The 70412-nt window shown below is 50.3% G+C and overlaps 2 protein-coding genes across 2 annotated transcripts; one reads left to right on the top strand and one right to left on the bottom strand.

Moving 5' to 3' along the window:
- Window positions 1-33931: 33931 nt before the first annotated feature.
- ZIC4 (Zic family member 4) lies at window positions 33932-39893 on the bottom strand. Its single transcript, XM_067301461.1, has 2 exons — window positions 38696-39893; window positions 33932-34362 (listed from the first exon to the last, which is right to left on the bottom strand). Exons 1-2 carry the CDS (start codon window positions 39891-39893, stop codon window positions 33932-33934), a joined length of 1629 nt encoding a protein of 542 aa, XP_067157562.1.
- An 11568-nt stretch (window positions 39894-51461) lies between these two features.
- Window positions 51462-54513, top strand: LOC106485861 (zinc finger protein ZIC 1). The gene is made up of 3 exons (XM_013944320.2): window positions 51462-52437; window positions 53577-53740; window positions 54316-54513. The coding sequence occupies exons 1-3, from the start codon at window positions 51462-51464 to the stop codon at window positions 54511-54513; spliced, it is 1338 nt and encodes a 445-aa protein (XP_013799774.1).
- The last annotated feature ends 15899 nt before the right edge of the window (window positions 54514-70412 follow it).

Below are 70412 nucleotides of genomic sequence, written 5' to 3'. Positions count from 1 at the left end.
CCACTTCCGAAGATGTTGGGGGGAATCAGCCTGGACCGGAGCCGTCTCCAGGCTGCTCCTTGGCCCCGCTGCCGCGGTGTCGCGCTGGCAGGGCCCGACTTTATGTCGCGATAGACATAATGTCGGGGGTGGAGGTGAGGCGCGCTGGCAAGGTGGCCGGCGGGGCGCCCCGCGCTCCCCTTCCGCGGGCGCGCACGCCGGCCGGGCCGCGCTGGCCCGAGCTGCCGCCTGCGAGCGGGGCGAGCACCGCGGCGCGAAGCGTTTTGCCTAACGCCAGCCCCGGGATGCGCTCAACTTTTCAAAGGCCTCTGATACAGTTTTCTTTTCTTTTTCTTTTATTAATTGAATGAGGGCACGCAGGGAAAAGCATGCAGGGGTAATGGTAATCGTGGGATTAAGCACAGAAATAATAAAAAATAGATTGCTGCGAGTTCATTCCTGCTGCTCAGGCGTTGCTGCACACAGCTACCCAGAAATGCAGTGTCCTATGCAGCAAGTTTCTCCGTCCTCTTCTGGCTGATCTGAAAGCCTGCTGAAAACGCACCCTTCTCTTGCTCACCCCAGCAATCAGCGAAACCTTGCCTCTGCTTCTCGCGTGTAATTTAATCTGCCATTTTCTGCCCTAAAGGGCTCTGCCAAAGTTTGCTGTTTTGTTCTCCCCTCGTAACTGCACTTTGTAAGGCGCAGCTCGTTGTCGAGGAGGAAACCTCGCGGCGAGATCCCCCCCCCGGCAGCTGGGATCGCTATTTCAGGGCGAGCAGGCAGCGGCCGGGACCTGCGGAAGCCCTGCGGAGGCACAACCTTGGCAGCTCCGCGGCAGGCGGCGGAAGAGGGGTCGGGACACAGGGGCCGGTTTTAGACCGGGGTGTATTTTGCCTGGGACCGGGGGGGTGAGTGCACCTCTTTTAGCGGAGAGATCAACATCCCGCTCGGAGACATTCTCCTCCGATATTGGCATATGGTGCAAAGCGCAGGAGCAGGGCTCAGCTGTACTCGCCTTTTCTGCTTAGCGCAAGGCGCTGCTCCGGTGTGGAGAGGTGGGCTCATCAGCTGCTCCCTTCTGAAGCCCTGGGCCCTACCTTGATGCGGTTTTCTCATCCCAGTGCTCCCTGTAAGGCCAAGCAAAATCAAACCCAGTTGTCTTAATCTGATCCAAAAGATGTACCAGACCAACTCCGATCTCAGCAGAAATATCCTTGTTTCAATTTCCTCTTAAGTCTATTGCTTTTTCTTCTCAGACAGGCAGCCGTACAGCCACTGTTTTAATGTGCGGGGTGAATTGCAAGGTCATCAGGGCTTTCCTGTGCTCTAGGAAAATTTTTATTTTTTGTTTGCGAGGAGGTGAGCGAGAGAGGTCCCCAGCCAATCCATCTCCTATTAAAACACTTGTAACTTAGACTTTACCTAGCTGTGTCGGGGCGGCGTTACGGGAAAGTGCCTCCAAAAAAAAAAAAAAAAAAAAAAAAAACACGCCGCTCCCCCAAAACACAAATCCAAATACTCCTTCAAATGGCCAGGTTGGGAGGGCTCGGGTTTGGTCGGCTGGAATTATAGGCTTGTCCGCCCTATTTATACCATACTCTCCAAAGCTTGCAAGATTCATGGATAAGAAACAGAGTCTTCCTGGAATCGGTTCAGAACATGTTCTGATGTACAGACAAACTTCTGGAAAGTATCTCATGACTGTGCCCAAGTGCGCTGACCCACCTCCCATCCATGGGAATAAAGCGATAGCAGTCGACTTAAAGAAAGCCGCAGAACTTAATTAATTCGATGCTTTAAAGGTTATAGAATCGGCAAAACACTAGTATTAATTTAGACACTGGCATCTGGTTTCACGGAAATTAATGTCGAATGCGCAAACTACCCCTGCGCCCTCCTGCTCCTTTCTGGAGCAAAAAGGGGGGAAGCGGAGCGGGAGGGAGCTGGAGTGCAGGGAGCCTCTGGCCACGGTGGGAAGTGCAGGGCGAGTTCAGGGCTGGCTGAGCCCGGGTGGGAGCTGACCCCGGCATGCACACACCCACACCCACACACCCACACACCCACACACCCACGCACGCACCCAGCAGCGGCGGAGCAGCCGAGCCCGCCCGCCTTCCCCGAGCCGGTCGCACCTTGGCAGCTGCGAGGGCTCCGGCCCCGACCCGTGGCCGGGAGCCAGGGGCCGGCGGCGCGGGGGGCCGGCGTTCCTCATCGATAGGTCTCCAAAACAATATCCACCCGCCCTCGGGTTCACTGATACCCGTTTCCGAAATCACGCGGCACTGTGGCTCGACTCGGCTTTTCTCCGATTGTGAAATCCCTGCTTTAAGACAAAGAGTCTCCTTAAATCATGACAATGACAGACTTGGAAAAGAAAATTGATAATGTTAATAAATAGAGTTTACTGGGAAGGTAGCATTTAGAAAAGGGTGAGATGTCCTAAGTTTAATTTTCGCTGGTGAAACAAGACAATTCTAGAAGGCCACATATGAGACGACATTTATTAAACATTTGTACTCTTTTGGAAGCTTGGCCATAACTCATCTGCACTAAAATTTAACGACTTCGATTCATCAGAAAAGTTTGCGCTTGGACTCTGCTTCAAAGACTGAATAACAACTCCAATGACAGGCTATAATGATTTTCCCCCTCTGATTTGCAGTGGGTTGGTGTGTTCTTGTGCCCAGACTGAAGATTCATATTCAAATCCCGAAGTCATAAAATTTGGGCTTTCACATTTGTCTTTTCCAAACCGAAACTTGACAAAACCAGAGTCCAGGATCAAAAGTGCGTAAGAGCTATCAATTTCTGTGGGGACTGCAAAAGCCACTTGCTGCATAGTTACTCTAACAACGTTGCGGACAACTTGGGCAACATTGGGCAACACGTGCTGTCCCTGGGAACCGAGTTGGACTGTTTCTCCCGAGATTTCCCTGTCAGCTCTGGTTTAACAAAAGTTGTGCTCCAAGACAGTTTCTCAGGAAAGGGGAGCACGGCTTAATATTTGACATCCTCTGCATGCCTTCGGGAGGGGTTAGAGGGGTGAGCAGAGCTGGGGAAGGGGTGCGTTTGCTCGCCTTGGGGCTTTGTTGCTGCTCCCGTCTTGACTTTGTTTCCCTCCTTTTTCCCCCCATTTTTTCTTTTTTTCTTTTTTTCTTGAAAGACATTAAAGGAAGAGAGACAAGTGCAGAGCTAAAGGCGAGTTCAAGGTGGCGGTGCGGGGGCACCGGCAAGCGGCTCCCCCGCGGCGCGCGAGCGGGGCCGCGCGGAGCTGCGCGGAGAGGGCGGCGCGGAGCCGCTGCGCGCGTCCCGCCGGGAGGCTGCGCGAGACGCGGGGGCGATGCGCGCCTTTCCGCGCAGCCGCCCCGGCCGGGAGCTGCTGCTTTCCCCTGCCTCGGGCAGGAGCGGGGCCCCGCTCCCAGACGGGCACTTCGGGAAGGGGCGGCAGGGCAGAGCGGGGGGTCACACACCACTGCTGGTGTGTGGGGAAAAAAATGCCTCGGAATGGTCAGCGCGGCTGCCACGGCCGGGGCAGCTCAGCCCTGGGACCTCACCTCACAAAAAGTTTATTTTCTTTTACTTAACTTAGTGTTTCCGGCCTCATTCTGAATCACTTGAATTAAGTGCGTGCGTGTGGAGGGGGGACCGAACCACCAGAAAATTGCCCGGCCTGTGTTTATTCTCGCACTTTAAATTAAAAGAAAACGGCTCGTTACTTCTTGATCTTTCCACTTCGTTTCCTTGGCTTTGGAGGAACCCCTCTGCCCGCCCCGCACGTTTTAAGCCACGTCTGCAGGACTCCGACTAGCCCTAAATCTGTTTTTTAAAACGTATTTAAGCTGCAGAATTTGCTGACACATAAATAAGCCATCAAGGCTCTCGGAAGCTCATGAATCTTTGACTGAAGTATGTGTGGGGACTTACACACTTGTTCCACGTCGTGATACTTTAAAAACTTTCACAAAGACAACTCTGGACAAAAAGCACCTCTGTTTAACAAGATAATTCTTGCTTTCAGTTTTATTTCTATTTTCAACTTCCTATTCTTTTGTCCCGTGACATGGCGCTTTTTTCCCCCTCGGGGACTCCTTTCTCTTCTTTCTCCCCTCCTATTCTGAACTGTTTTACAGCCCTGCTTTGTTACTGTCAGGAAAAAATGTCTGGAGAGCCCTGTCTCCTAAAGAAGGAAGAGAAAAGGGAGGACTGGAGCTGCAATGTTGCCTATGCATGCAGAACATCCCAATCTGTTTTTGTGCACTGGGTTGGGGAGAGGGCAGCAGGGAGCGTGCACCCAGCCTCAGCCCGGACAATGGGAGGCCGGACAGCTGCGCACCCGCGACAAAAGATTCACTCTTCTGTCAACTCTGTTTACTTAGTGTTGTTTCTGACCTCTGTGCTACACTTGTTGCTAATACATATGCTTATCAAACCATTTTAATTGGCTTTCTTCATAACATTAGTCCCAGCACTTTTTTCTACATGTGTTTCCAAACAACTTAATTGACTTCTGTAATATTCATCTTCTTGGGCTCTAAACAACGGGTTTCTTCGCCCCGCGCTTCCCAGCCCCCAGGGCAAAGGCCGAGGGCTCTCTGCACGGAGAGCGCTTCCCCTTTGCGAAGGGGTGGCTTGGCAGGGACATCAGCACGCGGGGCTAACCCCCACGGCCACGGCAGGCGCGGAGGGGACAGTCGTGCCGTGGGGGCCCAGCGCGGCCCTGGCGCGCCCGCGGAGCTGGGAGTGGGCGATGAAGCGGCTGCTTGTAGATAAGCGAGCTGACTGTTCCGGTAATCTTTTAAATGTGTTTTTGCTTTGTTTTATGGACCTCCGTGGCCTGGTGCCAGCCCGAGAAGACCAGGCACCACCCTCGGAGTTTCTAATCGATCAAGAGGAGCGCGGCGCCCCGGCCGAGAGCGGCGGGCGGAGCAGGCGCGCACGGCCCGCGGCCGCCCTCCGCGGCCGCGCAGCGGCGGAGCCCGCCCGCCCGCCGGCAGGTAGAGCCGCGGGGGCTCCGGGCCCGCCTGCCCCCTCCTTCGCCTTCCCAAAACCCAGCTCAGGGTAGCGCGGACCCCCCGAGGCTCCTCGGGGTGCCCGGGGCGATGCCAGGCAGGTCTGCGGGAGGTGGCACCGCGCAGCCTGCCTGCGCCCATCACCGGCCCTCCGCCCCGCCCGCAGCCCTCATCATCGCTACGAATCGCTTCGCTTGAGCTCCCCCCTCCTTTTTTTTTTTTTTTTAACAATTTTGTAATTAATTGTTGCACTCGGGTTTGTAATGGAAACAATCCAGCGGGGCCGGACGGTTGCTGTGATCGCTCTCCGCGGCTCTGCTCCCCCTTCGCGAGCATTGTTCGCGCGGACTGTCTAGCTCAGATATGATGTTGGGACAGCGCCTCCCTTGAAATGGAAACAGAGGCCTGAATAAAGAAGGGTGGAAAAAAAGTACTTTGTAGTCTGCATCGTCCATCTTTAATTCAGAGACGCATCTATACTCCTGGGAGCGCCGCCTTTGATCTCTTTGATTTTTACACCAGATCTGTTATGGACTAAAATTCCTAGGTTTTCCATAGAAACATCTCCATTCCTTCGGGATATTGATGTTTTCTTCTTCCTAGGGGTTATGATATGGTAAATCAGATTCAGAAAAGCATGGACAATGCCAGCATTCATGGGTCGGGGGGTGGGGGTGGGGGGGCGGGAGCCTCTCTCTCTTCTCCCAATGAATCAAAATATTGTTTATTCTGTTGCTCTTTAAGCCCAGTCACTTCAGCTGCCTTTCAGTGCCTTCAACTCTGGAAGAGGGGCAGCAGCAGCAGCAGCAGCAGCAGGTTGCGTTGCCATGGGGACCCTACTGTATGGCAGCAGCGCCAGCCCCAAGGACAATGCCGCGCAAAGGGCCTTGAAAAGTGAGGTTTCTCCCTTTGCCACGCAGCCACTTCCGATGGAGCAAGCATTCTCCTTTCGGGACCCTCATCTTGTCACTAGAACAATGTCTATCTTCGCCTGCCAATTTTTTTTTTTTCCTCTCTATCCCGCCTTTGATCTATAAAAAATCAAAAGAACAAAGTCAGGGGAGAATAGGGGGCTTTTTTTTGTTGTTGTTGCACAGAACAGGCTATTATAATTTGGGTCTACTTTTGTGCCTGAGGTTTGCAGGGGCAGGGAAAGAGGGTAGTTGATTCGTGTGTTGAGCTCTCTCTAGTGCCATCGGCCCCGGGCACGGCGTGTGCCAAAGGTCCCCTCCCTTTCCCCTCCTTCTCTCCAGAGCATAAGGCCCAGTGCTGCCCAGTCTGGTTGTCCCTCCACTCCCTGGCCTTGCCCCTGAGAGCTCTCCTGCAGGCTGGGGCCTTCCCACCTGCCGGGCCGAGACCACCGCTGGGTGGCACTGACCCTGCCCAGGGCCCGAGGGTGAGCCTACTAATTAATTCTGGTATTAATAACAGGGATGGGTGCAAATAATAGCATGCAGGTGTATTTTAATGCATAATGAAAATGATGTTTTTTTTTCCAAGTCATGATTTTGTGTGAAAGATAGAGGAATAAAAATGAAACTAATGTTCTTTTCTCAGAAATCAGGCAAATCTGGACAGTGTGAGTCCATGAGATGCACAACTCTTGGCTTTATCTGCCAGTAAGGCAAAGAAATCAGAGCTTCCACTCACATGTGCAAGTGCTCATCTGACCTCTCTTTTTAAGTGACAATGGACATTGTCAAATATGTGTAGGACAAACTATAAACAACTCTAGGTGGGAAACTGGGTCCAGTCCTGGTTCTCTTCATGAGTACAAGTGGCTGGTTGGGTTCACATGTGGCACTATGCACATAACCCACCTGGAGTTAATCTTAATCACAAAAACTCAGCTCAGTTCCTTGCCTAGCTTGGTATAGTGGGAAGTGTTAATTTCTCCAAAAGGATTGTGTTACAGCTACTTCCTTTTCATTAAAACGCCAGCAAAGGGAAAAACAAAAATGACTAGCCTGCACTGTATCGGTTACACTGGCTTTGGTGCCTTGGCTAAAACGTGCTCCCATACGATTCGCTGATTAACTCCATTGCAGACTGGTTTCCTACTTTGAGGGAGTCAATGTCTGGGCAATACAATACAGTAGGTTGGGGAGAGAGGGGAAATTAGAAGAAGGGTTATTGATGATATTCAGAAACCCTTGGTGAGACCTTGTTCTCTCTCTGGCTACCTTTTGTTAGCTATTTTCTAAAGAAAATCACTAATTTCAAAATGCCCAGTTAAAGTCACTGGACTGAGATGAGGGCATTTGATCCCCTGCCTGGGTTTATGCTGCCTGTTCTGGGCATGTCTGTCCCGGACTGCAAGCGGAGGCAGAGGCACCCCTCGCTGGAGGGGCTGAGGTGGCTGCACAGGGCTCGGGGCCTCAATCTTGCCTTTATGATGGACAGCAACAAAACAGGGGCAATGCGTTGGTGAGACTTAGCCTTTTCCCAGCATAGGAGATGGACAAACTCTGTCCTGGTTGGCATGGGGAGCCCATGTCCCAGCAATACACTGTGGGAGCCCCCGGCCAGGCCTCCAACCTGGGTGCTCTGGGTGCACCATCAAGCACCTGAAGGCAGCCAAGTCTCTGCTGCTGCATTCACTTGACATCATCTCACCCTTACAGGTGTCTCCTGACACTTCCTTGTGATCTGCTTGGTCACTAGGACTCCTGACCCCAGTCCCCAGTCCCAGCCCAGGTAAGTTCTCACCCCGGGGCCCAGGAGCTGACCATTCTCCATCTGAGGGATTCCCATACCCTGGGTCTGTGCCTTGGGACCACAGAGGGGACCCTGCCATAACCATGGATCCCAAGGAAGAAGGTTGCATGGCATCGGGAGGGCCCACATGGCATTGGGAGGGTCCACCCATCGGGGACCACAGCATCTACTTGCAGGCGGTATCAGGGTCCTGGCAAGAAGGGGGAGGGAAGACGACGGGGGTGTATTCACCTGTCTAATAGATAACCAGTAGGAGAAGATGTAGCAAGCCTGGGGCACAAGATCAAGGATGTGTGTCTCTTCTATATTGCCCCTCTCCCCCTTCCTCCTCCTTTTCTTCTTCCTCCTCCTCCTCCCCCAATTCCCCGGAGAAAAGGCTTCCCACCCTATCTGGTCACATTCTGTTCCCAAGATTAATTGTTGGGTCAGGGCAGATTCACCATTGTGTCAGCCTGCAAGTGCCTTTCTCTCCTCTCTCTCTCTCTCCCTCTCTCTCTTTTTTTTTTTTTTTTTTTTTTTTTTGAGAGAGAGAGCGAGAGAGAGAGAGAGAGAGCGCTTTAGTCAAACTTCAGGCCCCCCTCTCTTCCCTCCTCCCCCGATCTTTTAGGGTGGAGGCTGCTACCCCGATCCGACCTTCTGGGCTGAGAGACATCAGCCATGCCTTTTAACTGTACAATTATGCACACTCCCTAAATGTTGTTTTAATAACAGCGTTTGAAAAAAGCCGCAGCGGGTTGGTGTTTAGAAAAGCAGTGAGATGCCTGGAGCAGCTCGCTCGCTCTCCCTTCGCACACACAGCTACACCCCGGGTGGATCTGGGGGAAGAACAGTGAAAAGTCACCTAGCAGTGTGTCCCCTGCTTCAGGTGACCCCCCACCCCCACGCCCGGAGCCCCAAGAGTGGGGCAAGCCCTTGGAAGCGGCGCGGCTGCAAGGACCCGCGAAAGCTCACGTCGAGGAGGCAGCAGCATCGCGGCGGGCCGGGGCCACGGGTGTCGCTGAAAGTGGGGCTGGGGGCCCTGTGCGCACCCGCGCTCGGGGACAGCGCCGCCGCCGCCGGGGCGGCCGCGGGACGGGGAGGATGCGTGGGAAGGGGACGGGACGGAAGGAGCTCCAAGCTGAGCCGAGGGCACGGGGAGGCGATCTCTCCATGCTCCTCTAGCGCAGGGGGACTGCCCACGGAAACCCCCCCTGCCTGTGGGACTGGGGCCGGCCGCAATAGAGACATCTCCCAGCTCGTCCCCCCCCCCCCCCCCAGCAGCAAGAGCCCAGCCCCGCGCAGCCCGGGTGAGGAGTGGGCACAACAGGGAGAGCTCGTGTCCTCCGTTCACCCTCCCGTCACCGGCGCGCAGCGCCGAGCCCGTCCCTCGGCTCTCCGCAGCCGCCCCCACGCGCGGAGCGCCGCGCCGGGCGCAGGGTCCCCGCGGCCCCGCCACCAGCCGGGCACCGGCGGCTCCTCGACGCGGTGCCGAGCCGCGCTGCCCTCCGCTCCCGCGCGAAACGCGCTCCGCTCTCGCTCCCGTAGGAAACCCCAGAGCCGGGTGCTCCCTTCGCTTCCGAAGCTGCCGTGCGAGAGGTGCTGTGAAGGAGAGCCCGACACCTTCATATCTCAGTTTTTCTTCTTTGGGCAGGAAATGTGTGTATGTGTGTGTATTGGGGGGGGGGGGGTGGAGGGACGAGATCGTAAATTTCATGGATTACTTACAGATTGCACAGAGTATATTCAGGCTTTCATGACAGCTTCTGGAGACATAACGACTGGACAATATTGCCCAAACAGTACAAACTCCCTTTAACTACTACAAAGAAATCAGCAGGTAATTATAGGCTCGATTGTATACATAACAGGCATCGGAAATCGGAGAATAACTGTAGGCAGCGATTCTGAAGCAAAAAAGGAACTGTTCTGCTTCAAACTCTCATACAAAAGCTCCTCATTGTGGTGGGTGCCTTATCCTAATTAGAGATACCTGCACAGCATAGCAAATCTAGAAGAGACACACATCCTTGATCTTCCTGCCAGTGAAACTCATCCTTTTAAAATTGAAGATATAAGACAAAGCCATCTGGGCATTCCTGAAACATGCTATGATAGTGAGGTGTGTGTCGTGCCTCTGGAAAGAGTGCTTTACTGGGCAGAACGAGCATGCCTCATTTGGGGGAATTTCTGATAGGACAGAGACTGCTGGCAAAAAAACTTTTCTCAAGGTACCTAGAGAATTACCTTTTATATAGAGAACGCTAATAAATACAAACGAACGTCTGGCCAAAATTACACGAATCTTTTCAGGAACACATCAAGCCCTTATTTCATATTTGGCTTATCATATTTAATTTTTTTTTTTCATGACGTGAGGGGAAAAAAAGACAATATAGTTTTCCTATTCCTAAAGAAAATAAACATTTCTGATATAAAGATGGTTCCTTTTTAACACGTTTTGATTTTGAAACCATTATTGACACTCCGTTTGCAGAATGATCTGTCTTTCCTTTAACCTGTAATTCCTCCTCCCAACAGACCCTAACTCCTAGAAAAAAAACAGAGAAAACACTCTTAATAACTTTCCTGATCTTGATGGCCATTCCACTTGAAGGCGTCCTCAATTTTTTTTTTTTTTCTCTCAGGTGAAGTTTTCCAACAAGTTACTTTGAAGTCATACAGGGGCAGGTGCCTACCATTTATCTGTTCGTGTTTTAAGTCACTCACTGATTCTTCTTGCAGAACTGTTCTATTTTCTCTCTTACTAAAATGCGAGTTTAAGTCGTTTCCATATAACTTCGCTTTGAATATCATCTGGCCTTAAAGTTCACTTCGGTTGTTTTGCCTCTAGGGGTACGTGTTATGTTATTCTAAGTCACCAGTGACCTATAAGCCTAAGTGAACATGTGTCCACATCAAAAACAGCCAGACAGAAGCAAATAATCTAAAGTATCATTTCAGCCTATAGGGAAGATTGCTTCCACAAGGTCAAGTTTGACTGTCAATAAGCAGAGCGGAGTGCAGCTGCGAAGTACTAATTCAGGACTACTAAAGCTCGACAGAAACTTAGTGCAGTGTCAACGGAAAGCCGCTCCTCAGTTCTTTGACCTGTACAATGAAATCAACTTTTGCTTTAAACCAAAGTGACTGCATTCCTGGCTGTAAGTACGCGTGAGGAGAGTAGGATTTTGCAGAACTGGACACACACTTCACGCATATCTGTGTGAAGAGAAATAAACTCTTCAGGGAGCAGTCATGCTCGAAATAAGCTAGATTTGGATTCCTTTCATTTACAAATGTGTATTTGCGGAGTCCAGTTACTATTTTTCTGAACATCGTTTACTACACCGCTATAAACGAGATAATACAGTTGTTGGTTTAAAAAAGTTAAATGATTGATCGAAATAAATTCTCTGTACTACTGGCAACTAGTAACAGCTAAATATTCCAGCCGGTGCTTTGCAGTCCCGCTCTTATAATAAACGTTTCGTCTAATCTACATTGCTGACTTCTGCCTACCTATTTGGTTTTAATGTCATGCTAACGTTAGATCTAAAGCAGGATGTTCACATAAATATGAATCAGCTTTTTCAAAATGCTCCTGACTAAATCGTGCCGTGAAAATAAAACACAGAGGGAGAGAAGGAGGGGGAGCTGTGTTTCTTATTGAAAGACAATAAAAAAAAGTGATCAAAGAATCTCCAGATGAAGACAGTAAAGGTAAATTAAAGCAGAGCAACTGTAGCAATATCACTTGTACTTTTCCTGTTGGGCTGCACAGTATTTTATCGAATGGAAGTACTAGCAAGAGGTGCAGGTATCCGCTTACGTTATAAACTGCTGCAGTTGGTATAAATATTCTGCTCCAGAGAACAGCTTTATCACATGCTTCCAAATAATAAAGTAGCCTTTCAAACAAAAGCCACACATCAGGTGGCTTTTTATTAATGAATGATGCTCTGCCTGATAAATATTAACAGTGGCTCTTTTCTCTCCCCTTCCTTCCGCTGCCTCCCATCCCGCCGAGCCTGCGCCCGCCGAGGAGCCCCGCGCCGCGGCCGCCGCCCTGCCCGTCCGGCCGCGCCGGCGGAGCCCCGCGCCCGCCGCCGCCGCCCCTCGGCCGGGCTCCGCCGGGCACCTGCGGGGATGCCCGGGACTGCGGCGCTCAGATTCACACGCGAAACGCTCCCACCAAATGGCAACTCTTCCTTTTTTTTTTTTCTTTTTCCCCCTGAAGTTTTCCGGTGTTTGCCCGGTCTCGGCAAGAGGGGTTCGTGGGGCGAAGGAAGGGCTAATAGGTCGGGTTTGCCTCAGGGTGATGTGCCTGCCCAGCTCAGCTCGGCTGCGTCACCTCCGAATTTCTCAGGTGCACGCTCGTATCTCCCCCGGCGCATCTATCTCTACCATCAGCAGCCTCCGGAGGGTAGCTGAACTCAGCCTTTTCAATAGCCGGTCCCAAACCTAATCTGCTAGTGCAGCTAGAAAAGCCACGTTTTGAATGGGGCGGAACAAGAATCTGTTGATCTCCTTGACCACAAGTTTGGTTTTCTGACCTTATATCATAGTCCGGCTGATTGCTGTTTTTCGTCAGGTTTTGGCTTTTTTTTTTTTTTTTTTTTTTTTAAGCCGACTGTTATTCTACGTGTTAAATGGTCGGCTCTTTAACCAGCAACTAGCAATCATCAGACATTAATTTATACGGCTTTTACAAATACCTAAGCTATTTAAAATGCTGAACTGGGTTGTGTGTGGCAGGGAACATCTATCTATTGAATAGGCAGTGTCACACGGTAGCATGCTCTCTTGTCAAGGGTGATTGTGTTTTAGGCAAACATTTGAGCAAACATAAAGGCAAAGGTCAAGTACTGTTCAGTTGCAGTGTGTGCTAATTCACCTAGCTAACCAATGGGGCAAAAGTTGCATTTTCTGCTAGCGCCGCAGAGCAAACCTCTGCGAAGGGCAGTGCGAGCTCGCCCGCGCTCGCTCCCAGGCGAGCCGCGGCGGCTCCCGGCCGGGGGCAGCCCCAGCCCCGGGGCGCCCGGGCGGCAGCTCCCCTCCTGCCCCTCACCTCCCCCGACCTTCCCCCAAAACGGTGCCTTTTGTACCTCCCCCGCTTCTTATCCATTTATTTTCTTGCATTCTTCCTTCCTCTCCCTGCCCTAAACGAAGGCAGCCGAGCTGCCCCTCGCTGGCCAGCCCGGTGCGCTCCGGGCTCGGGGCACCGGCGCAGAGGGGGCAGCAGCACCGGCAACTCCGAGAGAAACTGTGCGAGCCGAGACCAGGGGCAGGAAAGTGCAGTTTGACTCTCCACTGAAAGTGCGTTGGGAGGAGGGGGCGAGAGGAGGAAGGGAGTTGCTTTATTACCCTCATTCCTCCCCATGTCGTTGCAACAAACTAAAGCCATGTTTTGAATACGAAAGGCTGGAATTTATCTCTGGGGGTGATCTGCCTGCAGAATTTTCCGAGAAAACGTTATTTCTCATAAGGAAATTCTTCCTGTCATCCAAAAAAATACAGAAGAATCAAAGGGCTGGGTGGTGGTTGTCACACTCATAGCTTAGAAGTGTCTCTCTCTCTCTTTTAAGAGGAAAAAAAAAAAAAAACCAACAGCGACCAATTCCTTCCTTCTCGGTTCAGCCTGGAGGGCTCGCACTTTGAATCAATAGTCATTTTGTTTGAACCAATGGCTGTGCTTCCATCGAGACTATATGTACAGTAGTTTTCATAATAAACCTGGGTTTCACAGTTGTGGTCTTAAAGAACCACAGGTTTGGCGTTTTCACGTGCAGAATAAATAAATAAATAAATAAATAAATGTCAGTGAGACTTAACAAAAAATGAAAAAAACTTCCAACTAGAAATGATTATTTTAAACCCAGCCGAAAGCTGATGAAATTTTTACTTGTTGCCTTGTGCTTTACAGGCAGTCGCCTATCAGTCCTGCACTGTGGGGTCTGACTGCTGCATGGCTCTGGTGCTGAGAGAATCTGTATTTTTTTTTTTTTTGACAAAATTCCAAGAAGAACATCAACAACGTTAGAGACCTGATCCTAAGTACAAAATTGGTTGATGGCTAAAATTACATTAAAATCACGAGGGCACATTTTCTTTGCAGTGCAGACTTTAAACACAAGCATAGACACATGAGAAAACACGTTTTAAAAAATAAACTTACCCCCGCCTGCCAAATCATCACATTTTGTGAGACTCTTCTTTAGTGCTGCAGACAACTTGGTCCTTTCCAAGCCCTGCATTAAACACGGCGGATACAGTAGAACAGCACTAAAACAAAAAAAAAAAATGTATTGTCATATATTTCTAAATACTCTAATCTCCCTCAAATGTCTCGGATTTCTTTACAACCCACTGGCTACGGTCCTATAAACACCACCTGGGCAGTTTCACAAGCTTTAAAGTTTTGTGTGAGTGTGTGTGTGTGTGCGTGTGTGTGTGTGTGTGTGCGTGTGTGTGTGAGTGTGTGCAGTAAGTTGTTTAAAAGGCATCGTTACCATTCAGAGGTATAAAAGTAATGCCCTGGTGTTTGGCGTGATGGGGTTTGTTTTTTGGATTTGTGACTGTTTTCTTTTTTTACATGCACCTTTCATTTTACTTAACTTTTTAAAGATGGGAAAAGCTGGAAGCTTTAGTTTTCGAGAGACTTTTCTCGTTATTCATCTGTTTGGTCGCCTTAGCTGCACAAAAGCGTATCAGCTGCGTTATGAAAAATGGCCTAAGCCCAGAGAATGTCACAGTGGTCGACTTATTATTTTAGCCCTTCTTAAAAAAAAAAAAAAAAAACTCGGGGAAAGTTTGCTTTTGATGAATTCAATAAAAGCGGCACTGCAACGGAAGAGATTTTAAGCTAAAATCATACAGCATGGGGGCAAAAGCTTAAACCAGCCAGATGGCCAAAGGTAGCCAGAGTCTGCCCGCTTCAAATCCAGCCCCTGAAGTTACAGTCCTCAAGGCTTGTAGCTTTTTTTCCTCTTTATCATGCTTTGTTTCCTGTATTAAAAAATCTCAACAAACAAATAAACAAAAGTAAACTTTTACAGTTCATATGTCGCGAATCGTTCTTCTTTCCCCCCAAAACAGGGACAAGGCAGGATTTTGTTGGTTTGCGTTTTAAGAAGACCCAGCAACTCAAAGCCCCAGAGCAAGGTGTTATTTTTTAATTTACCAGCACCTCATCTCTCGCCCCAGGGAGGGCTTCCCGGCCATAACCAGAGAGGGCAAGTCGAAAGGACTGCAGGGACTGCAACCGCAGGCTGTGCTGTGAATCAGCTCCTGTCCTTCTCCTGAGTAATAAATAGATCTAAATAATATCAGGGATGAATAATAATAATAAATACACAGACTAGGGAGTCTGTGAGGCAGGGCGTTGAGTTCCGTGTGGGTTTTGTTTGTTGTTAGGAAACATCCATAAATAGTCCTAAAGCCCCGAGCAAACTCTCTTCTCTCCTGGCTTAAAAACCGCTGCAATTCTTTTGATTTCAGTGGCACTGAGAGGCTGTCCTTGGCTTCCACAAAGTTGTCCTGGCTGCAAGCGAGGGCAGTGATTCTGTCCCTCAGCGTTTATCTGAGCCTGGGTCACCTGCTTTGATAAAAGGACGAAGCTTTTGATGCCCCTGGTCCGGGGGAAATGTCAGTGTTGGCGTGTGCAGAAGGGAGACTAATTTGCTAGAGAAGTAAGTGCTAAAGAGCGTGCCTGCCCTTCCGCCCCTGGGCTTCCCTCTCCTCTCCCCTTATTTTAGCTATTCCCATTCTTCAAAACAAGTGTCCGTGGCGCCCCAGACGCGGGGGATTAAAGCCAGCCTGCAAGTGCGTAACGCGGAAGATAAATCCCATGCCCTTCACCTCTGCCCTCCGCGTCGCGGGACCCGAGACCGAGCGGGCTGCACGGAGCCCCGCCTGCCCCGGGGCCGGGCCGGGCCGAGCCGGGCCGGGCAGCTGCGCTCCGCTCCGCTCCGCGGCGGGCGCGCACGGCGGCGCGGCTGTCCCGGGGCCGCGGCGGCGCTGGGGCGGGCGCCCCGCGCTGCGCGCCCCGCCGCGGCCGAGCCGCCCCGCGCTGCGCGCCCCGCGCCTGAGCCGGGCGTCCCGCAAGGCGGGCGGCAGGCAAGGGGCCATGCCCGGAGCCACCTGTGCCCGGCAGCCCCGCGGCGCGGGGGGAGCGCAGCCCCCGCGGGCGCAGCGCAGGTAGCGGGGCGGTCGCTCCGCGGGTTCCGCAGGGGCGGCCCCGCCGGGGCGGCGCGTCCCTCCGCGGGGTGGGAGCCGCCGCACCCACGCGGGGGGCGCAGGTGGAGGGAAGGGGCTGCGCGTCCTGCCCGCGGTCCCGGCGGTGGGCGCCGAGCAGCCCTCTCGGAACCGGGGACGAGAAGGGGTCCGCATGAGCTGGCAGCCTCCCGGGGCGGGGGTTATTTTAAATCTAATATCGGGCTTAACTTGTAAACGATTAAACGAAATGCGAAGGGAATATCGCGCAACGCTGCCGAAAGCCGCTGTACGGCAGAGGAAGGAATGTGTGCTTGTGGGTCTACCGGGGTGTGCAAGTCGCACACTGGGCACAGGCACCTTTCAAATAACAAACTTGTTCTAGAGTTTCCTAACGCTTAATCATCTCAGTGTTTGGGACTTGTTCCCCGACAGTCGCTGTCGCGATGACCATGGCGAAAGCAATGCCAGTGATCAGGAGGAGAAACCAGTTTGCCCTCGTTTCCCTCGCTGGTGCAGCTGTTTGCGAGGAGCGCTTAGCTGGGGAAGAGTAAAAGGAGATGGCGAGAAAAACTACGAAAAAAGGAGAGCTCCAGAGCAGCCCCGACCCGTGTGTGTGCGGGGCTGAGCAGCGGCGGCCCCCGGGACGGCAGCAGACCCGGGTGCCCCCCGGGCACCCCCTGCCCTGCCGCAGCTCCCTCTTCAGCCCGGCGCTCAGCTCTGACCCGTGTCCTGCCTGGAGCCGGGGCTGCCCTCAGCGAGTCACCTAGGCGTGGGTCGAGGAGAAGTCCAGTGAGATCCTGGTTACCTTCTGGACGTCTTTATCCCCAAATGCCCTGGAAATCCGTTAAATAAAGACCTTGCGAGGCTGGAAATTGCCCTTTGCGTCCCCAAAGAGCTCAGACTAGGTAAACTTGACGAGAATTCACCCTGATGTGAATGACAGAGCAGAATCGAGGGGCGTTCAGAAATTTTGGAAAAGGCAGTTATACCAGTCAAACAAATAGTTTTTGGTTTGGGGGTGTTTTGTTCCTTGGAAGATAATATCGATTCTGTGTGGCTCTGTTTCTACTGGTGTAGTTCCCCAGCTTAATGAGTGCGTCTCACCCAGCACGTTCCCGAAAGTGTACCTGCAATCTGCTCCCGCAAATGATCCAAACATCAGCTTAGCAGGGGAAGAGCAGCCCCGCGCACGGGATCTGTCCCGCCGCGCTAGAAACCGCCCTGGTCAAGTCACATAGCCTCCCTGGACGCCGGTTCACCCCTGGGGACGGCGGCCAGCGCAGAGCGCCTGGAGACCCCCAGGGAAAGGGAGGTGAACAGCGAGGTGCTATGTCCACTTTGGGCGTGAGCTTCGCCCTCGGTCCTCCCTGGTGAGGACGGTCCAGGGGCGCCGGGGTGTTTGGCAGGGCAGAGGGGCAGGCTGGCGCCCGGTGCCGGCCAGCCGGGCCAGGGGGCTGAGGGCCGGCCGCCAGGCAGGGCTTGCCCACCCTCGCCAACTGCTCGGCGCTGGCCGCGCTTCATTCGTTGCGCCCCTTGCTCCGCACCGCGTCCCCAGCCGCCGGCACCGAGCACGTCCGCGGCTCCCGCCCGGGAGAGCCGCTGCCCGCCCGCGCCCTGGGCGCGCTGCCCCGGCCCGGCCCGGCGGGCCAGGAGCCCCCGAGGGAGCGCCCCGGCTCGGAGCCTGGCAAACCCCGGCATGCGCTCAGATTCACGGGGGTGCAAACTACTAGAAGGGCTGGTGCGTCTTCTCAGCTCCACGACGCTTGTGAAACGCTGATGCTCATTTTTCTCCTCGTCAGGTCACCCTTCCTAAACCCCGCTCTGGCTTCGATGTCCCTTGATCTAGACTTATCACCCTCTGGGGACCGATCCCGGAGTTCCCATCCAGCACAAACTTCCCTGGAGTCAAGAGGAGTGAGAGGGTTTGGCTTTGAGGGTGGTTTCGAAAGTCTGGACACAGCGTGGAAACGGAGTATTGTGAAAATCTTTCCCTCGAGCTCGCCAAAGCGCCTGCTGAAGACGGGTTTGGGGGCAGGCGTCATCCTCGCAAGTCCTTGCAGTTCTCGGAAGGTTCTGCCTTGTTTCAATGTTTACTCCCCGTACTGCAAATGTCACTAGAACGCAACTTTAGTGCTTTGCGGTTAATATTTTTTGCCCGAGGTCTATCACTAGCATTAATTGTCCCAATAAATTGAGATATAGTGTGCATAATGCAATGTAACAATATGGTTATATTCCACGTGTATGACTTAATTAAGCTATTTGCAGCCTGATGCTGCAAGTCAACGGGTGTGCAAGTGGATTAACAATGTACTGTTCTCGTATCCTCAGGATGGTGCATAATTACTTTACTGGCGGTACATATCAATTTTTGATGATTGCAGAACACATGCTCACTTTACCAACAAGCGCTTTAATAACTCTCCATTGTGTTTTTAAAAAGCGTTGTTTGGAAATATTTGGAAGCCTCTGAAAACAATATTCGAGGGTCTGAGTGCGAGGTTTAGATCTGATCCATATTTTATGAAGTGCAAAGGCTACGAGGCAGCGTCCGTCCCAGCCCGCCTGCCCGGGCCCGCCGCGCCAGCGGTGCCGGCCCGCAGGGCAGCCCGGGCCGGCGGAGGGGAGCGGCGCCGGGCGCGGCCCCGCGGGTGCGGGCCGTCGAGGCACGGGGACGAGCGCGGGGTTGCGCGGAGGCAGCACGGAGCCCCACACACGGGCCGAGCGTCTGCTAGCGGCGCACAGCGAGGAAACCCGACAGCGGGGAGCCGGCGTGGCCCTGCGCCCGGGCCTCGGTGCGGGGCAGATGGCGCCAGGTCTGCGGCGCCGCCGCGCCGAGGTGCGACCCGCTGTGCGCGTCCCGGCACGGGCAGGGGCGGCCGGAGCCGACCCGCCTGGGGGCAACTGCATTTCCTGTCGGGGAGGCAGGTCCCACCCGTCGGAGCGCGTCCCCCGCGCCGGGGCAGCTTGTCGGCCCGCGCGCCCCCGCGCAACACGGCGCCCGACGGCGCTTTCGAGAATCAACCCCTCTGGGATGAAGTGCTCGGCGCTGCCGTCCTGGGCGCGCTCGGGAGCCGGAGCGGGAGGGCCCCGGAGAGCCCGGGCCGCCGGGGCGGGCGGGCAGCGCGGCTGGCAGCGGCCACCGCTTGGGAGCAGATCGGGCACAGGGAAGCGCCTGGGACTTCCTTGGCTTGCGAGGGCATTTAACAGCTCGCGGTTGCCCGAGCAGCCCGGGCGGCGCGTTGGCAGCCCTCGCCAGGGCGAGGCGAGCTCTGCGCGGCCTGCGCAGCCCTGCGCGCCCGACCCCGCTCCGCGCCGCTCCGCGCCCCTCGCTCGTAGCGCCCAGAATCGGTGGCGCTCCTCTCTCGGAGCCTTCCTGGAAGAACTCGATTTGTTCTTGTACCTGAAGCAGGTGATGTTTATGCAGAGACATCTGAATGACAGCAGGAGTGAAGGACAAATCTAATAAAGCCTAATAAACCGTGAGAGTCTAAATGTCATTAAACTTACAAAGATGAGACTTCAAATCACCAAAAAGGTAAATGTCTTCATTAGTCTGATCTCTGAAGACTGTCGAACATTTCATTAATTTATAATTTATGATTGTTTGACAAATATTGAAAAGTATGTAAATATGAGGGGGATAATGTCTTTTCTGCGGGAGATAAGGAAATGACCCAAACTGTACGTGCCTGCTAGATTACACACGAGGTTCCATCTATCTGTTATCAAACTGTGCTTTCCCTTTATACAACATATTGTGCAACTGACAAGTGAAATAGTGCAGATAAACCAATGGTTTAAAACGTAATAAAGACAACAGCCATTTGCATTTTTTACATTTTATTACAAAGGTAATTTACTATGACACATTTCTGAATGTAATTTATGAAAACATTTTAAAGCAATTATATAATGTATACAGCACTTGGAGACACAAAAAGTCAGATAAATAATAATCTTATGGATCTTCAGAGACTTTCTATAACGTCGAAAATATAGACTTTTGCGGGAAAAAGCAACAGCAGTAAAACATAAAATCATAGAAATAAAATGCAGAATGATGTAATAAAGAGGAAATGGGTATACTTCGAGCTGGAATTGCAACATTAGATATTCAAGGAGACAATCTCATCTATTCCAGAGAACTAGATCATCTAATAATTTTTTTTTCCTTCCTGAGCATTGTGAATAGGCTTCTTAAAAGAGGAGCGCATTTTTGAGGAAAACATCTTGCAGCCGAGTCCCCTCTGGTGGACCAAGAAGTGGACCTTCCAGTGGGGATCCTGGGGAAGAAAGGAGCAGAGTCAGCCACCGTTCACCCTGCAGTGACAAAGGGAAATTGCTAGTTTGTTGTCACGGAGGTAACGGGCAGAGAGAGCAGGAGGCGATGCCTCGGCGCCTTTGCACTCGGAAGTCTGGCCGTGCGGCCAGGGCCTGCGCTGCGGCCGGTGACCCCGCGGCGCCGCCGGGCCGGGCCGCCCCGCCAGGGCATCGCCCTCGCCCTCTCTCCCTCCCTCTCCTCGCATCCGGGCGGGACCTGCTGGAGATTTCCGTGGTCTCCCCTCTTCTCAGCAAGCCAAAACTTGCTCCTGCCCCACCGAAGTTCAGGGCGATGTTGCCCCTAATTTCGCGGGTGAGCTGCGCGGGGCCGCTGCCCCTCCGCGGGACGCGCGCACGCCCCGGCCGCTCCGCGGCTTTGCGCGCCTGGCGCAAGAGCGCTTCGCTGCTTACCGTGGAGAGCACGGAGACGGCCAGAAACCGAGAGGGGACAGCATCGCCTGACAATTGCCTCCAGGTGCCTTGAGCAAGGTATTTGCACCCAAGGGAAAGGGTCAGGAAACCCATCGCGTGCAACTGCCTGGCTTTTTTTTTCAAAGCCACCTGGTAGACAATTGCCCACGGAGCAGAATTTTGTAAAAGCCCCGCATTCCCCAGAACGGGCTCTGTGTCTTTGTCTTTACGTAAAAAAGTGCCCTTTGGCCAAATGTGCCTGTAACGAGCTTGTAAAACAAACCAGAAATCTCAGCTCTTCCTCAAGTCTACAAGTAAGTGGCTTTATTCCCAAATCTCGCAAATGTGTTAGGAGTGTTAGAAGTCGGACTAAAAAGCCCCGTAGCAGAGCTGGTTACCTGCTGTGAGCCTCGCTGCCACAGACCCTTTCACCAGACATATTAAATCTCTTACCCTAAGAAAACAGGCACTTGTCACAATTGAAACCCGACGTAGTGGGGCAGCGGGATGTAACAATTTAGGGAACTTTATATTTTCCCCGGAGACCCTTCCGAGTGGAGGTCCCCGAGAGGACTTAAGAGACTGCCCTGATTTGGCCATTTCCAAGGGCTTCATCCAGAAAGGTCCAGCTCTATGCCCAGCGCCTGCCACCCTCGCGGCCGCCTTTGGTCTGTCGCTCAGTTATTTATGGGGCAATGGAGGTTTCAACGAGGTGGCAGGCGATTTCTCCCCTCCCCATTTTTGTCCCCCCACCCCCCTTCGGTTCCTCGCTCCTGCGCACTTTCCGCGGCGCGCTGTCCCCGACGGCAGGGCCCGGGCCCGGCGCGCTGCCCGGCGGTGGCAGCCGCGGCCCGGGGCCTCCGCCAGACACAGGCCAGTGCCTCCAGCTCCCCCCTGCCCGCCCTTGGACAAGGCGCTGTCATTCTTTCCCAGCTCCGAAGTATGTGTTTTATTATAGATTATTTCATTTGATGAGCAACATTCCCACCGCCCTGAGCACAGTCTAAGTGGAAAAAGGTTTACTTGGCATTGCGAACCCATTTCAATTAGGAAAAAAAAAAAAAAAAAAAAAGGCCAGCGACGAACACACAAACAAAAAAGCTCTCCAAATATCGCCAGAGGGCTGAGCCGGCTTCCACCGACCTGAGTTACAGGGTTTTCCACCCAAACGAGCCCAAACGAGCCCTTGTCGCTTTTCTGTAATGGAGTCTGGAAACGAGCGGTGCCCTGTCCTGTCACCCTCCATCTGCCACCGGGGCAGGACCTCCCCGTCCAGTCCTCACACGGGGTGTTTGTGAGCGTCTTGACTAACTGGCGATCGGTGAAAACTGGCAAAATGTAGTTCAACTTCCATATAAGTAAGGCGACGGAAAGACACGGGCACCTCATTGCTAGGGCTTGAATGATTTCTCATAACAGTGGCCGGTTTGTAACTTATAACGAAGGGGAGGGAAAAGGCAGAAGCGGTTGAAGGCTCAGCTCTGAGGAGCCCACCAATCGCTTAGTCATGAAAGTGTACAATGGAAGGGCTTTATTGTCTCTCGTTAAGCAGTTCATAAGTGACCCCGTTTATTTCTGAATAGCCATGTTTTGATGACTTATAGTATATGCAAAAACAAACTTTCCCGCGGTGTTTTTTTTCTCCGTCATGCTTTTCTTTTCAAACAGCCAGATGATTTTAAAAAGAAAAACACCCAGAAATGATAAATCGCGTCGCATAGCTAATGGCTGGAGGGCGCGTTTACCAATTCATAATCATTTATTCTTGGTGATGTATGACCCTTACTCTTAAATCTCAAAAGCTTCTATTTGAAGGTGTAAATAGCTTTTTTCCCCCTTGCAGTAAACCTTACTGCATTAGCAGTGATTGATCTCCTGTACAATTCGTCCCAGAGTGCTATTTTAGAGGGGGAACACTGGCTTTTGGAGATTAACTGGGGAGTCTGTTACATATTAATGAACCTGGGAGATATACTAACGTTTTGGTAATTTAGTTATTTGTGTCTATAGCTTTCGCCGTTATTTTCTCTTAGACCCCCGCGGTTGTTATACATCGAATTAAAAAGTGGTCCTTCAGCATCATTTTTTCAGTGGCAACTAAACGCCATTTAATGTGAAAAACAAATGTTGACTTGTCTCTTGAAGGAAGTGTGTTTCTTGGCAAGACATCAAAGTGTTTTAAACTGTATTAGAAGGGTTTGTTAGTTTTCTTACCCAGAGCCTACCGTAATGTAAGAAAATAGCCTCTCGGTAGAGGAAGCCCGTCGGAGGGGGAGGCGGGCGCTGCGCAGCGTTGTACAGAGGTGCACGCTCGAGAGGAGATTTTAGCTGCAGCAGAAATGCACGGGCACCTCTTCTTCGGGATTACAGCCTTGATTAACGTGCTAATGAATAGGGATGTTAAAGAGTCGTCCGGAAACCCGTCTGTGAGAAGGAGGAGTGAGGAACTCCTAGGCTGGGCTTAGCCTGCGGAGAGACCAACTAAACTAAAATGCCGTTAACCTACTGCTCCTTAGCAGACACTGGTTCAAAGCGCCTCGGAAACGCCTGAGAGGGGCCGCGGCGGAGGCAGGAGGCTGCAGCCCCGCCCGGGCTCCGGCCCGAAGCTGCGGCGAGGCTCCGGGGAGGCAACGCAGCCGCGGCCAGGCGGGCTGGCGCTGCGCGCTCCGCGGAGGGGCAGCCGGGCCGCCTCCTCGGTGCAAGAGGGGATTCGGTGGGTGCTGGTGGGGGGCATCCTGGCGGCTTTGCAGGAACGATGAGGTTCTGCTCCCTATTAACTTTGACGACTTGCGTGGATTTATAAATTGGAGTTCATTATCCTTGAAGGTCGTTAAAGTAGGCAGCTCGGGTAAGAATTAATGTGTGCAAAACCCCTCGCTACAGCTGGCTTCGCCCTGATCTGGCTGGTGGGCTCAGAAACCAGGCGGCGGTTGCTGCTATTGCAGCGGGCAGGGAGAGGTACCAGCCCCTCCTGCCCTCCTCTACCCGATTTATCGCTGATGCCTAAAACGCAGCTGACCACCAGCCTAGAGAGAGCAGAGATGCCCAGGTCAGGATCCCCAAGCGGATCTGCCCTTATTTTTAAAGGGAACAAGCATGTTTCTCCCCCCGCGTCCCGTCCCAAAGTTAAACGTTTGTTTAGAACAAACTCGAGAAGCAACAGTCTGCGAGAACCTTGTTTTCCCCTTCTTCTCCTTGTGAATAACAAAGTGATCATAGGCTACTCGGCCAGTTGGCGAGGAGAGAACTTTTGTTTTCTGGGGCGATTTATGTTCTTTATAAATATGTGGTTTGGAAAATAAAAAGAGACTTGAAAACGTTGTTACAATGAAAAAGGACAAATTAGAAGACATTTTCTGTGATCAAAGGAGGAAGAGAAAGCGAGTAGGGGTATTCAAAAAGCTTGACTTATTCACACAACTCCTTTGGAACCCAGGGGCAACAAGCGTGTCTTACATTGAAAAGGCGGCTCTATTCAGAGTGCAGGTGCGAAGTGGTGTGGCACATTCTGCCACATTATGTAAAGGTTGTTGGAGATTAGTGTTCAGACTTAATAACTAAAGCGCTTGATTTACATTGGAAAAAAGCCCCCTCATCCGTGAAAGCAAAATAATTTAACGCGTGATCATTTCGAGTGCTGCTGATATCCTAATACTTGCATTGTTCTCGGCCAAGTACTAGAGGAGCGCGGATTGATGCTTTTGGGAACCTATCATTTACAGCCACTGAACTCTGCTCAGAACTGGAGGTCTGGAGGGGAGATAAAAGAGGGGCACAAGATAAAAGTTTCACATCTGAATAAAGAAAACAATATAAATGTGACAGTCCCCCTCCTCCCCGCACACATCTCTGCGTCTCCTTCCTGGTGCCTGGGCGAAACAGCACCCAGGTCTTCAGAGCCGAAAATTGGGCTCAGGTCTCAGGCACTTTTCTACTCCGCCTTCCCCTGTCGGAGCAGAATTACTTACCTTACTAATTATTCATATTTATGTAAATGTCATTAGTTAATGTAACTTTCTATAAAAAGATAATCAGGCGAGAACGGAGCATAGGTATTACCTTAAGTGCATTGGCTCTGGTTGTTTCATTCATATGTTAATACACGTGATGCAGTAGTGCCAGGCTGGGGGGGGGGGGGAAGAGAGAGAGGAGGAGGGGAGAGGAGAAGGCAAGGAAAAGAAATTAAATAATAACAACAAAGCCCACAAAGGCTTTAAGTTTGCATTGCGGGATCAGGGAGCAGGGTGCGTTCTGCTGCGCTGAACAAAGGGGCAACTCGGCGCAGTCCCGGCACTCCGGCTGCCGGGGCATCCCAGCAACTTTGGGTGGCTATTTTTTGTTTGTTTGTTTGCTTGCTTCCTTTCCTCTCCTGGAGGAGAATTTTATTCTTCAAGCCATCTCGATCCACCCAAATTTTGGAGCCGGACTGTGTCCCTCCATCCGCGACAACCCTAAAGAAATTATCTTTGTATGGGACGCGCACCAATTAAAATTGCAATACCTTTTTGCATCCCTCTTTAGTGTAAGCATTTTAGGGCCATTTCCATAAATTCTCTGCTAGAATAAAGGCTATAATGGGAACAAGGTGAGAAAGCTGTTAACCATTGTTTCAGCAAGAAAAGGTCGTAAGTCAGGCAATTGGTGTCTGACCTGTCAGGATAAGGTATAAAGGCTTTATTCATGCAGTCGCTCACGATTTTCTCAGCTCTCACAAAAGTGTTTTTATGATTCTGTTTTCTTACCTCGTTCCTTAATTAAAAAGCTGAATGATTAGAATAGCACCTGCATAATGTCTGGACGACGCCTGCATACTAATTCGCGAGTCTTTACATCTAGTAATTATAACATAAAATCAGAGATTGAATAAAACAGAAGGATTTTGCCCCTAAAGCCCCGCTAATCCCCTTTTAAAAGAGTCTGCTGAAATAATTCAGAACAGTTTCCGGAAGTTGGATTACCGACTCTTTTTTGACTATTTACAATGAAATGATATTTCACACTTAAAGGAGTCTCTGTATTTCTACAACAGGTTTTTAAAGGTGGCCTGTTTCCCGGACAATAACAATCCAGTGACTCCTTCATTCTTCTCCTAGCGATTTTTTTTTCCTTCCTCCTAGCAAGGTCTTCATCTTTATCAAATATATGCGAGGATTAATCTGTCCTCAGGTAGGGAGAACAAAACCTCCCCCTTGAAACCTCCCTTTGAATCCCCACTCCAGGACTCCCAGCCTCGCCTCCCCCGGCCCCTGGAGGGTGAGGGAACAGGGCTGCATGAGGGCAGCCCAGTTCTGCCCAAGCGCAGAGCCCTGTTTGCCAGCCGCTCGCAGGAGCAGGCGGCGTGGAGCAAGGAGCTCCCATCGCTTCACTGTTGCCCCCCCAGGGCGGCGGATAATTTAAGGCAGCAGTGACTAGTCAAAAGTTGGAGGATATTTTTTTGTCTTTCCGAAACAGCTGGGGGGTGGGGGAGAGCTCTGGGCTTTTGTCTGGCTCTCAGGGCGGGCTCGAGCAGGTATCCTCCTGGGCAGAAGCGAGAGGCCGGGGCGCGGGCAGGGGGCGCCGGCTCCGGCGGCGGCGGGGCTCCGCGGGCGGGCGCGGGAGCCGCCGCCGCCGCTCAGCCCGCACGGCTCGCCGCGGGATGCGCCGGCCCCGGGCGGCCCCGGGAGGGCTTCCGACTCCGCGCACCGTGGCCCGGGTTTTGCAGCAGTGACGATCCGGTCCTCTGGGTAACATTCACTTGGGAAAAAAAATAATAATACAAATCACCCGAATTTGCTAGGGCGTCTCGTTTGCTTTGGGAAAAGGTTTCATCGTAGCCAAACGTGCTCCAGCCCGGCCAGGGGGATCGCGGCGATCAGAAGAAAGCAAGCCTGATGCGCTATTTCCAGTCCGGGAGCTGGTGCCCGAAGTCGCGGGATCTCGTCGCCTAATACAGGCGGGAGAGCGCGGTCCTCGCCTCGTACCAGGTTAGCTCCAAGTGGCAAAGGAGTTGAGAACAAATTCAGTCTCCCACGGAAACTGCAGAGGTTTCTCTAAGCTGTTGGCATCATTAGGAACACCTTAATGTGCTTTTTTTTTTTAACTGTTAAAGCGTTATTTTTGGTGACTTTTGTTGCCCCCCCCTTCCCTAGTGTAATCCTGCAAAAACTCTAAATCATCTACGAGAAAATAGAGTCAATATATCATTCAGCATTAAAAATCTGTGTGTGTGGGGGGGGGGGGGGTTAACTAGAAGCTTTAATTGCTATTCTGGCCCCATTATAACCATGGGAACGACGTGCTCTGTTGGGATCTTAGAAATGTTACATATCCCTAAAGCAGGCGCTCCCCTTGTTTGTTTACTCTAGCTTACTTTCATTTATATCCCAGGAATATTCTTCACCAGGCGAAACACGAAAAGACAAAGGGTGTAAATAAACTAACATATGGCCCAGAGGTTTTAGAGAAGCTGGAGCCGCTTAACAAGTCATGTGGGTAATACTGGGAATCCAACTTCTCTCCCTCCCCCGCCCCCACCCGCCTAACCTCCGCGGCTCAGCGCTTCCCTTCCACCTTCTCACGATGTCACAGTCGTGTCGCGATCGACTTTGTGGGATCAGCATGATTTTGCTTCGGATTGGAAAAAAATAGACACCGAAAACACGGGTGGGGGGCAACGTGTGCACGTCCGTGTGCCTGTGCACACGGACAGCTGGAGAAATCCCGTTGGAATAACAAACGTGTGTGGGGGCGGGGGGGTCTGCACACGCACACGCAGCCTGGACGCGTTTCGGGCGTGTTTCTGGCTAAGGGGGGTTCAGCGCTGCGAGAGCTGAACGGCTGCGCGGAGCCCGGGGGGGCCGTCGCCGGGGGGTGCCGGGGGGCGACCCAGAGAGGCCCCGCCGCGCCGCGCCGCGCCGTGCCGGGCTCGGCCGAGCTGGGCCGGACCGGGCCGGACCGGGCGCCTCAGCCCCGCCGAGCGGGCAGGCTGCCGGCAGCGCGGAGGAGGGCTGAGCGATCCGGCGCGCACAGAGACACTTGAAAACAATCTTTTCCAGTTGTAACCCATTGCAGGGGCTCTGTCCCAAAGGGCCTAGATGGCGGCGCAGCCCCCGTTCGCGGCTTGCGAGGTGAAGCGTGTTTAACCGCACGCTGCACCTACTTCCCCTCTGCTTCTCTCGATAACGCGGCGGAAATGGGTCTTGGTTTTACTGATTCATATTTCTAATCTTCCTTTCCTGAACATACAATGTTCTTTTGTTAAATGAATGGTCTTTAATTAATGCACTTGCACAATGCAGGGGCTTGCATGGGGATCGATGATAGGAAGCAACAGGGGATGGTTCCCTCCAAAATGGTTTGTCAGCATTGAGAAAGAAAAGGCAATGTCTATAAAAGGACCACTAATAATGCCCACACGTCTCTCACCATGTTGTCTGAGGGGACATTCCTTCCCTTGTTGACAGTCAAGTGTAATAAGTACATGTCTTCGCTCAATCATTACAGACCATAGAATTGTATTCTTTAATTAGCATGTACTGTTAGTCCTCCTCTCCTTTATGTGCCATTTTTGTCTTTTACCGATCAGCAAAAATGTTTTCCTTCCATTCTTTCTTTAATTCTTTTCTTTCTTTCTTTCTTTCTTTCTTTCTTTCTTTCTTTCTTTCTTTCTTTCTTTCTCTCCCTCTCTCTCTTTCTGTAGTCAAATGTATTCTTTATTGACAATATTCCTGCCAGCCAAAGCCAACTTTTTGTCATCTCTGTGTTAGGCAACTTCTTTCAAGTTTTCCTTTTAAAAAAAGGAGTAATGGCATTGCGCATGCGCACGACGCCAGCCGTGCCATAAGGACTGCTGTGCGCCAAGGACTGCTGCATCCGTCAAAATTGGAAAGCTGAGGCTTAAAAAGTCAAGCGAAGAAAAGCTGCAAAACCCTGCAACGTATTAAAATTAGTTAGTGGAATATACAAGGCAAAAAGGGTTACCTTTAGATTACTTTAGCTGGCGAACTAGTCTCCTCTCTGTTAAAAATGCTCTAGATCCTCCTAGACACCTAATAAAAACTGCCAATGTAACAGGGACTCGTTTTGAGGGGAAATCTCTTTAAACAAGCGATTTAATCCCTCACCTGCCCTGCCAAAGCAATAACTCCCTCCGGGGCTGTGGGGAGCAGCAGCGTTTCTGGAGAGGCTCTGGCTGGAAACTCTCCCCAATTTCCAGAGTATTATTGACCTCGAAAGAGCAGACTGTATGTGAAGGAGTCAATATGCAAGTGCAGAGATAGCCAGCAGCGAGAAAACAAAGGGACAGGGCTCGAGTAAGGAGGAACTCCAGTGACACTGGTCTCCGCTCTCGCACTCCGCACTTCTCTCAATATTCAAAGAACAATTCATTACTGCTAAACTTGAAGTCTCTGATCTGAAAAATACTGTCTCAGAAATGAAGCCAAGGAGTTGTGCTTTGTTCTTTTAATGAAAATGGCAACCTAAAACGAACAACATTAGAGGAGGTTAAAGACCAACAAAAAACACGCATTAGCAGTTGATTGTACACCACATTAACCGTACACTGATTGTGGGGGATATTTTTCAACTCATAGTAAAACCAATAGAAATACAACGTCGACTATACTGTTTTAGAAATGGCTCGGTACAATCACATATATTTAAAAGTGCACACGTTGTAAAAATAGCCATAGAATTGATACGCTTATAAATATTTATTGTAAAAAATCCCAAATATTAAAAATAAATAGTATGTTCAAACACATAACAGAACATTCCTTCATTACCAAACATGTGATGAAGGAAAAAGTGGAATATAAGAAGTCTGGAAAGAAACACAGTATTTCAACATTGCAAATGTTTCAGAGGCATTTCTTCTCTGTACAGTTCACAAGGAATGTGGTAGATTCTCCCATAAATATGACAAGCTCCAGGTTTAATAATAATAATAATAATAATAATACCCACTCCACTGCAGTTTGACTCAGTCTTTACTCAGGAAAAGTCCCATTACATTAATGGGGTTGCTTAGAATGGCAGGATTGGGCTCAGATCATTCTGTAGCAACTAAAATAGAAGTACACTGATGAGTTACAACTTCAAGGAGTTTGTTTTACAAACAGAGCATTTAATGATCTCTAATGAGAAACTCCTAAATGAACTTTTATTAGGGAAGCGTTTCAGTATACACTCTAATGTTTATAAAATGAAGATACAAAAGAGATGTAGTTGGACTATCTTTACACTCACGGACTATAAAACATGGGAGCATATGGAAGCCATCGGTTTGAATGCGTTAACAACGTCGATACATTGCAGTATATACATGCTTAATAGGTATTCGGAAGGTTAAAATGATCAAAGCCTTTACTCTTAAGTGTATGCTGTTGCATTCATTATACTGGAAAGAAAACGCTTGTTGGTCACATACTAGTGTTAATGAAACCCAACAATTCTGCCTTTTCCCAAGAATTGCATTCTGTGCAGCATATGTGTGGGAATAATTTATTAGACAGAAAAGTTCAGAGGATAAAATGCAAAAATGGACATCACTTCAACTTTCGAACAGTAAGGTCATACAGACATCTATGGAGATCTATACACAGATAGAGTTTCACATAGACACAGCCACATATATCCAGATGTATGTCTATACACAGGGTTCGATAGTTTGGTATTTTCTGTACCCTCTGGGCCCCTAAAGTTATCTTTAAAAGTTTGATTTTATCTCTTTAGAAACGGTTTAAAGCTAACGGGCAGGGTGAGTTTGACAGAGAGGAGAACAAATCGCTGACAAAGAACCTTTTACGTTTCACCAGCGTTGTTAGGACGACAAGCAGGAATTTCTCAGATAATAACTCCCACTTCAAAGATTTCTCAGCTCAATAGAAATTGGACCATCCTTTTTATTCAACCACAAGGGCTGGCACTAAAGACGACTCAACTGTTTGAATTTTTTTTCACCGTGTTTATTTTTCCCCTATTCACTAGGGTACTTGGATAAAATAAACAACAAGACAATTACTGGAACATGGACTTCTAACTTTCCCGAGCCCGCGGCCCGTCGCCCGTGGCCGCGGCCGCGCGGGTGTCAAGGCCCCGCCGCGCCGCGCCGCGCTCGCCGCCCGCAGCGGGCAGAGCGGGGCTGGCCGCCAGCGACCCCCCCGGCCTGGCCCCGCTCCCCTCGGGGCGCACCGCGGCGCCGGCTCGCGGCTCCTCGGGGGCTTCCTGCAGCACAGCCGCTCCGAGGGACTAAGGCCGCCCGAGGGTCTTTTTCATTTCCCGGGGAGGGCGGGAGGGGGGAGAGAAAACCCACTTCTGCTGGGGCTTTGTGATCGGGTTTTACTGCGATAAGCTGATCGGAAATGCTCGTGAGAGGGGAAGGGAACTCGCCCTAAGCCTCATTAGCAGCCCTTTCTTTGGGGAGAAGAACAGCGAGGCTAAAATGTCAGAGCCAAGCCCACCTTAGGGTGAATGCGGAGCCAGACAAACCCCAGCTCCGCAGAAGTGCATTAGGTGGAGGAAGTGTATCTATAGCGAGGAGCAGATTGACTGTATTAAGCTAGCATGAAACCAAAGGTCAGTGCAAATGTATCTTAATAGACTGTCTCAAATGGAGTGTGCCTCCTTTGAAGGCCGCTTGCTATTGCTCTCCTCATTACCATAGCGATCCTAACGTGGCATGCTGATGCACCATAAAACTCACACTTTCAACCCCAAAATCAGGCCCTTTGAACAACCCGAGCTTGATTAGACCTTTCTCCTTTTCTTTTCCCCCTTAAAAACCATTTCCTTGCCTTTAGAAACTCGCCCTCAAATCCCAAACGCATTCTCTGATCCCGGCAGAAAGCAGAAACAAAAGTGGGCTGAGGCGACGGTTCAAGCGGGCCTTTTCTTCCTGACATTCTTATCCATTTTTATTATGATCTGGAACAAGTGCCCTATTCGCGTGGGTTTTGTTTACCGGAAATTAAATGAAAATGATTTAGTTCGCGTCAAACAAAAATATATACTTGTATACACAAGAAAAAGGGCCTGTTAGACGTAAATATTATGTCCTTAATGAAAAGACTGGACGGGCTCCAGACTTCGCCTTTCACTATTTAAGTATGACTTGCCCTATTGCCATAGAAATCCTAACTTACCATGAAGATTCACCGTTGTGAAGAAATACTTCTTTGTGCGAGCTTTCTTTGATGTCTAAGGCATAAGAGTCAGGCTTTCAGCTGCGTCTGTCTAGATTACCTTGAGAGCAACGGGGTAGACATCTGTAACAAGCAAATGAAAAATTAAAGGTGATTAGCCTGCACATCCAAACACTTCTGTAAATAGAGAAATAAAGAAATAAACAGATCTCAGGACAAGATGGGAACATCCTCTCTCCCCGCAGATGGCTTCCGTACCTTTCAATTTCCACGGCATAAGTTTCAGGGGCTGTATAGTCAGAGGGGAACAATTGTCCTATAGTTTAGGCTCCTTACACATTTTTCTCTGACTAGGTAATTCATTAAGTGTATCTCCCCGTATTGACATGCTGTTGTTACAATGCGAAATGAATGAGACGTTCAAAAGCAAAAAGTTGCTGAGTTGCGCGTGTGAAAAAGGGAATCCCCCATTTGGTGCCTTGGGAAGAAAATGAAGTTGCAGCAGTAAGGGAGGCGCTCGGCGTGGACATGTTTTTCGCCACTGACCAGCTATTTTTTTTTCCCTGTAGCTTTTGTGTATACGTGTGTGTGTGTGTGTGTGTGCGTGTGTGTCTGTGTAAACGTACACGCACGCACACATTAACCCTAGTTACCTGGGTGGCGAGGCCTGATATAAGGCTTGGAGAGACCCTGTTTCAGCAGGCCTTCTGTCTGCGTTTAGCGAGCCATAGAAACCTCTCTCAGCAACCCAGGCTATTTATTTGCCTATACTATCTGGTATTCTTAAACATCATTAAAGTAATTAAAACGGTGCCATTCGGCAGTTTCAAGTTACCCCAAGGTGGGATGTTTGGGTTTTTTGCTTTCTGTTTTTTTTTCCCCCCTCTTCTTTCTTTCTTTAACTCAAAGGACTGAATCATGTAGGTTTGTGCAGGTTTAATTTTAAGTCCTCGGATAGGAGGAACGTGCTAAAATCGTGTTGTTTCGCTGTTACGGAAATTTATTCTCACGATAGCTTTTTACGCGGCAAATGCCGCGCGTTTTGGGGCAGGCCCGCGCGGAGGTCGCGCGCGTCGCAGGTCCCGTCGGGGGTCCCGGCCCCGCGGCTCCGCGCGTGACGTCACAGCCAGCCCCCCCGGCCGCCCCCCGGACACGCAAGCGCCCGCAGCCCGACAGCGGTGACACTCGGGTGGGGACGGATGTGTTTAGGTATTAAAAGTCATTACTAGTGTAAACTAAAATGGACAATCAATCATTAAGCCACCCCTGGGCCTTTCTTTATTAGCGACAACTGGGGAGAGGGGGAAATAAATAAATATATATATATATGTATATATACATATTTATATACTGCACGAGGGAAAAGTAATGAGATTTTTTTTACAGAAACGTCCACCGAACGGGTTAATTAATCAAAGAATTTAATGGATCCATTTTGTACAATTCGGTAACAAATAATAGTTTATATATATATATATTTCTTTAAAAAAAAAAACACTCTCACAGAAAATAGTGGGCGAACAGAAGCACTTTACCACAAGAGACTGTTGACAAGAAAAAAATCTGTACAGCTAGAAATCTGTATTAAAACACTTTGGTTCCTCGGGGGAGGGGAGGGGAAGGGAAAGGAAAGAGGAAGGAAAGAGGAAGGGAAGGGAAGGGAAGGGAAGGGAAGGGAAGGGAAGGGAAGGGAAGGGATGGGAAGGGAAGGGAAGGGAAGGGAAGGGAAGGGAAGGGAAGGGAAGGGAAGGGAAAAGAAAGGAAAGGAAAGGAAAGGAAAGGAAAGGAAAGGAAAGGAAAGGAAAGGAAAGGAAAGGAAAGGAAAGGAAAGGGGAAAGGAAGTGAATCAGTGAGCTTGTAAACAGATTGGAAGAGGACGAGCGGGGTGTGTGGCACGGAGAAAGGATGCGAAAGCAACCGGGGCAGGCGGACGCTGCCTGCACGTGTGTCTGGTGTCAGGGACACGATCTGCAACGTGGGGCTGGTGTCGCGCATGTTACCGCGTGTCTTCTCTCCGGGGGCCGCGGGGCCGCGCGGAGCCTCCCCCTGCTCTGCCCGCCCGCGCGGCGCGGAGCTCCCGTCCCCGGGGCGCGGCAAGGGGCCTCCCGCGGCCGCTGCTCGGCGGGCCTGAGGGGGCAGCCCGCGCCGCGCTCCGCTCCGCGGCGCCTCGCCCTAGCAGCGGGGCCGCGGCTGCCCGTCGGGGCGAGGCGGGCGAGGCGGCGGCGGGGCGGCGGGGGCAGAGGGGGGGCCGCGGGCCCCCGCGCCCTGGCACACGTACCATTCGCTCAGGTTGGCGGCGGGCTGCGCGGGCGCGGAGGGCTCGGCGTGGGAACACGAGGCGGGGGGTTCCCGGCCGGAGTCCGAGGAGGGGGACACCAGGGAGGGCGTGGAGGACTCGTAGCCGGAGCTGGGAGGAGGGGATTTGCAGTGCACTTTCATGTGTTTTCTCAGGGAGCTGGGGTGGGTGTAGGACTTGTCACAGCCTCTCACTTTGCAGTTGTACGGCTTGTCGCTGGTGTGGACGTGCGAGTGCTTCTTCCTGTCGCTGCTGTTGGCGAAGCGTCTGTCACAGCCCTCGAATTCACATTTGAACGGCTTCTCCCCTGAAGGAGGCAACGGGCGAGCACAGGCATTAGTAAGGGGGGGCGGCGTGGGGACAGGGGGCGCCGCGCCCCGGCACCCGCAGCCCGCCGCCTCCCGCGCCCCCGGGCGCGGCTCTCCCGGGGCAGCTTCCCGGGCTCAGCTTTCCCTCGGCCTCGCCCGCCCCGTCCTTCGCCGCCCGCACACGCCGCCGCCGCCCCGCCGCGCTCCCCCCGCCGCCCTGCGCCCACCCGGCTGCGCCGCCAGCCCCGCACCGAGAGCGCCCTGCCCGGCCAGCCTCAAGCCACTCCTTCCCCCTTCCCCTGCCCTGCGTGTCAGCGTGGGGTTTTGTGCAAAAGACAAAGCCCTTAGATAAGGAGAACTTAGAGGCCAAGTGCTCGCTCCGGATAAACAAAGCGTGTTGTCTCTGCAGACTGCGATGTCCTGCAGAAAGAGTGGTCAGCGATTTATCCCTGGGAATGTTTTTACGTTAAATACATCTCTCACACTCCCCGAGGTGCACGTGGAAATATTATTCATAACCTTGGTAAATCACATCTCATCCACTCTATTCTTGCGTTGATTACAATCCCGTGGAAGATCTGCACCACCCTCCCTCCCCTGACTCGCTCACCGGCTTGCTGATACTGCGTGTTAAAGCACAAAATCTTTAAAAAAGGCATTGATTGTGGGGTGCAAAATCACAGACATTCAGCAGGAAAGAGACTAGGCCAGTGCCCAGTTCTGTCGGGAGGGTAAGAGTTTTTTATCATTTGAACCTACTCAGTCAGGAAGGAATTGCAATCGGGATTAATTTGTCTGGTAATATGATAAGTGACGTTAAGCATAATAGAAATATAATCGTGTTGTTGGAGTCCTGTGAAAGTTTAACCTCGGATTCTGTGCACTGGGCAAGGCACACGATATACAGGACGTGTTTTCCAGGAAACATGCCTCAGACATTTCAGGATGAAATGCTGACTACTTTATTGTCACTGGTAATAGCAAACTGCAAAAACCTCCTTCCGAAGGAGCACCCAGGTCCTACAGCAACCAAGTGTGAAAATAGCCTTTTCCCCCGTCAAAAGCAAAAAAAATAAAAAATAAATAAAAAAAATAAAAAAATCAGGGCGCAGGAAACACCACGAAAATATACAACTGAACGTTAAAAATGAAGTGCAAACAAAGCCACTGTGTTCACCATCATGGCGTATATGGTCGCAAGGACTTCGAATATTTGTAAAAGCTTCGGGGTTTTGTTTTTGATTTTGTTGGGGAGGGGGGTTCCCCCTCAGTTCGTCACGATTAAATTTCTGAGGGAACCAGCCCACCTCGTGCTTGGTTGTGAGCACAGGGAAATAAAGGAAAGCATCCCAAATATTTCACATGAATGCACTTTATGCAAGGTGGGTGGGAAAAAGCTCATGGCTCCGCGTTTAAAGTATGTCCTTTCTACTGTAATAATCAATGACGCTGCCTCACATCTTTTACCGCTAACATTTGCACAGAGGTTTGGTAAATACCTGGCGTTAGAGGGAGACGGGGAGAGGTTAAAAATAAGGTCTCTCAGAAAATGATGCGGGTCCTGTAACCAAATATTCTTGATACATAGTAGTGCATATGCATAGACACACGCACGCATATAATCTAATTACAGTTTCACGTAAGGAAACAATTTGACCTTCAGCATCTAAGTTGAGACAACAAATCAAGGATATTAGTGTAGTACAAGCAAGCAGTAAGTTAGGAGACCCCAGGGAAAGCCATCCTCATAAGCACTCTGGTTGTGCAAAGTGAGTTACATTCAGGTAAAACGGGGCTGCAGCGCCTTCTGATTTCTCAAGAGTTGAAAAATGTTTAACTTCGCTTAACCCCGTGAAAGAGTCACGGAGAAGCCCCTCCGTCCTGTCAGATATCAACTGGAAAGAGGGCAGCATTTTCCCAGCTGCCTGGTTTGCATTCTCTGGACGCCTCGATAAAGAGGAGCCATCCGCACCGCTTGCAAGAATCCCTTTCGCGAGAGCAGGTTTTCTTACGTGGAAATCTCTATCCGCGAGGGAGAGGACATTTTACAGGTCCTTCCTGCTGCAGCCTGAGCACAGAGGTGCCGAGCTCTAGACCCGCAGAAAGTTCAACCAGGCGATGGAGAAGCGCAGGAGCTCAACCGCCATTTTAAAACCACACTTGTAGCTGTGCAAAAAAAAACTGTTCAGGGAAATTCAGCTTGGAAAATGCGGCCTACCCCCCCATCACCGGGCGTGCATTAAGGTATTTACAAGCTTCTCTCGGGGGGGCGGGGGCCCCGGGCGCGGGGCCGGGAGGGCGCGCGGCCCCGCGCCGCCGCTATTGTTCGCGGCCCGCGGCGGCGGCCGGGGAGCGGCTGCGCCCGGCGCCGCCGCCGCGCTGCCGGCCGCGGCTGCACCGCGTCGCGGAAAGGCCCCTCGCCGCAGATCCCCTGCCCCGCTCCCCCAGCCTCGCAGAAGCCGCCGTCATTAATATTGGAGGAGGCAAGGATTTTCCTGCTGAATCGAGAGCCTGGCCTCATGAATAGTTCGTCGCGAGTTCTACTAGGATTTCAGAAACATTTCGTTTTTGACAACTTCGGGGCGTTTAATAGAAGCGGTGGAACCATAAAGGCCCCGCAGGAGTTTTCGCAATCCAGCAATTAATCACCGCGAAAGTTAAAGTGAAAAGTACGGACGTACGGAATTCTGTTTAATAAACGCCAAGCTCCGATAGCAGTTTTGCCCTGAACCTGCCTCTCTGATGTAGGTCAGTTACACTAAGAATTTAACCATTTTCTGCTTCAGAGACTTCAAACAGTGAGGCCGTTAAAGAGCAGTAAAAGTTTGTTTACTTAAGAAAAACACTGTCATTAAGGGATGAGCTCTCCTGGTTAATGGCTGTACCTGTTCCGAACCGACAAGAAGCTGGCTCAGATACAAGTTGTGTGACCCGGGGATACTCCTTTCTTCTCTAAAAGGGGGCCGAGAACATAGCAGAGAAACACAACTTTGATATTGCATCCCCCCACGCACAGACGAACTACTCATAGAGCAATGGAAAAATAATTAGGTGACGAGTGATGGTTACTGTAAAATCTCTGTGCTATGTTTAGACGATACCGGTACGAATTTAGTATATATGTCATGCATATTATATCACGTCGAGTTATATCATAAAAATGCAACTCCTCTAAGGTCAGGCCATATATCGAGCATGGGGGAAGGGAAGTTTTATGAACCGAAGGGCGAAAAAAATCGTTTGGCTGTAAGCAGATCTTACAATAGGATTATGTAGTTTCCCTAGCAGTGCATAAGGCTGTACAGGAGGGGGTGGGAGGTGGAAAAACCCTACACTGGAACAGATTAAATTTTCCAAAAAGGGCTTATTTCTTATCTTCTTCTTCAGAAAAAAAGCCAGCGCTACAGACTACAAACACCGGCTGCTAAACTAATTAATACAACTTCACAAGCTGCTCCGGGAAGTGTGAAAACTTTCTACGTGCAATTTCATTAATTATAAATGCTTTCCTGGCCGGAAGAATTCAAACATAGTTTTGGAAGATCGTCCATCGAGTTACTTTCCTTTCTGTTAACTAGAACTAACAGATGTTTCTGACACATGTCCCAATTTCGCTTAAGAGTTCTGCAAATGACATTTCAAAATATACAGGCCGAAACAATACCGGGTTTTCTTTTCCTTTTTTTTTCCTCCCGAGAATCAAAACTTTCAACTACCCATATTTGCGAATGCACAGAGTCGTTGGATGGCAATGCTCATTAAAAAATGTCACTGTTATTCAGATCAAACATTTGAAACTCCCTCTGACCAAAACAAAACTGTTGAACGAAAAGGTCGCAGCTGTGTTATTCTCACAATGTTAGAACAGCAGCATCTCAGCGACATCAGTCAAAACTGACTAGACAAGTTGTAACTTCTATTGTTCACTTTTAATTTGTGAGCTTGCACAATGATTTCATTTTTTTCCAACTACTTTAAACTGCCAAAAAAAAATTCCTTGCCTGTGTGAATAAGCAGAAATAGTAGCTATATCTCTCAATATTGACACAGATCTACCCGAATAAACATTACAACAGTCTCTCCGCACAATCAGAAAAAATATGGACGTGAATTCTGAGATTTGTTCTCGCTCTCCCTTTTTTCTCTTTTCCTTTTCTTATCTCCCCCCCCTCCCCGCAAATGGCAAAGAAGCAAACAAATCTGAGAATTTATTTTCCAGAAGTACTTGGCGTGCATTCAATAACAACGCAAAGGATACATTAAAAACAAAACAAAGCAAAACAGTATGCTGAATAACACAGAGAGAGAGTAAAGAGAGCTTTACATACTGACCTGTATGAGTTCTTTTGTGTATTTTGAGATTCTCTGATCTGGCAAACACTTTGCCACAGCCTGGGAAAGGGCAGGGGAAAGGTTTTTCACCTGTGTGGACTCTGATGTGATTTACAAGTTTATATTTGGCCTTGAAAGGCTTCCCTTCTCTTGGACACTCTTCCCAGAAACATATGTGATTGGACTGCTCGGGTCCTCCAACGTGCTCCACCGTGACATGAGTCACCAGCTCGTGCATCGTGCTGAAAGTTTTCGAGCATAATTTTTTGGGAGTCTGGTCCAACTCAATCCACTTACAGATGAGTTCCTGTTTGATGGGCTGCCTCATGTAACGAAAGAAGGCACCCGGGCCGTGGTGTGGAGCCAGATTCACGTTCAGATTCATGCCACCGTAGCTATGAAGCGAAGAAGCAGCAAAAGGATCTGTCCTGGAGGCTGGTACTTGAGTGAAATGTTCAGACCTGGCGTACATTTCTCCAGGTAACCCCAGTCTTATCTGTCCGTTTAGATGGCCACCTGGAGCTGCATGGGGAGGCTGCTCATGGAGTCCAGTGAACAGAGAGGGATTCCCAGCTTCTGAGTGGTGGTGGTGACCATGGTGTCCGGGGCAGCTACCTGTTGTTGAGACAAACAGTCCGTGGTGAGAACTTGCAGCGGGGTGCTGCTCGGTCAGCCCTGGCATGACTGGGGCCGGCAGGTCTCTGCGTATGAAGAAGTCCCTACCTGCTGCAATAGCCTGAGCTGGGTGAGAGACGGGGTAAGGGACTGCTGTTGACTGCGCCGGGCCAAATGCTCCTGTTTGACTAGAGACCACCTCAGCTTGGCCTGCCATATGATGATGATGATGATGATGATGATGATGGTGGTGGTGGTGGTGGAGCTGGTGGTGGGGATGAGGGGCTGGGCTGAGCTTAAGGGCCGCGGGGTGATGCTGAGGAGGAGGCTGAGGAGGAGGCTGGTGCCCCATGTGTTCTGGCCGGAGCAGATGCGGCCCCAGGCGGGCCTCGGCGGCGGGCTGCCGCGGGTGCGCGGCCGTGGCGCGGGGGTGCCCGGCGAGGCCCGGGAAGCCCGTCATGCTCTGAGGGGGGTGGTGGTGGCGGCGAGGAGCCCCTGCCAAGTCTACTAATCTCAGCGCCGTGTTCCGCCTGGAGAGTGCAGCAGGGTCCATCACTGGGATCCCCAGAGCATCCACGCTCATTAGCTTCTAACGCTAAAAAGTCACCTGACAGCGGGGAGGAGAGAGAGAGAGAGAGAGAAGGAAAAAAAAAACTTTTTTTTTCTCCCCCCAAAAGTTTCCCGGTCCCGCTGCCCCGTCGGCGGGGCGCACGGGCGGCGCTGCCAGCGGGGGGGTTGTTGGGATTTCGGTGGCGTGTTTTTGGTGGCTGCTGCAGCCAGCCTGCGGGGCCGGCGAGGGGCTGCGCCCCCCCCCCGCGGCGCTCCGCCGAGCCGGGGCAGCCCCACGCGGCGCAGCGGCGGCCGCGGGACGGGGCGCGGGCGGCCGCGCGCCGCCTCCGGGCCGCCGCGCCGGCCCCGCCGGCCCGACAATCGCCGCGCGCGCCCATTGGCTGCCCCCTCCGTGACGTCATCGATGACAGATCCCGCTGCAGACTGAAAAGGGTTATCGCTCCGTGCGCGGGGGGGGAAGAGGGGGAGGGAGGGATCGCGCATGCGCCGCCGACGGCGCCCCCGGCCCGCCGCCCTCCGCGCCGCCCCTCCGCCCCGCTCCGCTCCGCCGCCCGGCGCGGGAGCTCGCCGCCTCCGCCTGCCCCCGGCCGCGCTGCTCCGGCCAGTCGCCGAGCCCTGCAGGGCGGGCGGGCGAGCGAGCGAGCAGCGGGAGCGCCGTCCCGCCGGCGGGGGGCCGTATCCGCGGGCGCGGGGAGCTCCCCCCGCGGCCGCGCTGCGCTGCGCCCCGCCGGCCGGCCCGGCCCCGCCGGCCTCGCCGGGTCCCACCGCCGAGCTTCCGCCGCGGGGCCGCGGCCCCGGGGAACAAAGCCGCGGTGTGGGGGGGAGGGGGCCCGCTGGGGAGCGCGCAGCCGGCCGCGCTCCCGCCGCCCGTGCGCAGCGCGGCTCCGGGGCCCTTTGTTCGGGCGCGCCGAGCCCCGCGCCGCCGCCCGGCCCCGCGGCCCGGGGGTGCCGTCGCGCCCCCCGCGCTTCGGGCTGCTCTGCACTGGCGGCCCCGTGTCGGGCGGCGGGAGGCGAGCTCCGCGCCCCAGCTCACCGGGGGAGCGGGGATGGGCAAGCGCGTAGGTTTCTGACACTTGTTGACAGCGCACAGAACTGGGCTTTCTCATTCAAAAATAGTAGCTGAGCGGCGCCGCAAACTTGCTGCCTAGCGCTGCGCATCTGGCCTAGTGCTCGGACCGCTGTATTTTTGCAGGAACCCTCACAAAGGATTCTTGGAAGACTCCCATTGCCGTCATTTGATAAGTTTTAGCAGTTATCTGGTTATTGGCTGCTGGAATAATACGAGTAATCGTTATGTTTAGCCTGAATCTGAGTGTTTAACCCAGAAGAGGGAGTCTCTCCCTTTCCATCTCTCTCTCTCTCTCTCACTTACAGGATAGTTCCACGTAAAATCCCTTCCCTGGCAGAAGAAAATGCATTGAAATACATTCATACACTACACATATTCTGATGCTGCTCACCTGAAGTAAAGAACATCATCTGCCGGTTTTACATTGCTAATGATGAAAGTGTAGGTTAAGGCTTCAGGCTTTATGCACTGAGGCCTTATAGGTTTTAAAAAGCTTAGTGCTTCAGCACAGAAGGAAGCATCTACTTAAGTTTTTAACAGGGCGGATTGTGAACTTAAAAAAAAAAAAAAGAAGAAGAAACATGGGAAAGGACGGGAGAAACAGGGCATCCTCTTTAAGAAAGAAAAACACAACTGTAAATATCTGCCCACAGGATTACCACAGAACTCGGATCCTGGCAAAAAAATGACCACCAATAAACGCGCAGTCTTGCAAAATAAAGCAACAATCTCTAACCGTCGTGTCAGATACTCTGCATTTTAATACATTGACTTACTGTTAACTTGCCAGTGGATACTCACTCCTGATCTGGAGTTAGCGCCGCACGCCATTTCCAGTGCCATGTAAAGCTCTCGGCGCGGAATTTTGTGTCTCCATTAAAGTTTAACAGTATCGGCGATCGATCGGTTTTATGTTAAGTAGTAAAACACGAGTATGTTTGGCATTTTCAACCCAGTTATTCGCATAACAGAGACTACCAGCCAATGATCACAAACGGTACGTTTAAAGTGTTGGACATATATAATCATATAGGGGACATTTTTAGCTCAGCTTCGCATATCCTGGGCTGGCTGCGGTTACATATTTTGGCTGTAGTTGGCTTTCACCATATTTTCTGAAACAGAAAACTAATATTTAGGTAGCTAGCTGGAGATACATTCTTGTGTATATCTTTCTGAGTGGAGATGATGAAAAGTGGCAAATGATGCAATTAGCTTTCCATCCTTACATAACATGTTTACGCAGGCATTTTAAACCACACATCATCCTCACAATATCTTAACTCTCAAGTCTGCTTGCTCTACGAAATGGATTTGACAGTCCTATTCATGACCATCTCAATAGGAGTGCACAGAAGAGACAAACGTTAGGAAGTATGAATCTGTTACTTACAAGTGTACTGAGAGTGTGAATTCCAAATAAAGCTGTTTTCCTCATACCTCCTTAAAACACTTCATCTCTACATACTTGTTATCCATCAATTCTGACACTTCTCAGTCAAGGGAGAAAACATCTGGAACAGTTTATCAATTAAAAAAAATGTCATAACCGGTTTGCCCTGAGCTAATTTAAAATATTGTGATGGTTTCTCGTCAAACACTAATGGCTCTCGGTTCGCCCCTCACTTAAGGCTTTCTCTCGCTCTCTTTTTCAGGCAATGAATGAGAACCTGGCACTCGGTGCCTCTCTCACCCTGCAAGGTGAAGTTGGGCTTTGCGCTCCCTGCATGCGCTGTGCACCTCGGGGGAAGCCTCCGCGCGCGGGGGAGTGGGCAGGGGGGCGGGCGGGGGCCGCGCACATGACTGCGGGAAGGCGGAGAAAGGAGAAAGAGGAGGAGAACAGGGCCAAAATCAGCGAAGTTCAGCGTATCTTGCAGAATGTTTTGAAAACTTGAACGCCTGTTTATGCAGCCCGTTGGCAGCTTGAACGCGTATGCCTGCCACTCGAGGGGTGACCGAGGTCTCCTGCATCTTGGCAGGAATATGAGCCATGTTTGACCAGAAGAGCCGGACTCTTGGGCAAATTCTCAAATACGTCAACATCAGGTTGTGCAGGGCCATTTTTTTTTTCCTTTCTAGCCTACCTGGCTACGGTGAGGGCTTCCCCTCTAGACTCCCCTCGAGACTCAAGGCCTGGATGAACCGGAGCCTTTCCAGGGAGAAGGCAGGATTGCACAAGCAATGCAACAGAAATATCCCGAGCTGAAGCTGAAACCCAGATGTCAGGGCAGAACCATTGCTGAGATAGTGCTATCTTGTTTTAAGGAAAGAGAATTTGAGAGGGACCACGGACTCTTGGGTGCCAGATCCAGGGGGAAGCAGAAGGATGAAGCAGCGTTAAGAGGCGGGCGGCTTGGTGTGTATATAAATCTCCCAGGTCTGAGTAGCCGCTGTGTTTTGGCAACCCTGTCTGCAGCCCCCGGCCCCCCAAACCGCCTACCCTAGAGAGGTGACATGTTGTGGGAAGGTATACGCGGATTCTTCCCTCAGACAAAGCCGAGACACGACCACCCTTCCTTCCCGGCCCTCCTTGCGGGGCCGAAATAAAGGAAGCCGGGCAGTAGGTCAGACCCTGCCCCAGAGCAGGGCCCGGGAGCGCCGCGCTCTCGGCAGAAAGGAGAGCAAAGCCAGCTTGGAGCAGGGCCGGGAGGCGGGCGGACCGGCCCCGCACGTCGGGGCAGTGCCGTGGGCTCGCTGCTCGCCGCCCTGCCCGGGGCCCCGCACGTCGGGGCAGTGCCGTGGGCTCGCTGCTCGCCGCCCTGCCCGGGGCCCCGCACGTCGGGGCAGTGCCGTGGGCTCGCTGCTCGCCCCGAGGGTGCGGGGCTCCGCCGGGCTCGCTGCCCGCCGCGGGCAGCCCAAGCCTCGGCCCCGGCCCTGCACGCCCAGCCCGTGGCCTGCGAGCTCGAAAATGAACCACACACTTTTTTGCAGTAAACCCCTGGGACCAGCACAGTCCCGGTTGTTCTGTGCAGGGAGCAGCTTTACAGATCCACCGTATTTTGCCTTATTTTGGTATAAATCTACCCACACAGCAAGGCGCTTCTTCATATTTCTACCTTTGCCGGAGACAGGGGTTGCTGTGAAGTTGATCTGCAAAGCAGCTTTCCCCAGGAAACCAGGGGCTGCTCGTGTTGCGCTCTTTGACTTGGGGCCAAATCCTGCTCTTCCCTAGAGTCGTGCTTCGCGCAAGGAACAGTTTCTGCCCCCTGAAGCCTCTGGGAGAGCAAAATCTGCTCCCACCTCTGTTTCTTCGGAGAATTCCCTTCCCTGATGAGCCAGCTAGAAATTTCTCAGTAGGTTATCTGGGCTGGGAGGGAATGCCTTGAAACGCCGAGACAACAGGCTCCAAGGGTGAACCTTTAGGCTTCAACTCCCGGGCGAGAGGAGGGGAAGGGATTCATCTGAAAATCCTAATATTTGCTGGGAGAAAAGAAAGGTGATAAACAGAAATAGAGAGGACCGAGAACTCATCCTGTGCATCCTCCCCAGCCATCAAACTGGTATTTGGCAGGGAGGAGTCAGCAAGGCTAACGGCTGACGCAAGGGCAGGGCGCAGGACCCGAGTCTCTGGCTGTCCCGGCAGAAGGCACTGCTGTTTAGCAAGAGGTGGTTCAAGAAAGCCTCTCAGTAACCTCGACATCTCCTCAGAGAGAAGAGAAGAGGACACTGAATGGCTCGAGAACATACTCTCCCTTTGATTCTATTTCCTCTCCCTTTCCCACTTACGAGGACTTCTTTATTTCAAGTTTCCCGAACAATGGGGATTCAGCTACCAGACGAGCAAGGGCTTGGGACTAGGTTTGTCGCTCACTTTTTATGACCTAGAGGTACCCTAGGACAAGCAAATCATATGCTTATTTTAAATAGAATATTTCATTCAGTACCTCAAGATTAAGGTATTCCTGTCAGATAAGCTGTCAGTCACTAACTACTTAGACACCACATTGTGGAAGCCTGGTATCCCTGGTAAAGATGATACATATCATGTAAACCCCATCAACAAGATCAAAGTCGTCTTCTTTAATAGGATCCAATACATGTCAAACCTCATTCCAATCAAATCGTCCGTAAATGAATTCAAGATGAATATGTCATAGAATAATGTGACAGTGCAATCACATGGGGTCAGGGGTTGTTGTTTCAATGAGAGAGTCGTCAAATATTAATTCTAGAACCTCCAAATGAATAGGCATTGAGCAGGATTAAGCAGCTGCTGGTGGGGCGTTGTGTCGCTGATTTGTGTTTATGCAAGTACGTTAAACACTAAGCTGAAAAAAATATTGTCTCCTTTGAACTTAAAAAAGACATATTTTAACTTACTTGACTTTTCCAGGATGTTTCTGTAAAGTCGTTTTCTTTTCCTCATTGCAAGGGGAGTCTTGTGCCTCATTTCCTGACTTTGTTCCTGTTTGGAAAGAGGGGTGGAAAGTTAAGAGCAAAACCATTTGCATGAGATATGAAATGAGTATGGTGCTATGTGACTCGAGCATCATGGAATCAAAAAGGAAAAAAAGTCGAAGAGTTAAACAGCGAAGGTGGGGGAAGACAAGCTTTCTCCGAGAGGAAACTGGAGGCTGTCTTCCCAGCAAACCAGCGCATGTTTTATGGAGTCATGAAGTTTCCATGGCTGATTTAGGAAAAAAAATATGAAAGGAAATCTTTTCAATTCTCCTTTGATCTGACATTCACCTTCTGGCAGGCTATTGTATGGCGGGTTTTTACCAACTGGACTACATTGTTTACAGACCCTTCCCTTCTGAAATTAAATTTCGGACTCTCTGCGAGCCTCCAACGCAAGTTGTTGTCTCAGCAAGGATTAGTATCGTACCACCCTGGCACTTCTCCCTGCCTATAATTTTCAGCTTGCTCTTTGCACTCTGCAAGACAGAGCACTTCCACTGCTGCTGGCAGAACTTTGCACATCTTTCTCTGAGCGGCAGGAATAACTCGGAATGTAGATATGGGTTTTGATATAACGTCCGATTCCGAATTTTTGCAGATGCTTTTGAAAGTCTCAGGTATTTCGCAATACTGAAAGCCGGACAGGAATCTGACATGAGTTTCTTCTAATGAGATTATTATTATTATTGCTGTTATTATTATTGGGACTCCAGGGTGGGAAATAAAAATTTATACTAACGCAAATAATTGATGATATTAATTATGAAACTTCATCAGGGAATCACAGGCATACTCTATCACAAATAATTTGATGTCTTCAATATTTTCACCGCTGTGATGAAAATTACTGCCGAAATAAAAAGAACTAGAGGAAACCCTCAGGAATTTATTTTTACTAGTCAACTTCCATTCATGCTCACATGTTTATCAAACTGGAGCAGCAGACACTGCCCCGTTAGCGAGAGATTTGCAGGAGTTGTGCTTTATTGGGTAGGATGAGAGGCTGGAGGAGTTATGAGTGCTCAGCTCCCAAGCATTCTCCAAAACTTGTTGAAACTGGACAAAAAAATCGCTGCATTTAATATTTCAAATGGTTACCAGATGACAAAAAAAAAAAAAAAAAAAAAAAAAAGCGCAAAACAGTCGTGGATTTGAGAGTAAATATTGACTAAAACTCTGGCTCGACCTCGCACGCCTTTTTCCTCCACGCAGTGCCGCTGGCGGGGTAGGAGAGGGAGGATGCGCCGCTGCGTGCGCTGGACGGCACTAAGGGGCGCGCAGGTGGAGCGCGGGCGGAGCGCGGAGCTCCGCGGGCGCGGAGCCCCCTCCGGGTCCCCCCCGCGCGGCTGGGCGCAGCGTCCGCGGGAGGACGCGGCCGCCCTTCCCCAAACGTTGGCTCCCGCAGCCGGTCAGGGGTGCCGCACGGCGGGGCCGGGAGCAAACGCCGCCGGGAGCCGCAGGGCGCCGCCGGCGCAGCGGGAAGGGGCTGCGGCCCGGGCGGTCTGGGGGCGCGGCCGTGGGGTGTCAGTCGGGCTGAGCGGTCGGCAGCCGCGCCCCGTGTCCCCCTCGTCACTGCCTTGTCACGCCAACCTTTGCTCTCCGCGGCCGTGCAAGGAAACAGGGAGCAGGGAGCGTTGGCCGCAAGGTTTCGGTGCAGAAATAAAGTTCCTCGGCTCCGGGACGAGAAGCCCCGAGCCCAGCGCAGCAGAGGGGCTCCGCGGGCAGGAGGGGGCGGCCCAGCTCCCACGGCTGCCGCGGACGCGGACGGGGGGCAGGCCGTGGCGCACAAAGGCGGGGGCGCCGCGGGGCGCTCCGAGGCGAGCCGCGCTGGTGCCGCCCGGCTCGGCGCTGCGCCGGTGCCTGCGGCGGGCACATGGGGCAGGCTCGGGTCAGAGGTCACCCCCGAGGGCGATTTAGGGGCTTTGCCCCTTCCCCAGCCCGCCGAGCCGCGTGTGCAGCCCCGCGCCGGGAGCGCGGCGGCCCCTCGGGGCCGGCTCCCAGCGCCTCCGAGGGCTCCGCCAGCAGTCGGCCGCAGCACCCAGCGCCTTCGCCCGCTGCCCCAGCCCTGCCGGCGGGGGCGGGGGGGGAGAGGCGGCCGCTGCCGGGCTCCGTCCCCGCCGCTCGCGGCTATGCAGGGGGCTGCGGTGCCGCAGAGCGGGCGCCCCCGGCGCTCCCCCGGCGGGCAGCGCGCCCCGGGCGGCACCCACGGGGGTCGCCTCCGTCAGCGCTCCTCGGCCCCTGTCCCCCCGGCCCCGCCGGCGCGGCCGCGGGACCCAGCCTGCCCTTCCCCACCGAGCCCGGCCGCTGTCGGGGCTGTCTCCTCCGCCGCGCTCCACGGCCCGGGGGGGCGGGCGCGGCGCCCCGCGCCGGGCGGACGGTGCCGAAGCCCCCCTCGACGGAGCGCGGGGGCCTCTCCCTCCGCCCGCCCACGCCCGGCGAGGTGCGCCGGGGCGGCCCCACGTGGGCGCGGGGCGCGGAGGCTCTGCCTGCCGGCACCTCGGGGCTCCCTCCCTTCCTCCCCGGGGCGGCGAGCCGCCTCCCGCCGGGGCCCCGGAGGCGGCGGGGTCTCGCCCAGTCCTCGGGGGAGGCGGTGGGGGCCAGCCAGCTGCCTTGGTGCCAAGGCACCCCTTTCTCCCAGGCACTTACCCCTGCGACCTGTTGAAGCTTTCCCCTCATTTCTGAACTGGCAAAATTAAAAGTGGGGGGGGGGGGGGAGGAGGGGGAGAAAGAAAGAAAGAATGAAAGAAGAAAACAATACCCCCCCCTAAGAACCCACCACCTCCTTGGCGCTTCCATCGAGGCGGTCATCCTTCATTTCTTCTTTTCTTGCTTTCTGGAAGCAGTTAGGGAATGTATGATGAAGCAGAAATGAGCCGTCAGGATGATATTTTAATGGCTTATATGTCACGTTGGTGCATGTGGCTTTGAACTGGAGCAGCTTTCGTTTCCTGCAGAGAGCGCGCCGCAAATCCCACTTGATAACTTCTACAACCCACAACATTTTTTTTTACATTCACTCTTGCACTGTATATTTAGATACGCTTCCTAAAAATACCCTCTCGTCTGCCTTCTCGTGTATTTTATACGGACCTGGAATGATCACTGGGTTCCCCCTGCATTCGGAGACTGGCTAGCAGTGGACTGTCTAACTTTCTGGATCTCCTAGTGCCATCGCTCTGAAGATTTCACAATAAAGCTGACAACTTTGTCCTCTGCACAGGGTAAATTCAGAAACAAATACAGAGACTAATGTAACATCCGCCTAAAGAACACATCCACACACACACACACGGGCGCACGTAGAGTGGTTATACCTGTTGCTATAAGTTATTGCAATTGTAATTCCTTCGAATGGATTTTACAGAATAACTGCAAACATGTAGATTGAGTTCATCGTTATCCTAAAAAAGTGAAGCCTCCCAAGATCCAAGGGAAACTACATAATAAATCTGCTTTGAAAATGATCTCCATATATTGAGCACATGCAAACTGCATCTGCAGATAAACTGCCGCGAAACATTCCTTCAAGGCATATCAAAGTTTATTTGTTGTTTGGTTGTTTTCTAGGCGCAATGGCCATTTTTTACCCTTTCAAACATGCAGCTGTAAACCGAGTAGCATTCGCGCAACATCCCTGCTTGTCTGATCCCGCAATACCTGCGATGCGGATTGCTTCCTAGCGCCTTTAAATAGAGGAGATGAGTTAAAAGTTTCTTTGTTCAGCACTACGAATTTGAGGGGCTCAGATTCAGTTGCGAATAAGCCAAGTGAAAGGCTGAACAAAGGCGAATTTGAAGGATTTCGACTCTTAGCTAGCTTTTTGTGTTTTCGTTACTAAAAAATAATTAGACCTAATGCATATGCAAGCGACTGATCAAATAAATAATTTGCCACTTCTATATATGTATACACACGCACACACATGCACATACGTTAGTGTATATATACACACGTATACATATACGTATATATATTTAAAACTTTAATGAAATCTGTTTTTTTAGTGCCGAAGCATCGTTTAAAATATTGTACAAATGTTGCTTAGCTTAATTGATTAAGCCACAAAGGTTTTCTGCTTTTAAATACCATACTTATACCTTTCAACAATCATTTTAATATATAGTCAATGGCTCTTTGTAGCGAGAACAAAAAGGAACTATCCGCAGTTTTTCAATAGACTTTGAGCTGGGGAAAGACAGGTTAATCGAGGGTTGCATCTAGAAAACAACCAAGTGTTGTATGTTTGCACTGAATCCAAATGTCTGCATTTTTCTAACTAAATCAAAGGGAGTGTTATTTCTTTTTCTGCTCACTCATCTGAAGGTAAGTAAATTTTCTCTGGCGATCAAAAGCCTGGTCAGCAACAAAGACACCGCCTGCTTTTTCCACCGTCCTGGTGTGGCAAGTTGAGGAATTTCAATAACTGTGACAAGGGTGACTGATTTGTGAACTAGAAAAGGTTTGAATGTCAGAAAATTTACATTGCTCCTATCTATCGAGGATTTTAAATAAATTTTTACCAAAAAAAGTATCCGGGAGCTTCATGCAGCAGGAGAAGAAACAATATAGTTTTGGGAAATTTACAGTTTTACCTGAATGAAAGGGACTGTGAAAAGAAAGAGAGAGAAAGAGAGAGAAAGAAAGAGAAAGAGAAAGAGAGAGAGAGAGAGAGAAAGAAAATAACAAAAAAGAGGCAAAACAACAACAACAAAAGTAGAAAGTTAAGAGTTCTCACCCACCTGCGTTTTGATGGGTGCAGAAAACAAGATTTATTTCAGAAAACTGATGGAGGGATAGACTCAGCTACCCAGAGGAATCACGCCTGTTGTTTAAAAATAAAATCAAACGCACTCAGCACCTACTCTTGGAGAGCTTCAGTTTTAAACAAGCGGAAAACGACAACTTCAAAAGAAGCAAGTCACTACAGTGCTTCTCTTTCCAAAGCCTAAAAAGTTGTCCAGTGATCTTAAAAATTCTGGATCACCAAGAAATCATCATTACCATCATTAGCATTACAGTGCTGGAGAGAGGTAGAGACAGAGAGAAGGAGAGAGAAAATAATCGTAATAATAATCAAAGATCTGTGGGCTTTTTTTTTTTTTTTTGTCCTTAGCATACATACACACAAAAAGATGCGTTGAAAATATTTTCGTGCAAAAAAAAATGGCTTTATAAAAAAAAAAAGTTGCTACTCCTGGAACCCCTGTTTGTCAGGAGGGATGTCAGAGCGCTCACAATACCTGGGATTGATGAGGCGGACGGGCCAATCAGCGCCCGGAGGCGGCTTTGCGCGCCCTTCGTTGGCGGGGCCGGGGGGAGTTGCGCGGGGGAGGGGGAGCCGCGGCGGGCCAATCAGCGCCCACGTCTGCCCGCACGTCGCTCCGCCCCCGTCTCCCATTCATCAAGGGGGGGGACGGTGTCGTCTTTTCAATTCATTTATCTGCAGGAATGATTGCCGCTATCAGTCTCGCGTTCACCGCCCGGCTGAGGAGGTGAAAGTTTCTCCCCAGGAAGATAAACCGCAAAAGACAATATTGTGCATGATTTGCGCCTTTTTTTTGCAAAGCGAAAAAAAAAAAGCTTTAAAAAAAAAAATAGGGGAGAGTGTGGGGAAGCTCGAAGAGGAGAGAGAAACAATCTCTCGGCCACTTTGCAACATTCCTATAGCCAAAAAAATCACTGAAGGAAGTTTCTTTTTTGTTTTGTTTTTTTGCTGCCCGTGTTGATCTCTCTCCGTTATTGTTATTTGCAGCCAGTTTATTTTTGAGCCCACCCAACCCCCTCCCCCCTTAAACCTCCCTGAGAAGTCAAAGCAGAGAGACAGTGAATATTTTTGGGGCACATTTTTATTATTATTATTTGCAACTGCGAAGATCTCTTTCCCCCTTTCACACCAGCCTCTTTTTTTTTTTTCTTCTCCCCCCCCTTTTTTTCCCCCTGCGCTGATGCCGAAGGGGGTGTTTTTGATGTGGTTGCTTTGGTGGTGATCGTCGCCGACTTTCCAAAGAGGGTGTTTTTCGCTGCTGCTGCTGCTGCTGCTGCTGCTTCTCTCCGCGTTGTGTGTGTGCGCGCGTGTGCTTTTTTTTTGGTTGCTGCATCGCCGCTGGGAAGATGCTTCTGGATGCTGGACCGCAGTATCCCGCGATAGGAGTCACTACCTTCGGATCGTCTCGCCACCACTCCACGGCCGATGTCACGGACAGAGAAGTGGGGCTGGGGATCAATCCCTTCGCCGACGGCATGGGCGCCTTTAAAATTAACCCCAGCACCCACGAGCTGGCCTCGGCCGGCCAGACCGCCTTCACCTCGCAGGCGCCCGGCTACGCGGCGGCGGCCCTGGGGCACCACCACCACCCGACCCATGTCAGCTCCTACTCCAGCGCCGCTTTCAACTCCACCCGGGACTTTCTGTTCCGCAACCGCGGTTTCGGGGAGGCGGCGGCGGCCAGCGCCCAGCACAGCCTCTTCGCCTCCGCCGCCGGCAGCTTCGCCGGACCCCACGGCCACACGGACGCCGCAGGACACATACTGTTCCCGGGGCTGCACGAGCAAGCCACCAGCCACGCTTCGCCCAACGTGGTGAACGGGCAGATGCGCCTGGGCTTCTCCGGAGACATGTACGGCAGACCCGACCAGTACGGCCAGGTCACCAGCCCCCGCTCCGAGCATTACGCGTCGACCCAGCTGCACGGCTACGGCCACATGAACATGAACATGGCAGCCCACCACGGGGCAGGGGCCTTCTTTCGTTACATGAGGCAGCCCATCAAACAGGAACTCATCTGTAAGTGGATTGAGCCCGAGCAATTGTCAAACCCCAAAAAGTCCTGCAACAAAACTTTCAGCACGATGCACGAGCTGGTGACTCATGTCACGGTGGAGCACGTTGGAGGACCCGAGCAGTCCAATCACATATGTTTCTGGGAAGAGTGTCCAAGAGAAGGGAAGCCTTTCAAGGCCAAATATAAACTTGTAAATCACATCAGAGTCCACACAGGTGAAAAACCTTTCCCCTGCCCTTTCCCAGGCTGTGGCAAAGTGTTTGCCAGATCAGAGAATCTCAAAATACACAAAAGAACTCATACAGGTACAGTAACCTTCTCTGTAGCTTTTCTTTCTGCAAGTGAAAGCGCCGAGTGCTCGGGTCGGAGTGAGGGGTGCAGGGCGAGGGGTTGCAGGCCAGGGGGCTGCTTTGCTGCGGGTCGGGGCCGGCGGGGGAATGGTCCAGGGCGAGTTATTTTTCCTAAGAGTCAGGCTCTGAGCTCCACTGCAAAATAAGCTCGGTCACAGCCGCGCCAGCGGCAGCAACAAAAAGAAAATTATCCCTGATGAGGCTGAGGGGGAGAAAGGCAGAATCTGCTGCCGGAATTGTGAGGGCAGGGGAAAAAAATCGCAGCAACCTGTCCTGTTAAATTTATAGGTTTTAATTAATTGTTCTTCGGCGGTTTTGACTGTGGCACAATGAGAAATTGTGCTAAATATTCCGGGCAGCTCATCCGTCTCCGCTCTGCAGTTCGGGGAGTGGTAAATATTTAATTCTGCCGAGCGATTTTAAACAAACCGAGCTCAATGCGTTCGTGTGTTATTGTTGTGTGAAAGGCAAGCGTTGGGATCCCTGAGAACTTTTCTCAATCTCAGGCAGTGGAAATGCAGTCCCTGGCTGGGAGAGCCCTCTCCCCCCACTCCCACCCCCGGCGAGCGGAAAGGCAGCGACGCTTCCCGGAGCGGTTTCGCAGAGGGTTTGTGGGGCTGCCCTTGCATTGTATTCCCCGGCCGGATAATTTTCAATATTGCAAGAAAATACGGGGGAGGGGGCTGGGGTGTGTGGGAGGGTAAAATATCACGAGAATGAGCTATAAAAACGGAAACTAGACACCGAGGTTCGTGTGTAAATACCATCACGCCAGCTCTCTCGCTTCGAGCATTGCAAGGAGGGAGACGTGCCCAGGGCCGGGGCTGCAAATGAAACTCGCCCCGCCAAAAAAAAAAAAAAAAAAGTTATTTAGCAAACCTCCCTCCAAAACAGGCGCTGAGCAAGGTCGGATGTGCGGAAAAGACAGAGAAGAGAAGAAAGATTTGGGGATTTGAGCTTCCTTCAACTTAGAAAGTTGCAAGTGTTTGAAAGGCAGCCCAGGGCTTCCGTCCGGCAATGCGATGGGGACAATAAGAGATCCAGCCGGCCCTGCTTAATCAGATCCGTTTTTCCCCCCCTTCCCTCTGCAATAGGTGAAAAACCATTTAAGTGTGAATTCGAGGGCTGTGACAGGCGCTTTGCAAACAGCAGCGACCGCAAAAAGCACATGCATGTGCACACTTCCGACAAGCCCTATCTCTGCAAAATGTGTGACAAGTCGTACACGCACCCCAGCTCCCTCAGAAAGCACATGAAGGTAAATGGAGGGCGCCGTATGTGCGGGGCCCCCGCTCGGCTCGGCCGCCGCCCCGGGCCCTGCGCGGGGGCGCCCCGAGGGGAAGGAGCGCGGCCTGGCCGCGGGGCGCGGGGGCCGCGGGGCGCCGGGCCTGCGGGCGGCGGGGCGCGGAGCGCAGCGGGGCGCAGCGGGGCGCAGCGGCCGGGCCGGCAGCAGGGGCGCCGCAGCGGAGCGGCCGCGCCGGGCCGCGCCGCCTCCCGCCCCGCGGCCGCGCTGCCCGGCCCGTCCGGGGCTGCCTTTTGTGAAGCCGCTCGCCGGGGGCGGCGGGGCGCCGAGGCGGCCGGGACGGGGCCGCTCCCCCGGGGCAGCGGCAGCGGCAGCGGCAGCGCCCGGCCCTGCCTCCGCGCCGGCGGCGGGCAGCGGCCCCAACGTCGGGCGGCGGCGGGCAGCGGCGGCGGGCGCCGCGGGCCGGGCCTGGGGCTCGGCGCCGGGCTCGGGCGCGTTGCTCCGCGCCTCCGCGCCGCACCGCGAGCAGCAGCAGCCGCGGGGCCGCGGTCCCCTTCTGCTCTCTATTTGTGCCCGCGTTTCTTTTGCAGGTCCATGAATCGTCTTCGCAGGGGTCCCAGCCTTCTCCCGCCGCCAGCTCAGGCTACGAGTCCTCCACCCCTCCAACCATCGTGTCTCCATCCACAGAAAACCAGACCGCCAGCTCCTTATCCCCTTCCTCCTCCGCAGTCCACCACACGTCCAGCCACAGCACGCTTACATCAAATTTTAACGAATGGTACGTTTAAAACGCTAAAACAAAACAACAAAAAACACAACGAAACAAAACAAAACCCCCCAAGCGAGCAAACAAATACCCTATTTAAAAGACTCCAAAAATAATGAACATTTTGAAATCAGAATTTTAAAAAAGCAAACAAAAATAAAATGCTGCCAGTAGACCCAGGACTGAGTAAAATGAAGACTCATTTTTGTTGTTCTTTTGGTTTTGTTTTTTTTTCTTCCTTTCTTTTTTCCCTTTTATTTCTCTTTTTTTTCATTTCTTTCTTGTCTTTTTTCCTTTTTCTCTCTCTCTCTCCCTCCTTTTTTTTTTTTTTTTTTTTTGGACTGTTCTGTTCTGCTCTGTTCCAAGGCTTGGTAGGCGAAGGGGTTAGTAGAATGCATAAGAAGACAAGGTTACCAGGGCAAATGCCAACTGTGTAGGGCTTTACTGGAAACCACTGATTAGAGATCTCCAACTGCATGTCTGCTCGGGCAGCGGCCTTCCCCCCCATCCCCTCTTGTAAATACAGAATTATTAGCTTCAAAAAAAATGTACTGTTTGATTTTGTAAATAGTTATATCGCAAGTTGAATAAGGGGATATGTGGAGTTGTGGTCTTTGCATATATGTGGGGGGAGGGGAGGGAGGGAGGGAGAGGCGGCGGGTGGGGCGGAGGTGGTGGGGGGGCAGAGGGAAGAGGTAGAAATTCAACTATTTGTACTGAATGGCAAGAATGTTCTAGTAAATGTGTACCAAAATGTGAATTACTTTGTATTATTACAGTCTAAACGTCGATCTAACAGAATATTATTGGTATTAATGTGCTTTTTTGTATAAAGTGCAACATTTCGTCCCAAAGTCCAGTCTAAGTAGTGCAGTAAAATGTTGTTACACGTCCTGTCAAGAAATTCGTATAGTGAAAGCCTGGATCTGCGTGTCAAACTGTTACATTTGTTTATGTAAAGTGATATTAAAAAAAAAAGATATAAACTATATCTGTCCGTTGCTTTTGGCAAATACAAGAACATAATGTAAATAAATCCTAATTTCCATATTTATCCGCATGTAAAGGTCCGGTTATACATGTTACAAGATATTCAATATTTATGGCTAGAAGAATTGGTATGTAAAATTTAGTTTACAGAACTGTTTGGTAACATTTCGTACCTTATTAAAGATTCTTAAATCCCATGAATTGTGGTAGGAATTCTTATTCGCTCAGTCAACCTGCTGCAACTCCAACTAGCTTTAGGATATTAGAATAAAACTGTCCCAGTTTTTCACTGCTTTCCATTATGTCATCACTAAAGCAGCGAAGGTGATATAAATGTGATAAATGAAAGGATCCCTGCTGGCATTACTATAGTGTGTAATTAGTATTTATATCAAAATTTATGAAACAAATTTTCGGCCGCAGTATAATTTAAATGACCTTTGCAGACATAGAATAACAACCATAAAAATAACAGAAATAGATTGCATATGCTACATAAATATTAATGTGGGGAATTGTTACATGAGAAGTGCTTCACTCTACTCCAACACTGCCCATGAATCCGCATAGACTGGGTCCCTAAATTAAATTAATTCGGATAACATATATTAGGAGATTTAAAACAGAAGAGATTTCGGTTGCTATTTTAATTTAAAACATTTATGACCATAACTAATTCCTAGGCAGTGGATTCATGACTTTCCTTGGGCCTTTTACTCCAAGAAGTACAGCACTGGTTCATGAAGGCCGTTGTTGTTGTTGTTGTTGGGTATATTTTTGGTTTGTTTTTTGCTTTTTTTTTCTTTTTCCTTTTCTTTTTTCTTTCTTTTTTTTTGCTGATATTCCTTAAAACGTGATGTTAATTTAAATCAATTACTTCTTATGTTATGTTATTATTATTACTATAATTTTGCCAGTGTTAATAGCTTTCTAAAAAAAATAAATCTAGGGGATAAGAATTATTTTATGTAATTTGATTATCTTCCTATCTCTTTTATTTATTTCTCATTTACTTAAGAAATTCGTTCCATTGGCTGGCGTTGATACAGTAAATTTGTAAATGAGAAGACAATATAAAAAATCTAAATTACTTGTGCTTAATGACTGTAGCAGAACGCCTTTTCTCTAAATCAGATTGTCTTCCTTGCAGTTTAGTTTGATAGATTTGCAAGCTGTACTGCTTCCACTAACTTAGCCACGGTTGTTGGAACTGTTGGGCTTTGTTCCTGGTTGTAGCCTGCATGATCGCCCCATTAAGCAGACAACGTATCAACAGACAACACAAATCATGAGGTTGGCTAAAGCTGCGAGGGCTTGCGATATGTCATAGAGTGAATTGCACAAACTGACCTTCCAGTAGACCAAGATGACACTTTAACAGCTTCTTTAAAGAAATATTATGTGTACAGCGAGTCAATAGGCATATTAACCGCTGGCGGGGGGAGGGGGCGGTGGCGGGGCGAGCCTGGGCTCCTCTTCGTGCCGCTGCTCCTGGCGGGGTCTGAACGGGCCCTAGCTCAGCCCGGGTGGATAGGAACAAAACGAGGCACGTATTTTTGTTGGTCCGTAACATTTGGGCATTTCTCTTGGCGATTTTTGGCCGCCCCGAAGACCCCCCTTTCCCCCCGCAAAGTTTGACGGGGTCAGACGAAGCCCCGCTGCTGCCAGTCGGGCATCGCCGCCTGCTCGCGGGAGAAAGTGGGAAAAGGGGTCGGTTTAACTTTACTTTCTACAAAATGTTATTATTATAAGCCTAATATCAGTTTTCAATGAAAAGAGCGCCACCTTGCAGGGTTTGGCGAGATAGAAAAAAAGTTCGAGACCGGTGGGACCTAGGCAGAAATTGTTGGTACTTGGAGAAATGTAATCTAGCGGGCAAAAAGAGCCAGGAAAATATGTTTAGCGTGTCGAAAATGTTACGCTCTGCGCATCTTTCAGGTTAACTGTCCCGTTGGCTTGTCCTGGCAGGAGTTTTAAAAAATAACTTAAGCGTAGCTAAAAAAAAATTGTAGAGTTAGTGTGAGCCATCCTCCTGAAAAATAAACCAGGAGAAACGTAGTGTGGGCAATATATTTTAAAGATGGATATTGCAAGTTTCTTTGAACTTCTGTGAAGTCCCTAGTGGTCGCTTTACACAGATCTGTTACTTACATATATCTGAGCACTTGGTTAACGAGTATTCTTTTAAACTTTTGGTCTGAGGTTTGTTTCAGCGTCCTACAGCATAGAGAAGGATTTTGTTGTTGTTGTTGTTGCTGCTGCTGTTGTTTTTCTGTCGGGGGTGCGGGGGAGTGAAATCCTGGTTGCTCGCTATACCATATATGTTCTGAATTAGCGACGATCACTGGGGCTGGAATCGCTGAATTCAAGTCCACGCCATACTCGTGCTGCTGGCTCTGGAGAGAGGAGCAGTGCTTTAATAGCAACCCCCCCTCCTCTCCTCCACCTCCCCCCACCCCCGGCAGCGAGAGGGGCATTTTGCAGACAGAGAGGTAGTGAGGAGTCTGTCGGCTGCTTCCGTGCTCAGCTAGTCGCGAAGCCAACTCTCCTGTAGCCATGCACTGTTTTCGGATTTAATCACGAAGGCTTGCAAAGAGAAACATTAATCCTGGGGCTGGAACTTCGACGTGCTCCATGGTTTTGTTTGTACCTTTAACGTCTGGCTTTTGAGATGATTTTTGGGTACTTTCTCTTCACGGGTTATTAGGTTTCGAAATACACGGACGTTAGTCGCGAAGGGCAGGGTCAGAGTTGCGCACCAGCGGAAGGCCGCGCTGGCAGCCACCCGCCCCGTTTGGTGCTGTGTATTTTGGTGCAGTCGAAACGCCGGGGCCCGACGTGTGGCTGCTGCCGGCGCCGTCCGCAGGCTCCCGCGCCCGCGGAAGCTCCCGCGGCCGAGGAGGAGCTTTGGGGAGAGGCAGGACAGCACGGCGGTGCCTGCGGGAGCGCGCGGGGCTGCGCGCTGCGCGGCTGCGCGCAGAAAGTTAAATGCAAAAAAACAATAATCGGGCGCTTCCTTTTCCCCCCGAAAGATTCGCCTTTCAGGTCTTTTTAATGGCTTGTGAGTGATCGCTTGAATTTTTGAAAAGGCGAGGCCGGCATTCATAAGGCAGAGTTAGCTTCTTTAAAGCAGACACTGTGTGAAATGGGGACACAGACTCCGCGCTGGCCTCGCCTGCTTATCTCTCTCGCTTTGGCTGTAAGGAAGCGAGCAGCCCCTCGACTGGTGGACGAAACTTTGGGACTTTTATTTACTGCTTTACTGGTCACGCTGGCAAACGGGCTCAGCTTTGTAAGTTTTCCCACGTCCAGAGCACTTGCTCATTTTCGAGCAACTTTTAAACAGGGCAAAATGTTAGAAACGCCGCTGCCTGGTGCAAGCTAGCCCTCAGAAAATGCGTGAGCCTGCGCCCAGGTCGACAGGACACTCAGTACAATCTGTGGGGAGCCGGGATCTCGTTGAAAAGACAACTTCCAGGAGGCAAGACTGAGGAAAAAAAAAAATCACCCCCCTATATAAAAAGCTGCTGATATAGGGCAGAGTATTTCAAGTGACCTGACGCTAAAAGAGTCGGTGTGTATTTTACTGCTACAGCTCAGAGTGTAAATAATTTGCGAGCAATATCCTTGTAGATGTCTTTTAGGCATTTTGTGTATCGCGATTGCATGATGTGCACATACACAGCGTGCATTTACACACATGTTCCTCCCCGCCCACGCACGCACCGCTTCTGCACCCTGCCCGCGGAGGTGCCCTCCCGCCCGTGTCCGCATGTGCGAAGCGCGGGCGCGTCGCATCGCCCCGCACGTGCCCCTCCGAATGCGGCATCGCCCCGCGCCTCGCCGCGCCGCTCCGCTCCCGCGGAGGCTGCTCCCGTTTGCATTCCCGGGCGGCTGTTCTCTCCTGCCGGCCTCCGGCCGCCGCGGCGCGGCCGGGCAGCGCCGGGGGGCCCGGCCAGGGCCCGGCCGGCGGCAGCGCGCAGCGGCCCGCGGGCGCCTCCAGCGCGCCCGGCCTCCGCGCCTCGCGGCGGGCCGGCACCCTGCGCGCACCGGGACCGCCGGAAAGTCTTCGGGGAGGACGTGCACTGTCTGTTTTGTGGATATAATCCAAAGGACACCAGCTCTTTGTTGCAGACGCACACACGCTCACAGGAACCGCCATTCGCCTTACTGCTTTTATTTTTTATATATAGACATGCGAATTTAAACAGTGGTGCTTCTGGAAAGACACAACTGCGTGTGTTTATGCGGAGGTATATTTTTGAAGGCACGCGTAACCTCTATTATTTAATGCAATTGCATCTATACAATGGAGTGCGCGTAACAAAATGGGTATGTTTTTCGAATTCATCCAGTGAGATTAATAATTGAAATTCTTATTCTGAACGAAGCATAGGGTAGATTTCTTTAACTTTGCTGAACGTATTAAGGTGGATTCCGTTTCATCACAAACAGGCTACTTTTTAGGGTGCACTGTATATTAAATATGGCCATTTTTTATATCAATTTATTTTCTTCGCTGCTTAACTCTGTGGGTCAGATTTGGTTCATCTTCGATAACAAGAAACACGATCCTGTGAAGCGAAGGGGCTATTTTTATCATGCAGCTGGAAGCTGTCATCAATTCGTAACATTTATTTCGGCTTTAGAACGATAGTATAAAATAGCATGAAGTTTCCAGATGACGCCCGTACTGCAGACAGGATTTTTCAAGTATAATAAATCAAATTAATTACCTTTTAGCTACATAGGATCATACCACCTCTCTATGAAACTGCTATTAAAAAAATGCTCCGTGCGTGCATCTGTGATTGTGCATGTGTTTACATCTCGGGACCCCCGCACCGCGCTAGCTGTCCCGGGGCGGCCGGAGCGAGGCAGGGCACACGCCCCGCGGTGCCCACGCGAGTCCCAGCGCCGCAGGCCCCGCCGGGACCTCCCTGCAACGTCTCCCGTAGCAAAAGCTTTCCTAGCACTATCCGAAAGTTGTGAATTGGCACGGGTGGGAGAGTTTAAGATCCTTTTGGATCTTTCTCACTTCCAAAATCCCATGAAAAACGCAGGAGGAGAAAGACTGGAGAAAAAAAAAAAAGAAAAAAGAAAAGGACCCGTAAGCAGGCGAACATCTCCTCCCTGCCCCCAAACTGCAGGCACACGTGTTTTCTTGCCGCTGTCGCCCCTGCGGGAGGAGGGGGCGGCGATAGGTAAGGGGTGTTTCTGGCCGAGGGCCGCTTCCTAGCAAACGCGGCGGAGCGCAGGGCCGCGCCCGCCCGCCCGCCCGCCGCCGCCGCCGCCGCCGCCGCCGCCGCTCGCCGCGGAGCAGCTCCCGCCGCGCACCACGGCGGCGGCGGCGGCGCATGCGCGCCCGGCGCGGCGCCCCGACTCCACGTGCTGTTGAATATTTATGACTCTCCCACCTCCCCGTCGCCCGCGCAAGGTACCGGCGCGGCTACGCCCCGCTCCCGCGCCCCGCCGCACGTGCTGCCCCGCGCGGCCCCCCCGCGCCCCGGCCCGGCCCGGCCCGGCCCGGGCAGCTCCGCCCGCCCGCCGACCCGCGCTGCCCCCCGCGGGTCTCCGCGCCGCCGCTTAAACATTTCTCCCCCCGGGAAAAGTCCCTCCGCCTGCTTCCCCCGCCGCGGAGCCCTGCGGCCCCGCTGCGCGCATCGAGCTGTCCAGGAAGGCACTTTCTCCCTTCTCCGGCGTGTTGGACTAATGCAACATCTTTAATTCAACGGATACTTTAGCAAATCGCCGGATCCTTCGATATAATAATTTTCAAATCAGATGTCCGCTAGCTGAGTTACGTTTTGCCACAAAATACCATGAGAAGCAACTGGCGCGTTCACCAGAAAAGTGTTGTCTCATGGGAAGAGAGAAAGGTTATTTTAATGGATTCCTTTCCTGCACTTCTCCCCTTAGTAAAATCTCATTATACTGTATATGGCCCATCATATTTTATTGCTGATATATCGACATCACATGATAGATCCGAGTAGCAAATACACGGTCTTGGCATTTATTCCGTTTGTAGACTGCAGGGTTTTTTTTAAACAAATAGTAATAATTCTCAGCACTCATTGTTCAGCGGCACAAAGTGATTTTAAAGCCTTTTGTAGAATAGCAAAATTACATCCCATGTTATCAGAAATGTGCTTCTCAATCTTGCTAATGAGGTGGGGTTTTTTTTTCCCCCTCCAGAGCCCGGTGCAGAGTAGAAAGGACTGGAGGAAGGAGCTCTCCGAGACCCCGAGGAGGGTCCGGGACGCACCTGGGCACCGGCCCGCCCGGGTCCCGCGCGGGGGCCGCCCCTGCCCTCAGCCCCGAGCTGCGTGTTCAGCCAGTAACAGCCACTTCCAAAGTTACCAGAATGGCCATTATGGGTGGAGCGAGGCTGGTTTGAAATCACCCAGCGACAATTCACTATCTGAAGCCTCTCTCTTCCCCCCTCCCCTCCATCGCCTCCTCTGTCCTGCTCGTCTAGAGCTAGGAAACACGCACCCGCGGTGCGTGCGCAGGGGCTGCGCTGGGAAACCGCCCCAGCCCCACACCTTGGGGGCCTCTCGTCCCCCCGCGACTTGCTGCTCGCCCCAGCCGACTACAAGAGGCGACAATAAAGCCGATGTCCATCATGTCGCCTGTTCATTTCAGAAACCCGCAGGAAGGGCAGATCCTGACCTCGGTTCCCCAAGTGGAAGCTTGGCTCAGGGTCTCCCCGTTGGCACCATTTATTCCAACGATTACATAGATGTGTACGAATGTATATAAACGCATATATATTTTTTTCCTCCAGCCAGACTTTTTATTATTATTATTATTATTATTTTTCTAGCCGAATGGGAAGCGCCCCGATATTTCCATGTGGTGCGGAGGGAGGATGAAATACACGTGTGCCCAGGCACACACCTGAACCGCTGTATTTATATGGAAACCCGGTCGGCTCATTTAACTCCCAAGAAAACTGTTGATCTCCGCTTAGTGGGATGCTGAACCTTCGTATTTAGTGCTCACGGCTGCGTCGTCCCCTCCCCCTCCTTCCCCAGTTCTTTTTTCCGAGTTCGTGTGTATTTAGTATTTGTTTTCCACGGATTCCCAAACTCCTCCTGGTCTCGGACAATCGCCGGCTGCGGGGGTTTGTTTGGGGGCTATCGGACCGGGAAGCCTTCGCCCGATGCTGAGACAGGAGAAGGGAGGAGGTGCCTTTATTTTTTAGCCAACTGGACCAAGACGGACTCTATTATTATTACTATTATTATTACTACTATTACATTCAATTTAAAATTATTCCTTCGTGACTTGCAAAGCGCCTCCAAATTTACCTTAAACCTGCTTTCTTTCCTAGCCAATAGTGGCAGGGGCAGGCTAGCCTGTCCCTCTGGAGCATTAACCCTTGTCACTAGCTGGAGCGAGTGAGAAGCTGAGGTTTGGCCCTGAGTAGCTGCGTGTGTAGATCTGGCACAGCTTTGCTCCCTTAACTCCTAGATCTTTGTTTTGGTGGCGACCAGGGAGAGCAGGGAGCGCTGTGCTCGCATTTCCCTCTGGCTTACACACACACACACACACACACACACACACAAATCCCCCTTTCCAACTTTTGCCTTTTGCGCTTCCCTTCCAGTTTTTCACTTCTCAGACCTACTGGCAGCATTTGCCGAGATCTAGATCCCGCCGTGGTAAGTGATGCTTTTCTCCATTGCAAAACTCGCTCAGCTCTCGGCTCGCTGTTCCAGGGATGGGTGTAGAAGTTGTATTTGTTTGGAGCAGAATTGCCCAACCCCAGTGGTTTCACGTCAAGCAGCGCAGAGTAAAACTATTGTCGAGTATTAACTCTGAATGGGAGCAAACAGACCAAATAATCATTGCTGGCTCAGACAGTAGCATGGCACTAATGTCATTCTTTTTAAGTTTGCAAAGCAACTTTTTTTTTTTTTTTTTTTGGTTGTTATGGGGAGAGTGAGCCTGTGTTTTGAGTCTGATCTTTATATTTACATTACACACTAGACCATAACAAACTATACAAAGAATGCAGCTGCCATATGTGCTTTGTGAACATACAATTATGATTGGGGTTCATGCATTCAACGTAAGTGTTGCAGACACTCTGATACCACTCTGCAAGGTTTGTGCAGTACCTGAAAACTCACTCCATGTTTGGGGGGAGGGGTTGGAGAGACGTTGCATTTTTGAAACCTCTGTATTTAAAAAAAGAATCAACTACAATAAATGCCTCCTGGACATTTATTTTTAATGTACAGTCTGCAGCTCTGACTGGATCAAATTCACGATTATTCAGATGAGGTCGAATTTGAATAACTTGCTGGTTTCTTTCCCCCGCCCTCCCCCACCACCCTCCCCCCTCTCCTTTTTTGTCTTAAAATTAAGAAAATGAAGAGAACTGCTGAGTCCGGCTGACCTTTGGCTGACATAATTTAGCAGGAGACTGTTTGCAAATGAGGACTGGGTAAATTAGACACTAGAGTTCTCCGAGTAAACCGATCCTCGGCGTCTAGATTCCGCTGAAAGGAGCCGGGGCAAGAGCTACCCCCGCAGCCCCGGGAGCCCCGCGAAGCTCGGGGGCAGCGGCGGCAGGTCCCAGCGGAGGCGCCGCGAGCCGCTTGGCACCTCCAAGTTCACGGCGCTCCGCCCGTTATAAATAAGCCCGATAATCGCACGCTAATGAACGCCGGCCGCGGAGCCGCCCGCTCGGCCAGCCCGGGGCGCTCCGCGGCCGCTCCGCCGGCGCGCTGCCTGCCGCAGCGGGGGCGCAGGGTCCCGGCCCCGGCGGGCGAGCTCGCCGCCTCGGCTCGGCTCGGCGAGCCGCGCGGGACGCTGCGCTCATGACAAGGCGCGGGCAAACTCCGAGGAGGGCTTAATCCCCAGAAGTTGCTGTCAAAAAACCAACCAACCAAACAACAAAAACCCCCGCGTTGCAGGTTTGAACCGCTCAGTTGTTGAGCATCTGCTGACACTGCTGCTCTGCCCGCGCAGGCGGGCCGGGGGGTTGCTGTTTTAGAGACAACGGAGCGTTTCCCAAGTGCAGGCTAACGTCCTTTTTTGCCTGTCCGAGGAGGTGAGAGACAGACCCTCCCTGCAGCGGGGGCGGAAAGGAAGAAGGGGCAAAGCGGCGGGCCCGATTCCGGGCTCCTCAGCCTGCAGCTCCCGTTCAAACCAGGACCGAGTGCCCAGCCGGCAGCAATCTCCCCCTCTCTAATGAGTCGCCTCTGCTCCTAAATGATGCCTCCGCTCAGGCTCCTAAGCGCTCCGCAGCTGAGTTTTCGAATTTGAGCTCTCATTTAAAGGTGGGTTTTAGTAAAAGTGCTGTAAGGTTGGCATTTTATTTGGAGGTTGTTGTTTCCGAATTAATACTTAATCAATGAAAAGTGTGCATTCTACCAAACTAGATTCACCTCTGTGTACTCCTTTCCTTCATTCATATGTATTTTAGAACTAAGAACCTAGCTCTACATTTCCCTGAATCATCAGACCATTAACTTACTGGGGAATTGGCTGTTTTACCCAGATGGATATAATTCTGAATAAACTCAGAAGAAATGTAAAAACATATGCTTTTCTGTCATTTTCTCCCCCCCACACCCTTTTTTTTCCCTCCTCAGTCAGTCTGTGCTGAGCAATGCCTTCAGGAACTTCATTATCTAAAAGACAGACTAGAGGGCAGGGACTTTGGGAATACTTCTCTTTTATTTTGAAACTTTCTAAACTTAGAGCGGGGTTGAACATGTCCTCAAATCTGCACCTTCCAAAAGGAAATGAATGATGTGCCAGACACTTAACATCCATTCAAAAAATACAAACCAAATGGTGTAAGGTTCGGAATTCCCTATAAGGCCCATTTTCTGTCCACAATTTACAGTCAGAATGTAAAATGGTCACCTCAGATGTTGATTAAAAAAAATCCCACACAGATGTTACTGAATATCTCTTCCTCCATTTTATTTTAAGTAGATTTTACTTACAATTCATAGGAAAAAATGGAAGAGAGACCCTAATAGTATGCCTTTGCAGGTTGCAGGCTAACAGATCTCAAACAGCTCACACATTAGAAGTAAACTTGGGCTAGATGTAATGTCTCTGAAAGAAGAACGTTTTTCTGGAAACAGCTATTATTTTGAATGTAAAATTTCACCCTTCTTTGACACTTGGACAGTAAAAATTTACACCAACGTCAGCATGAAGCATTGTAAGGGAGGGTGATTACATTGGAATTTTAGGTTTTAAAGTATTGTGAATTAAAAAAATAATCCTGAAAGAGCAAGTGTAGTTTCTGCTGAAAACAATCATCTGCTAGATAACATAAGCACTGAATAGAAATTTATTTCCCCCTACTCTGCAATACAAATCAAGACACTTTACAAATATATCATATTATTGATAAATCAATAATTTGTAAATACAGTGTCAGCATCACAATACTTAAGATAGCTTTTCACATCTCCAAAAATACATATTTTATTATGAAAGTCTGGGCTTTCCTTGTCTTAACTTTATGCTTTATTGAAAGCTGTTGAACCCTTAGCCTTTTGATTACTGGCAGGTTTGGTTTAGGAAGTGAGGCTATAATATGGTCAGTTACATACATAATTTTAGTGTCTCCATTTAAATCAAAATCATTATCTTTTATGTGGGTGAGCGAAGCGGGTTATTAACTTATAGCAATTTTAGTGTCAGTCATATTTTCAGATCCGTATAGATTTAGTTATTTATTTTTATTTACCATTTCTGCCGGTACAAAGATCTCCACTGAGGTGAGTATTCCTAATATGAGCATCTAGGACTGCCTGGCTAGTTGGCTTAAAAAACTTAGGAAAATTTTTAAAACTAAAAGAAAAATAATTTTTCTGATGCTGGATCAGTTTTCTGCTGTGTTACTCGTAGCAGTTGTTTAGTCTGTACATTTGATCGATATACAACATGGTTCATGCTTCCACAAACAATTTTTATCATATAGCAAATTGTTGAATGCTCCTATAAACAGCAATGGAAAAAGGCTACCAGGAGATGTAACTACATTAAACTAGTTGAAACACATGAACTCTGAAAGAAGGGTTTGAACCAATACCCGTGGAAATCAATGGGACGCTCCTGTTGAGTTGGATTCAGGCACAGTATAAAGGACTTTACAGGTACAGCACTTTTAATCTCTTTCCAGTTTTGCTTTGGTTTACAGCACATTATTTGCAGGCAGCTAGTGTTCTTGAACTAGATTAAAATTTACTGATTCATCTCAGGGGTAAAGAGATCTCTATTTAGATATAAGTACCCATAATGAGTCTGGACTGGTATTGTGGAGTTGCTGGAAATACATGCAAGGTTTGCCTTATCTGGGCACAGATTGTTTTTTGGATATTTCTTGAATTCATGTTCTTTTAGGTAAAGGTATACTTTCGTATGCATGTAGCAGCTGCCCAAAAGAGTTGGTCAGGTTCTTTCCAGTGAAATGGTTCTTTCAGCCACATGAGTAAAAGTTGAAAATTAACCAGATTACCAAACCTAATTTCTTATTTGCCAAGGAGTAAAACAGCAATGAGGGACGCCCCCTCCCCTGCTTATCACTCTTTCACAAATATCACTTAATAATTAATTCCTTGCTAATACTGGAATTTGACTGTGAAAATGATGTTTTCTGCTAGGAGAATTCAGGTGCAGTAAATACTCCTATAGCAAATGGAGTGTTTCTGTTGAGATATGCTATAAATGGCTTTTAGTCTGTTCCTACTGGAGTCATAAGCTTAGGAACAAACCCTGTTTAATATCATATTTCTCCTTCTCATGATATTTATTATCTGTAGCAAAAAAGCACAGCTATTAAAAAGCAAGCAAACCAAAAACACCCCTTAAAAATATATTAACGCGCTCATCTAGAATGTCTTATTGTCACTAGAATTTCTAATTTTCTCCCCTCTGTCACACAGGACTTATAGACTCCTTTACAAACTTAGCTCCATATTTAGATACTCACTGCTTTCAGGTTCCTTTGTGTACTGAGTCGGATAGCACATTTAATTTAAAAATCCTAACAACATAATATTGTACAGTGTTGTCAGTAGTCGCAGAGAAAGGGCCAAATTCTTCATTTCTTATTCTGGCAAAACTCCCATTGACATCAATGCTATGCTCTTTACGAAGCTTGGACACATACTTTAAGGTCACACCAATTACCAGGAAATTGTTTTACTATTAGTGCAGTGTTTGCATGCTGACTGAGGAAAACAATCAGAAAGCTACAAGCTCATAGGTTTTCTGGTCATAAATTAGAAAATATTAATATGAAATCCTAAACGTTTCAAAAAGCTGTAAACAATTTACTTCTGATATGAAAGCTATGCAAGAACAATTTGGCTGTCCTCTTCCAAAAAGAACTTTGAGTTAAACTGTAGGGAAAGTTCTGAAGTCTTTTAACTTTTCCCCAGCCAAAGCTGTCATTAGTTAAAATATTATTTTTACCTGTAGAAGTACGATGAAAGGATTTTACAATCCAGATCTGTTTATATTCTGAAGGTCTAGTAAAGAAACAAAATTTCCCCTCTGCCATGCCCAAATAAACAATGAGCCTATTTCAAGTTCCGCTCAATAAGTGTGCTAAATGCATAAAGTATTTTGAGTAAATGCCATGCAGCTGTTTGGTAGCTTGCAATTACTGTGGTTTTGTGTCTGCTTGCGTTCTGTGTACTGCTATAAATCCTGCAAGTGGACACTGCTATTTCTGACACATCATGCTGGATTTTATATAAGTCTATAGGTTTTGCTCCAAGTAGATGAAAATAATGAAACATTATAAATATTAGATAGTCTTGCTCCAGTGTGTGGTGCTGTAAATCTCTAGAGATTTACAAAGAGACAGTGACAACACGAATGCAATTACACGTGATACTATTTTATGAGTTAATTCTATAATGCTGCATCTCAGCTCTGCCCTGACAGTAATTTTACATGGCAACTTCCGGAATGTCCCAAGGAACCTTTTTATACATTAATTATTTGTTCATCCCCAAATAAGTTTGCACGTGAACGGAATTAAACAAAAGGCCCAGCACTGCTTCGAGAGGAATTTTGCCTGAGAAGGAATTAAGGATAGGCCCATTTATTTTAGGGTTCTGACGAAAATTCAGAAATCCAGTTGCATCCGACACAATGCGCTGCTCTGGCCGGGTGTTGCAACTCCTACGCGCTCTGCAAAGCCTTTGTACTGCCCTCTGGCAGGTTCTAGGCTGGTGAGGAAGAAATATTTCTTCTTTGAACCATAGTTCAACAGGTGACTTAGAAGTGACCTATGAATTCTTCCACTTTTGTTGGGCTAGTGTGGTTATAGGAAAATACGTGCAGGTATTTTCTCATGGCATGCTAATTAAAAAAATAAGACATGGAAAAACACTTTAGTGTGAGAGGATTCAAAGAGTTCTCAGAAAAAAAAAAACTTTGGAATTGTTATAGCAGCTGTTATAATCTATTATGTAAATCATCTGGGAATTAAAACAAAATATTTTGTAAGATAGTTTTTGTCAAATAATAAATATGCTATCATTTAGACTTAATGTTTTTCCAGAGGTGTTATTGTTATCTGATGAAAGTGAAACGTTAGAGTGCTCCTTATTTTGACTGATGAGGTTTTAATGTTTATTTATAGCCGTGCCAATGATAACACTCGTATATCTGTTGAAGAGAACATATGTTTCTTAAAATTGGGTGTTGGAGCTTAGGCTGTTGATCCATACTGAGTTATATTTACCCTCTGGGTGTCACCTAGATTTTCTCACCAGTTTTAATCAGAGATACTAAAATATAGAATATGTGCAAAAAAATTCAGAATAGACTTTGGCCAGATTATTATTTGCTTAAATGTTCATTTATATAACCATATCATACTAAAGGCCTCTCTTCAGCAACTCAGTGGTTACTCTTCATTGTCTGAATGCTGTAAACTGGTTTTTATTTAAAACAAAAATGAATGTTGTAAACTGGTTTTTATATAAAACAAGAATCCGGCCCTTTAATTTGTTTCTTCTTTTTTATAAGGGGTATTGGTTGCTGGTGCAACACGTCAGTTCATCAGCCTGTTGACTAAAGTACAGTATGATTTCACTAATGACTGGGATGCATACTGCAGATTACCACATTTTGCAAATTAGTGAGTAATCAAACAAACACCATAAAAATCAAGGATACTGCATAATGAAATATACTTTATTCATTTATTTTTGCAACCATATATTAGTTTTAATTATTTGTGTTAATAATTCATTGGGTGCTAACACATGGAGGTATGGAATGCATTTAAAAAAAAAATTAAATTTTAGTAACCCAGCCTCCTGTTGTAGAACTCTGATACTAAATACTTTGTGGGAAGGTGGGTGAGTTGTTTTTCTTTTAGTGGGGATCCTTGATTCAGAGATAATCCCTGAGACCATCCTTGAGTACTCAAGGTCAGCTTGATCCAACCTAGGGGAAACCCTGGGGAAGGTTTTGTCACCTCAGGAAGGTCTTCACAGCTGGGCCCACCTTTGCTGACCTCCTGAGAGCTAATGGAGAGAGAGAAACTAACCCTGGGGCAGGTTCAAGCAGGAGCCTAACCTGGGTGCTGTAAGCCACTTTCTGAAGGAAATTTCTCCCTCTGCTTCTCTTTCTCTCTCCCCTGCCTTTTTCCTCCTTTCCCTACCTGTAGAGCAAGCCTGGTTGGACTAGGTGACTACAGGGAGTAGTATGAATAACCCCAAGTTGTATCTTTCTACCCATCTTGTTTCCAGTGTAGTGTTTAATAACAAATGAAGGAGGAAAAGCTTCTCTACTCTAGTAGGAAGCTCTGGTCCTGGCGAGGAGGGTAGCGTTATCTGCCCACCGTGTCCCCAGATCCTCCCCTGAGATGTCCACTGCAGCCCCAGGTGCTGCCTGCTCCTCAGCCACCAGATGTGCCATCAGGCT

This window comes from Apteryx mantelli, chromosome 9 (assembly GCF_036417845.1).
Source record: "Apteryx mantelli isolate bAptMan1 chromosome 9, bAptMan1.hap1, whole genome shotgun sequence".
Lineage (NCBI taxonomy): Eukaryota > Metazoa > Chordata > Aves > Apterygiformes > Apterygidae > Apteryx > Apteryx mantelli.
The sequence above is the reverse complement of the archived record's forward strand: the minus strand, read 5'-3'. Positions and strand labels throughout refer to the sequence as shown.

Bases quoted from the DNA above. Each gene is read 5' to 3' on its own strand.
- ZIC4 (XM_067301461.1), bottom strand. From the start codon at position 39,893: ATGAGCGTGGATGCTCTGGGGATCCCAGTGATGGACCCTGCTGCACTC. The intron at 34,363-38,695 runs GTCAGTATGTAA...TGCCTCCTTCAG, and splicing joins ACACAAAAGAACTCATACAG to GGGAGAAGCCGTTCAAATGT.
- LOC106485861 (XM_013944320.2), top strand. From the start codon at position 51,462: ATGCTTCTGGATGCTGGACCGCAGTATCCCGCGATAGGAGTCACTACC. The intron at 52,438-53,576 runs GTACAGTAACCT...CCTCTGCAATAG, and splicing joins ACACAAAAGAACTCATACAG to GTGAAAAACCATTTAAGTGT. The intron at 53,741-54,315 runs GTAAATGGAGGG...TTTCTTTTGCAG, and splicing joins CCCTCAGAAAGCACATGAAG to GTCCATGAATCGTCTTCGCA.